At 39.8% G+C, this 70,179-nt stretch overlaps 6 protein-coding genes across 10 annotated transcripts; 2 read left to right on the top strand and 4 right to left on the bottom strand.

Moving 5' to 3' along the window:
* Positions 1 to 1,347: 1,347 nt before the first annotated feature.
* cdh26.1 (cadherin 26, tandem duplicate 1) lies at positions 1,348 to 12,744 on the top strand. Its single transcript, XM_040152733.1, has 19 exons — positions 1,348 to 1,395; positions 4,539 to 4,598; positions 4,686 to 4,778; positions 4,882 to 5,043; positions 5,153 to 5,300; positions 5,586 to 5,755; positions 5,863 to 5,991; positions 6,096 to 6,281; positions 6,385 to 6,650; positions 7,752 to 7,897; positions 8,008 to 8,238; positions 8,333 to 8,554; positions 9,365 to 9,489; positions 9,632 to 9,706; positions 10,286 to 10,351; positions 10,593 to 10,667; positions 11,785 to 11,823; positions 11,999 to 12,070; positions 12,445 to 12,744. Exons 1-19 carry the CDS (start codon positions 1,369 to 1,371, stop codon positions 12,658 to 12,660), a joined length of 2,508 nt encoding a protein of 835 aa, XP_040008667.1. The 5' UTR covers positions 1,348 to 1,368; the 3' UTR covers positions 12,661 to 12,744.
* A 7,893-nt stretch (positions 12,745 to 20,637) lies between these two features.
* On the bottom strand, positions 20,638 to 22,664 carry LOC120803817 (uncharacterized protein SCO4629-like). Its single transcript, XM_040152754.1, has 5 exons — positions 22,581 to 22,664; positions 21,719 to 21,842; positions 21,309 to 21,461; positions 20,950 to 21,132; positions 20,638 to 20,830 (listed from the first exon to the last, which is right to left on the bottom strand). Exons 1-5 carry the CDS (start codon positions 22,650 to 22,652, stop codon positions 20,712 to 20,714), a joined length of 651 nt encoding a protein of 216 aa, XP_040008688.1. The 5' UTR covers positions 22,653 to 22,664; the 3' UTR covers positions 20,638 to 20,711.
* Positions 22,665 to 24,202: 1,538 nt separating this feature from the next.
* On the bottom strand, positions 24,203 to 27,422 carry mtg2 (mitochondrial ribosome-associated GTPase 2). The gene is made up of 6 exons (XM_040152747.1): positions 26,881 to 27,422; positions 25,849 to 25,996; positions 25,441 to 25,556; positions 25,110 to 25,328; positions 24,860 to 24,998; positions 24,203 to 24,709 (listed from the first exon to the last, which is right to left on the bottom strand). The coding sequence occupies exons 1-6, from the start codon at positions 27,124 to 27,126 to the stop codon at positions 24,315 to 24,317; spliced, it is 1,263 nt and encodes a 420-aa protein (XP_040008681.1). The 5' UTR covers positions 27,127 to 27,422; the 3' UTR covers positions 24,203 to 24,314.
* A 3,443-nt stretch (positions 27,423 to 30,865) lies between these two features.
* Positions 30,866 to 37,871, bottom strand: LOC120803816 (calcium-responsive transactivator-like). Its single transcript, XM_040152753.1, has 11 exons — positions 37,803 to 37,871; positions 36,780 to 36,856; positions 36,598 to 36,682; positions 36,069 to 36,201; positions 35,358 to 35,600; positions 34,361 to 34,525; positions 32,846 to 32,947; positions 32,224 to 32,316; positions 31,941 to 32,060; positions 31,719 to 31,843; positions 30,866 to 31,204 (listed from the first exon to the last, which is right to left on the bottom strand). The coding sequence occupies exons 1-11, from the start codon at positions 37,869 to 37,871 to the stop codon at positions 31,178 to 31,180; spliced, it is 1,239 nt and encodes a 412-aa protein (XP_040008687.1). The 3' UTR covers positions 30,866 to 31,177.
* A 627-nt stretch (positions 37,872 to 38,498) lies between these two features.
* lsm14b (LSM family member 14B) lies at positions 38,499 to 41,545 on the bottom strand. Of its 4 annotated transcripts, none has more exons than XM_040152749.1 (8): positions 41,284 to 41,532; positions 41,027 to 41,190; positions 40,783 to 40,912; positions 40,448 to 40,627; positions 40,181 to 40,267; positions 39,896 to 40,057; positions 39,377 to 39,509; positions 38,499 to 39,285 (listed from the first exon to the last, which is right to left on the bottom strand). In XM_040152749.1, exons 1-8 carry the CDS (start codon positions 41,402 to 41,404, stop codon positions 39,078 to 39,080), a joined length of 1,185 nt encoding a protein of 394 aa, XP_040008683.1. In that variant the 5' UTR covers positions 41,405 to 41,532; the 3' UTR covers positions 38,499 to 39,077. The 4 variants fall into 4 exon arrangements, with proteins under 4 accessions (XP_040008683.1, XP_040008682.1, XP_040008684.1 ...); XM_040152748.1 differs by having other exon boundaries at positions 40,448 to 40,642; positions 41,284 to 41,529; XM_040152752.1 differs by having other exon boundaries at positions 39,169 to 39,285; positions 39,390 to 39,509; positions 40,448 to 40,642; positions 41,284 to 41,533.
* Positions 41,546 to 42,015: 470 nt separating this feature from the next.
* Positions 42,016 to 56,023, top strand: LOC120803804 (transcription initiation factor TFIID subunit 4-like). Of its 2 annotated transcripts, XM_040152728.1 has the most exons (16): positions 42,016 to 42,465; positions 42,628 to 43,440; positions 44,689 to 44,843; positions 45,970 to 46,089; positions 47,096 to 47,251; positions 47,425 to 47,547; positions 47,744 to 47,833; positions 48,975 to 49,202; positions 49,360 to 49,495; positions 49,963 to 50,080; positions 52,337 to 52,506; positions 52,619 to 52,749; positions 52,870 to 52,995; positions 53,225 to 53,281; positions 53,385 to 53,504; positions 53,642 to 56,023. In XM_040152728.1, the coding sequence occupies exons 1-16, from the start codon at positions 42,198 to 42,200 to the stop codon at positions 53,807 to 53,809; spliced, it is 2,979 nt and encodes a 992-aa protein (XP_040008662.1). In that variant the 5' UTR covers positions 42,016 to 42,197; the 3' UTR covers positions 53,810 to 56,023. The 2 variants fall into 2 exon arrangements, with proteins under 2 accessions (XP_040008662.1, XP_040008663.1); XM_040152729.1 differs by lacking the exon at positions 45,970 to 46,089.
* The last annotated feature ends 14,156 nt before the right edge of the window (positions 56,024 to 70,179 follow it).

Raw genomic sequence — 70,179 nt, forward strand, 5'->3', positions numbered from 1 at the left:
CTGTGAAGGTGTTCCCATGTTCATGTGAGTTTCCCCTGAGGGCTCTAGTTTCTCAGTGTAAATTCACTGCATACTATGTGACAGTGAGAACGTAAACATGAGTCAGTCTGTGTGTTCTCCCTGGTCCCTACCTAACAGCCTCTATGACCCTGTATGGGAAATAAATAGATGACCAAAGACATATGGAGGTTTCTAACAGTATTTATCAGACTGAGGAAGGTGAAGGAATCAAAAAAGAGGGAGGCTGGTAGAGAAGGAAGTAGAGTAAAGCAAACTTTCTTAGCTTATAGCATTTTTGGATAATAACTATGTGTAAAAGTCCTTGATATTTATGGAAAGCATCAACATAAATTAGTACTGATGTCAAATATAGTGCTTATATTATATTATATTATATTATGCACAATTTCTTTCTTCATTCTTTTGTCTTGATCCATCACTTACTGCATTTTTTTTTTTAATTAAGGTTCAGCCCTTTCAAATATAGATATACTCTTTTAATTAACATTCAAGTACTCTATCACTACCCTATGTCAAACTTTTAATTGATGGCAACTGTTCCACCTACAGCCTTGTGCAATGATCTCAGACGATACCCATGCTCGAGATAAAGATATTACATAGACAAAGTGGGTTTAAAACATGCCAACTGATGTTTCCTGGAGCAAGCTGGACACAGTCACGCTCTCTTGACTTAGAAGAGTAGTTAATTGTTTTGTTATGTATAATGCAATCCTAATTAAAATGATGTGTCACTGAGACAGCGCAACAGAAAAACACAAACAACACTAGGATCAAATGGTGTCTATATCCGGTATGTGTATGGTAATAATGTTCTGAATGTATGTGACTAACTGCTGGTTTAATGAGTGTGAGAGTGATGTATACTGTACCAGTGGTTTTAAAATGTTATTTCAGTCTTTTTATCTTAAATTTACTGAACCTATGACTTTGAGCTACATTTGCGTGTGATGAATGCCACGACATAAATAAGACATGGTAACCTGAGCTACAGAGCTGAGCCAGGTTTCCCAGCACACCCAGAGAGCCTTGTTAAAGTTCACACTATCGTATTAACTAAAACACTCTCACAAATTCACATAGATATGGAAGCAAATACATGGGTAGGTGTATATACAGTAGAGCACGACTCTACCTGGTCTTACACACAAAATGTAGGTACAAACACTACACTTAACATATCACATTGCACATAATTTGCATGAACAAACAGTCCTTTGTGTACGGCAAAGTCAGCCAATTTGCTGTGTGCAGGCATTGTGGGCTGTCGTCTGTGCGCTCTTTTTCAAGCTGTGCTCAGCTCTTCTGGAGCACTCCCACAGAGAATATCGAGCTGAGTGGCTCAAGATGAGGACCATTTCCCTTCTTCTTTTGGTAAGCAGGAAATCCTGAGCTATATCCAGTCTTAAAACAAGCAAAAGTTATGTTAACATCGAACATGGATAACTAAGTGAATGTTTGGTTATTTTTATGACAAAATGTTGGTTTTGAGAGCGTCGTGTTGCTTGTGATTACTTGTAAACTTGGAAATAACAGCACACAATACACGTATAGAACATCTGGTTGCTGGTATAATATCAGTTAAAAAGTCTGCAGGCAAATGTAGATGGGTGAAATCATCAAGTAAAACCAGCACTATGTATTATGTCATGAAATACAAGTTGTGGACATGGTAACGTAAAAGCCTTAAATTCAGTGGAGTACAGCAGTTTTTTTTTTACAGAGTTATTGGATTAGATTGGGTTATAATACAAAGTCTTCTCCTGTTATTAAGCTAATTGCAACTTCAGAATCTTTCTTTTGCATAAAAAACAGGCTTTGCAAAATTTTATTCTGTGCAACTACGAAATTTCTTTCACTTCCTAAAAAAAAAACACTAACAAAAACCAACAAATGTCAATCATAAAGGTAATTCTTAATACACTTCTATTCTAGAGAGAACCTGGCTGTCAGGCAGACATAAAAGAAAAGAGGGAAAAGCCATGTTCGTGATGATTAGCCTGGTTGCAGACCTCGTAATTCCTGTCCACATTTTCAATTTTTTCAGCGATTCAAACAAATGAAAACCAAATTGCTTTCGGTCTGATTATTAGACAATATGATTATTGTCCTGTGAACACAGTGATTCGAAACACCTGTCCGATACACTATTTACTGTATGTCAGTCAGATGGTTGCATGAGTTCATCCAGAAGAATGCAAGGTCTGCCAAAACACTGATATAAAGAATTTATAATATAAATTCTAAACCTGGGGCCTGGGAGTTAAGATGGTGACCATACACTAAAACGTCCATGGTTCCCGTCGGGCCGGGGACCTTTGTTGTGTGTTGTTCCTCAACTCTCTTTCTCCCCATTTTTCTGTCACCTCTCTACACTCAGGTATTACAAAAGCATGAAAAGCTTAATGATAAAAGAACTATTCGGAACTTTCGACTGCAGGCCATGGAGTTTGGCTTTAAGGCGGCTGTGGAATAGAGTCGAAAGAATACAAAGAATAAAAAACTTTGCCCTCTAAGCTCACTGTCAATAAAAGATACTGTTTGATATGTAGTGACCTTTGGGCTCCCCCGTGGCTTACAGGTTAAGATGCTGAGCATGAACAATGACCTTGCATTTTTCTCTCTCCCCCATTTCCTGTCATTGCTGCGCTATCGCGATCTAATAAAGCCATAAGATACCCCCCTAAGATCACGTTAAAAATACGTGTAGTGCCTCACTATTGAAATAAGTTTTGTTAGCTATTTTTACATAATAATTGTCATAATTGCCATAATAGGGTTTAATACCTTTGCACTGTTTGTCCTTAAGACTGTTTTAATCAAGATCTGATTAAAAATCTAAGTTGGTGTTATTTTCTTAGTGCTGTTAATCACAGTATCATACATGATACTAGCATACTCTTCTCGGAACGTAACTATTTAATTAATTCACCACAAGTGTTGACAGTCTAAGAGAGTTCATTTCTTTGTTTTGTACTATTGCTTTTTCTCCTATGTAAGTGTCCATTTACAGGTGTCCAAAAACTACTCCTTCTTTTGCTATGGTTTCCTACCACAGTCTAAAGACATGCTGACTAGATGAATTTGAAACTCTAAGTTGCCTGTATGTGTGAAGGCGTTTCTATGTTATTGATACGACTCTAATCTACTTTGGCTTTTAGTCTTTCTGTCCAGTGTTTCAAACAGGTTTCCTTACATTGTGTTTTACGCTGATTGGTGTTTGGAAAGCGGTGTTGTTGTGAGACTGGTCAAACTGTGTTTGAGAGAAGGCAATTAGTTTCAGCACCAATTGACATAGGAGAGTCTTTTCTGGGCTCAGCTCTTGGGTTTGGAAGGCTTTGGAATGGAAGGCGTCCGGGGGGCTAGATTTAAGGTGCTTATAAAATCTGAGTTAAAATGTATCTGCAGAATTCTGCATGTAGAGATTTTGTTGGGTGGTGTTTATCCCAGTGGGTATACAGTAGCTATGTTGACTGAGTGGACCCCATACTTCACTACCATATAGTGAAATGGGCAGGATAACACTATTAATTCAATTAAAATCTTTCCTAATATTTTAAGAAATATTTTGAATTTGGAAATAATATGGAAATTTGTACTTAATTGTATGTAGAACTCTTAAGAGTTTTTTCCTTTTCTTTCTGCATTCACTGCCATGTTGACAATTCCTGATGCTGTTACGGTTATACCAGGATAGGTATAGCTCATACTGTGTTCAATGATTTGATTATTTATGGTCAGTAGTACTGCATATTGCTATGAGAATAATGACAAAGAGGCAAATAACAAAGGAATACAGACTGGTTAATCACGGGGTTAATCCTATAGCAAGATAATGACCCAAAACATTAGAAGAAAAAAGAATTAGACAGTGGCTTCACATATTGGAAGACCGGCACAGTATCCAGACTTAAACCCCATAGAGCCGGTTTGGGATGAACTGGACAAAAAGTGAGGAATGAAAGGGACCTGTGCCAGCAAAGTGCAGCACATTTGTGGGAGCTTCTGCAAAGTGTTGGAACAGACTTTCTGAGCAATATTTGATTTCCATTGTAGGAAAGAACGTCATTAGCATGTTTGGTTGAATTAGTCAAAAATTTAGATTAAAGTTAGTTCAACAAGAAGATTCCACGATTCCTTGTTTTTAAATTCTCCAATTGTTTATTTTTTTTCTATGCTTTAATTTCAGAAACACCGAGACACTGAATTATGTAAATTAATATAACAGCGGGAAAAATGAAGGTGTTCTAAAATTTTTACCTGTATCTGAGTAGCAAAATGCAGTGAAGGAAATGAATGGAAAATCAAAGAGACACACAGGTGTACAATAACAACACGGCAAAAAATAAAACCTTCAAGGGGAAAAATTGTGCCAATAAGCAGTGAATAAATCACGATAAAGAGGCACCTGTCAACTGTTAGTCGGTTGTTATGAGTTATGTTGGATTAAAAGCTTTTTAAAACCTCTCTGTGGTGACTTGAACGAGTATTACCACCAAGTTTTCCTGTCGTTGCAGGCTGCATCAGCAGCCCTGGCAGAGTCACACAGTGGGAACCACAAGCGGCGTGTTGAGAGGGTAACTGTTTTATGTTTGGAACTGCAAACTCCTGCCACAATTTTTTGCTTCTAGTAGAAATATAACAATTACATTTGTGATCTACAGGCGCTTTTGATACGTTCCAAAAGAAGGTGGGTTTTGTCTACGATTCAACTAACAGAGGAAGACCCTGGTCCATACCCAAAACAAATTTCACAGGTGAAGACATCATTTTGTAAATGAAATTACTAATCAATGTGGCAGCATGGACGGATCGAACATATAAACAATAGCAGCTCAGTTGTGTGTGTTTTGACTGTAGATGTTTAATAACAAGACAAATCTTGGGGGGAAAAGGAGCAAGTTTCGTATAAGTGGAATGGGTGTGACTGAGCAGCCGCTGGAAGTGTTCTCCATTGATGAATTTAGCGGGGTCGTCTATGCCCTCAGACCGATTGATAGAGAAGAAAACAGTCTCTTCCATGTGAGTTAATACTGGATTACCAGTCCCTCTGGATTTTCACTCTACTAAATACACTTTATAATGATTTTAACTATCAGAAATCATCTTACATGAGTACCTTTACCAACAGATCAATTTTGATATCTTGGACGTACGGACCGAAGAAAAAATAGACAGGGAACTCTCTTTTGATGTAGAAATAAAGGACATCAATGACAACCCACCTACATTTTTCAACCCCCAAATCGAAGTCGATGTAAAGGAAAATATGCCAGAGGGTGAGTATACAGTTGTATAAGGGGTATACATATTTTCCTTCTCTAGTCAGTGAGTATCACATATCAAAAAATGAAAACAATTAAAATTGACATGGCTATTTTGGAGTTTACATGAAGACTAGAAGGTTAAACAGAGGTGTGAGAAAATTACAATTTCAAACCTGGGCTTCATCTTTCAGCCTGTCTCTAATAGTCCTACTGTGTTCTTTTCCCTCCCATTCCCCACTTCCTACTCTTCTGTAACACATTCTCTCTCTTGTGCTTCCTTTCCTCAATGTCTTGAAGGGTACTTGCCAGTGCAACTGAAGGCCTTGGACAGAGATCAGCAGGGCACATCTAACTCTGAAATCACCATCAGTTTGATTTCACAGAGCCCGCAAGAGCCCCAGATTGATGTGGAACAGATCGATGGCAGGATGGCCCAGCTCAAGTTAAAAGGATGTTTCGACTATGATGTGAGACTCAATGACTTACAGTGGGCGGCTCCACGTACATGCATACATACACACTTACCGCTTTTTCAATATGATATCTCAAATATCATCATTTATATATTTGCTAGAAAATAAAGGCGTATGAAGTTATCATTCAAGCCAAAGATCATGGAACACCATCTCTTACCTCCACTGCGGTTGTTACACTCAACATTCTTGACACAAACAGTCATCCACCGATGTTCAAGGAGAATACGGCAAGGATTATTATTATTATTATTATTATTATTATTATTATTATTAAAGTTGCTCTTTAGGGCAATGAATGATGTTGAAAGTTGAAACTGTTCTGCCTGTCCAGTACCACGGTGCGGTGTCAGAATCAGCCACCCACAATGATCTTCTGAGAGTTGCGGTAGAGGACAAAGACACTCCTAACACTCCTGGCTGGCGTGCCAAATACTTCTTTATTAAAGGGAATGAGGAAGGAAATTACAAACTTGAAACTGACCCTGACACAAATGAGGGTATTCTGAGTGTCATCAAGGTACTTCTGCTTTTCTAGCTCTGTTATAAACTTCATTCAATCACAGTGGGCCAAGCTAAAAATCCCAAAAATTTTTGTCATTTATCATGTGTGTTTCTTCCAGGGGAAGGATTATGAACAGACAACTTTTACCAATCTGCAGATCGGAGTAGAGAACGAGGAACCCTTATTTATTTGTCAAAATGTCGGTGCAGGCACACTTCCACCTCCAGATACAGTCAATATCACAATCAAAGTGATTGATATCAATGACCCACCTCAGTTTGAGAAAGATACAGTTACCGTGTACAACAAGGAAGAGGAGGTGCCAGGAAAGGTGCTGTTCACCCCAAATGTTCATGATGTCGACTCTGACATATCCAAAATAAGGTCGGTGTATTATTTCCACATTGTGAATAGCAATATATCAAGCAATATATCACCTGATGTTCATTTTCTTACTTAAACGCATATCATAACCACACATTTTTGACAAATTTGATTGTCAAATAATTGTGACTAAGATGTGTAATAAGCAGGAAATTTTACAGCTAAAAAACTAAAATTGTCAGTGCTTTCCTCCGGCAGACAAATTTTGTAATGGTGACTCTGTTTCACCAAATTACTACAAACATATCTTTGTCATTTTTTTAATGTTATTTTAGTATTGGCAGGCAGATAACCATAACCTGATATTGCTATATCAGCAATAACCACACTGCCTTTGCTTTGGTCGGGCCCTAATTGCACTACACTTCCAATACGAAGATTACATGGCATACTGTATACAATAAAACTTTGGTCACCTTGCAATTATGTAGTCACTCTGAAAATGCCTGCCTTTCTGCGCCAATGGTAATATTGGACATATAAAATGCCAAACTAGAAGTTACACGCCAACACTTAAGTGCATGCCCTTTTTCAGTTGAAGTCTTGCCACCAACATGACCTTAAAGTGGCAATCTTGAAGATTTCCTGATCTGGCGACACCTGTAGTTACTGGTAGTAACAACAAAGGCAGTTTAATATCGCCGGTCACAGAACTGTGGGGGCAGCAAAACAATCTATTGTCCCTTTAATAATGTAGATGCACTTTTGATGAACGATAGCGATAAGTGCTAGGCTCACTAACAAACACATTACATTTCCTGTGACTACTTCATAATAAAAGTCAACTTGTCTTTCGCTAGTGAAATGTCAAGCTGCAGCAGTAGGAAATGTTCTGTTTGCGTTGGCACTAACTTTTCCAGGAATGTCACCACAAACACCCAGTTCGTAATACTGCATATACTGCATTATAGAAATATTGCAATACTTGATACCATTGTATTACCTCATTCAAGAAAATCTTCAAGATTCACATTTTTAAGTTCAAAACTGTCACGGTGGGAGCAAGGTTCATTTTGAATGTAGCACACAACAAAGCTACATCTTTGGTTTTTTTACTTAATATGCTTAATATGATCTTCAATTTCTCCTACCTGTGATCAGGTATGTGCTGTTAGAAGATCCAGCTGATTGGGTGAGCATTAATGAGAAAACGGGACAAATCATATCAAATAAGAAAATGGACAGAGAGTCACCCTATGTTGATGAGGATAACAATTACAAAATCCTCATTGGTGCCATAGATGATGGTATGAAGAAGCTTTACTGTAAATTGTAATAACACACAAGCTATATAATATGGTCCATTGGTAAACTAGATTAATAAAATGGTAGTTTTTCCTTTGCTTTGGTAACCAAGGTGAGCCTCCAGCCGAAGGTACATGTTCTGTCCTGATCCACCTCGGCGATATCAATGACAACATGCCTAAGTTGGTCAACAATGGCGTCATTATGTGTGGAAACAAGGTTAACAAAGTCATGGTGGCTGCCAAGGACTCAGATGCGCATCCTTTCAGTGGGCCCTTTGTCTTCTCTCTGGGGAGTGATGACACAACTCTGAAGCAGCGATGGAAACTAGACCCTTCCTTTGGTTAGTACATATCTTTACACCCACCTCAGTACAAAAAAAAGGAATTGTTCCAATCAAAAAGCTACTACACACCTCTCTTTACATTCTTCAACAGGTGAAGAAGGTGGCCTTGTTAGCCTGAAGACACTTCCTTATGGCAACTATTCAGTGCCCCTGGTCATTCAGGACCAACAGAGCCTAATGGGACATGACACTGTGGAAGTGATGGTGTGTAACTGTGGAGAAGGAGACGTTTGCCATAGCAAAGAGCCACTCTCATCCAGCCTTGGGGCACCTGGTACTGGACCGATTTTTGCAGGATTGCTCTTATTTTTGTGTGAGTATGGCAATCAGTGGAAACATTAACAAAACCATAATGTTCATGCTCAACAAACCTGCAGAGACCCTCAAATGTTTTAGTATCAAGTCAATTAGATGCAAATTAATTTACCCAAGGAATTTAAATTATTCAAGATTGTAAGATCACACCAAGATCAATCAGTCACTTAACTAATAGAGGGGCGAGGAATGTGAGGATTCATAGTTTGAATACAAACCAATTACTTGATTTAACCATTGCAAAACATTTTTCGATGTTTGCTAGATCTCCATCAGATCAAAATAATTCTCTCCACATGACTTTGTGGTTAATCGAAATTAGTCAATTTTTGGGGAGTATGCAGGTGTAAAACATTTCTGGTCTTACTCTTGTGTTGATATGCATGTTACTATACTCCTGTCTATGATTTATCATTTCAAGCCATTCATTATTATTTAAAACTTTTATTTGTGAAGGGACGTTTCACTGAGAGCAAGACTCTCTTTCAGGAACGCCCTGACCACAGTCACAGTTAAACACAAGCAGTTACACACATCCACACCTGGGAGCTCCCCAGTGCAACCTCAGTCTCATCTATTGGCCACTGATCAGCTTCATTGGAGCAGCTGGGGGTTAAGAGCTTTGCTCATGTGCAAATTCATAATTGTAATGAGAGAGAAGCAAGCATTCCCCCCCCCCCCCCCCCCTTTCCCACAAAGCTTTGTCTTATTTGGGCAGTAAGTTAATGGCCCATGGCAATTATGTGGCAGTTTGTTAAAAATGCAACAGTAACACTACGTTCTCAGTGTTATTTTCATGTGTCTGCAGTACTGCTACTCCTCTTTATGTGTGAGTGTGGAAAGAAGGGGTTCAATCACATCCCCATGGTGCAGGATGAGGGATACCAGTCCTTTATCAAGTACAACCAAGAAGGAGGGGGTGCTGTAAGCACGGTGAGTTGGTTGTGTTGTGTGCGCAGCTTAGAGGGCGTAAGACAGCGACAGTATGCTACATTTCTCCACCAATAACAATGTGTTACCCATTTTTGGTAGGCCTAGCCTATCATTTTTATTATGTTTTCTCCCTTTCTGCCAGGCTGAGCCCACTCTGCTCTTGACTCCTACAAATGGTGCATCTGTGACAGATGGCCTAAAACAGGCCACCGTGCAGGTACCCCTCAACTCGCCCCTCAGCTGGCTCTCATTCACTTTCTCAGAGACAGGCCTTAGGTGTTAGTGTGGGTGAAATTCCCGGGTTTGTCAAAAGGCAAGAGTCTAAAAGGTGCCATTAGACAAACCAAAAGAGTTACATACAGAAAAAAGTCTGTGTTTTAGAAAATGTGACTGCTAACCTGCTGAAAAATTGTTGACAGCTATAATCCAGTTCTTTACATTTACTCTGTACATATTTTTGTATATCCACCTGAGGTGATGACAGATAGGCAGGTATGCGATTAAAGATGGTGATTGAGATAAATGTTGTAGACACATTTAAGACATAAATTATAGGGCTTGTACAAGCTTGTGTAACAAGTAGCTCACAGAGTGACCTTTAACAGTAGTTGACACGATACGAAGAAGATTGCATGAAATACCAACGAGGAGGCGCTCCTGGATCAGACAGAAGCTGATCTCATGGCTGCATTTCCCTTTTCAAACAATTCATAAAATGCTTTGTTAAACGTTGTAGACAAAAATACATTGCTATTCTAACTGGGCTCTGCTTTATCAATTTGCTTTGCTCAACTAGCTCTCTCAAATGGCTCCAGTAATGAACCAGGAGGCGGATACATACAAAAGCTCAGCGCTCACCCTGGTGAGTAATAGGTCACTTTCGTGTTTTTGAGTGTCGACAAGACACTCAAAAACACAAGGAATGTTTGTTAAAGGAATGTTTTACAGTAGCAGCACCAGTTGAAATGATGATTTAAAAAAAAAAGAAATTAACTTTCAGTGCAGATGTGACTGAAAAATCTGTAGTTGGTAATAGGCAGGACTTGTTGCTGTCCTACTGTGCTCTTCCACTCTGATTTAACCTTTAACTGTATCTCCTGCAGAATAACTCTAACATGACCTCATTGGGAACGCTGCATCAAGGAGACGCGATCAGTGGCCTTGCTGGGCAGACCATGGTGAGTGATTATGGCCATGATTACTATAGCCGTCTCTGTTGGCACGTGTTTCCTGATGACTTTAACGGGCTGCAACGATTACTCGATTAATTGATGAGTCAACTGACAAAATATTAAACAGCAACTACTTTGATAATCGATTAATCATTCTAATCATTTTTCAAGCAAAAATGCCAAACATTTGCTGGCTGTAGCCTCTCAAATGTCAGGATTTGACACTCTTCTTTGTCATATATGACAACAAACTGAACTTTTCGCTTTTTTCTGACACTTGCTAGACAGAAAGATCAATCAATTAATCGAGAAACTAATTGGCAGATTCATCGATAATTAAGATAATAGTTATTTGCAGTGCTTAAATGGCATCTGTGTGCTCCTCTACTCTTATTGGTGTTTTTTTTTTTTAAATCTGCACACTGATTGCTTAAATCCAGAAAATCTTGTGCTACAACAGTATTTTACACACATACTGAGTACCAACAGGATGTTTTTCCCTTTTGTTTGCATGTTAGTCTTTTTTTTTTGTCTATTATTTGGGACAATATCTAAAAAACATGTTAACTTCCAGTTAAATAATAATCTTTTGTTACAGTGCTGGATGCAGAAAGAGATAAAAAGAGGATTTTGGACCTTTTTTTTTTTTTTTTTTACACATCTCATGATTGATGATTTTAAAAATTTTACGTCTAATAATTGCCTATCTTGAAGTGTATTTTGAAAGACTTTATTTTATTTGCTCGCGCAATAAAATACAGCAGCAATGTAAATATAGCAATTTGAAAGACATAACAGATACAGTATATTCACATACGCAGACATACATACATAAAGCTACATACATACAAATAGTTTGGTTCTGTGGAAGTTTACTATGTTATACTGAAATGTATTTATAATATTTGGTCTAGACTCAATCATAAATAAATTAATGAATTTTAAATGGGGTGAATCCTGATGCAGATTAAAATATTGTCTTATATGGAAAAAAATTCTAGCATGCTTTCTTTAAGTGCTAGACGGTTCCATTTATAAAAATTTCCAAATACAGTGACTGTCAGATAAGGTCAAGCGAGGGTAGAAGACTAAATATACACAATGTTTGTTTTCTTAATTTTAGTACTCTACAAGGACTACAGACAGGATGAACACCTACCACGTAAGTAGTGCTCTTCAATGATTTAACATTTTTTTAATACTTAAAATATAAACTTCTGACTGTACTGTATACACTTTTTTTTATGCATTTATAAAATTTTAATAAAGCAGTGGGAACCCCATGCATTTACATAAATTGTTTGCTACAAGCGCTGACAGTCCTCCTCTGTCAGCAGGGCGGTTCATCAAGGTACCAACGTTCTTTCAGCCTGCGGTCAGCCCAACACATTGCCAATCACATCGACAGGGTAAGGGAGTTTGTCTCACATCACACAGAGCTAAACACCAGGCAGGCTGTGTTAATGCCTTCCTAAGGCACTTGTCCCTACTGCTGATCAAATTGAACAAGCTGTACTGGCTGCAGAACAATGACTGGTGGACAGGTCACAATTCAGATGTTGTGAATGAGATTAAATTGAGTAAAGCTCACATGCATAACAAGGATGAGAACGAAATCACTATAAGACTGTCTGCCTCTGCTTTAAGCAATGAAAGAAAGTTCCATAGTTAACATTATACATTATACCAGGCTGAATGTTTTTTTTTTTTTTTAATGTATTTTGGTATGACCTCTTTTTGACAAAATGACCCAGAAATATATTTTTTTGACTTAATTCCACAGAGACTGCAAATGGTTGCTGAAAACCACGTAGACCACCCAGTGTACCCACCCTACAAGTATGCCTACGAAGGACATGGCAGCAATTGCCAGTCACTAGATGAGCTGTCACTCAGCAACCTGGGAGAAGATTTGCAGTTTCTGAATGATTTGGGGCCAAAGTTCAAGACCTTGGGAGGCATCTGTCAGCAGAAATTTCAAAATGACTTACAGCTTTGAAGGGCACAGCATAAGTGTAATTTTCATATCAAGCAGGTCGCTCTTCGTTCCCAGTTTGGGACTGTGTGATTACGGATTGATCTGACTGGAAATTTGGTGCAGATTTTTTACTTGTACATTGTAGACTTAAACATATCACATGCAAAAGTTCGGGAAACACTGGACAAATTACATATTTTATTGTATTTTTTGTATTTTAATACAACCCGTCCAGCAAATTAACATTAAAAATAAGCCTTTCATAAGTGTTAATGCACTGTTACTGTGGTTATTTCATGATCTTAACTTTTTTTAATTAAACCGTAATTATGGCATGGGCAAAAGTTTAAAGCAGAGGGATCCTCCCAGAATTTCATTAACACATTAGGCCTTTATTAACTCCTTAGAACTTATAAGGCAACTCAAGAATTGTCATTAGAAATGGTCAGCTGATGAAATTTTCAGAGCTGATAAATTCTCTGACTCTTCAAACCTTGTGGTAACACTCAGCCATGGACTCCTTTAAGCCGAGGATCTGAAAATTAAGCTAACTGAAGTCTACAGAACAGGGACCGCTATAAAAAGATATCAAAGCGATTGCAGCCTGGAATTTGCCTTTAAGCAATGGCAGTTAAGCCGAAGATGGGTAGAAAGACTAAGCAAAACCCCTATATGACTGCAAAGGAGCTGCAGGAAGGTTTACCTGACACAGATGACATGGTGCACCGTTCCACCATGCAGTGCTGTTTGTACAAACAGTGGCAGCTAGTGCCAAAGGAAACACAGCATAGATGGAGAAAGGAATGGACTCCACTAAATATCAGCAAATTCTGGATGCAACGTTATGCAGTGAGTCAAGAACGTGAGACTGAAAGGAGGCTGGTTTCTACAGCAAGACAATGATCAAAAGAAGACCTGAAATCCACCAAGAAATACTTCAAGTAACACAAGCTGAAGCTTTTGGAACAGCCCTAACAGTCCCCTGACTTGAACATCATTGACAATCTGAGTGTAGATCTTAAACCTGCTGTGTGTGCAAGGCTAAAGGCCAAAAAATATCTCAGAACCTGAAGTGATCTGCTGGAAGAGTGGGTGAACATTCCTAAATCAAGAATAAAAGGCTCTAAGCTCTTTTGCAAACTGTGATATCTGCCAAAGGTGGCGGTACTTAGTACTGCCTCAGTAGGGTGCCCAAACTTCTGTACATGAAACAATTACTGTTTTTTAAGTTCATGAAATAAAAGGTAACAGTGCATTAACAATTGAAAAAGTCTCATGTTTTAGTGTCTGTATGCCACAAAATATGGAATTTGCCAGGGTTGTTCAAACTTGCACACAAATGTATATAGATCCAGACACGGTATACTGGCATCAATCTACAAACCAAGCATTACTCGCTGTAGTAGAAGCTGTGTTTTGTTTACTTGAGGGTGGAATTAATGCACTGAACAAACTGTCATGATCTGGTGCATTTTGATGGCAACAGCGTGTGTTTGTTTGCTTTTTTACTTTGCTGCAATGAGTGTGACTACTGCCACGTCTCAGTGCTTTCACTTCATTTCTAGCTCCAGAGGTTTTGTCAGGACATAATTTTCGATGTTTTATACTGTAACTTAACAGAAGCTTAGGTGTGGAAACTGGTATAATCCATGGTATATAAGATGTTTTATTTCTGCAAGTCACTTTTCCCAGAGTACCTTTTTCTCAAAGATTCTTGATGTCAACAGTACCAGCAGAAATTTTACTGGTTGAAATCATTATTGGTCAACAGTAATTGGAGAGTGGTTCTGTAAATGTCTGTGACCTGTTGTTAATGATCTGGTGACACAGTGGAGTAACACTGTAAATGTCTTGCAACAATACACAACTCATTCCTTGCTTTGTTTTCCTATGTGCATTTTTCCATCTGTTGTCTTAAATATCCCTTCTTTTTAGAAAAAAAAATGAAATGAGGTATTTGGAAAGAAATTTGCATTTGCCATTACTAAAAGATATGCTAGTGGCAATCTATGGGGTGAGATATATACATATATATATATTAAAAAAAATTATTATTTTTTTTTCCTACCTGGATAGGACAAGAGAAGCTTTCATTTGTTGAAGCAATTAGAAAATTATACCAAACTAGCAACATACTGTATAACTGTTACAGTACATTATAATTTGACAGTTTCAATTTTAACCACTATAATTACTTGCACAATAATAGTCTAACATCAAGACTGTGACATGAATCGCAGAAGACAAATGTCATTGGCATTGTCTTGTCAGAATGGTCGAGGTGTGTAGACTGTTTTGTCAACTTGCATCTGCAGTAATTTATGTGAAAATCCTACAGTGTTGTTACTGTGTAAAGACTGCGTGTCTACATCTAAATCATGTCATGAGCATTTCATAACACCAACTCCCCATGTAGCTGTCAAAACAATCTTCAGCCTATGCAATTTCATTTTTCATACACTATGTTTTGATGTTTTGGTTCTGTGTTCCCTCTTTTATCAGTTGCTCAATGGTTGAGCAGATGCCCTTTAATCTGTCAGCATAAGTGGCAAAACCTGTTTTTGGATTACTGCATTTACTAAGAAGAAAGGTCAGATGTAGTTAAGGTGTGGCAGAGAGAGTAACGTGAAAATCTGCATCTCTGAGCTCGCCTGGCCCACACGCATAACACAGAAACAACGTGAATATACACACACACACACACACACACACACACACACACACACACACACACACACACACACACACACACACACACACATTCAGGTGCATTCAATGAACGGTCTACTACCTGCGGGACTAACTTTTATAACAATACATCATCTGGATATAATATGGAGGCAATACATCTCAGCCTTTTCATGGTGCTGGAAAGAATTTACCTTGGTTGACGGGCTGTCTGGACAGAAGGGTTAAAAATAAATGGGTGCTTACTTGATGCTTACATCTGCCTAAGTTTCCAATACGACAGACTGTCTTTAGATCACTTACATGAATATAAGGATTTATTCATTTAACTTGCAAAGTAACATTTCTTGTCAATAACCAAGAACTGAAAGACCAATATACAGACGAGACTACAGGTAAGTGGGGAGATCCATGTCAAACAGAATCTGCTACAAACTTTAGAACTACTACAAAATTAATTAAATTAATAAATGCAATTTGTAAGTTACAAATTAAATATTGGTCACACATAATAATAAGTACAGCAGATGCGGGTCGTGTCTGACAACATTACAGCTTACAATCTCGTCCCTTTGACCTATGCAGTAATGTTCTGCAAGATTTTTAATGCACACACATAATAATCAGAATTATAATATGCAAAAGATCCCACATGTACTTAATCCAATGCAAGTAATGTAATGTAATGTTTCTGCAGGGCTTGGGAGTCGACAGGTTCCCTTCAGAAATTTTGCAGCAACAAAAAAGAAACTGAATCATAGATTCCTTTAGTATTGATGAAGGCTATAGAGGAATTTTCCCATATACACTGGGCAAAGTGAGTATCCACAGAGAGTCAGAATAGATGGATATGAATAGCACATATGACACGCTGAAGGAAGATTATTGCAAAATTTGCCGCTGTTGTGATGTGATTCTGTACAGATTCAAATTGAGGACAACCTCACCTTTTTCCAGATGACTGGTCAAGGTGTTGAAAAGGAACCCAAAGGCATAATAGAAATCAACAGCAGCACAGGGCAGATTACTGTAAACAGCCCTGTCGACTACAAGAAATTCAACAAGTTTAGGGTGAGTGTGTGTGTGTGTGTGTGTGTGTGTGTGTGAGTGAGCTTGGGGAGTGGGGCGTGGTGAGGGGTTTCAGTATTTCACAAGTCTTGCCTTTGCATTACAGCTTACATTTCTGGCACTTGATAGAGAAAGCCAAGTAGTAGACACACAGCTGGGCATTGAGGTGATGATTATCGACGCAAATGACAACCCTCCAAAGTTTGACCGTGAAAAGTATGAGCTCAGCATAGAAGAGTCAACATTACAAGGTCACTTACGCAATTTGAACAATTTCCTGATTTAATCTTTACTGCTGCTGCTATGAAACGGTTGTTTATATGAATTAAAATAGTTGTGAATGTCAGAAAGACCAGTATCAGATCCTTTCTTCTGATACTGGCAGGCACTGAAGTGATTACCATTAAACCAACAGATGACGACAGCGGTAACAATGAAATATTTGATATACGATTAGTCTTAATCACTCCGAAACCTGATGAACTGGAGTTGTACTTAACCCACATTTCATTGTCAACAATTTCAACAATATGGCCAAATTATATTTGTTCAATTTTTTAAATTTTTATTTTGGAGCGTGACTTTTTCTTTTTAACCCATTAGAAAGCAGAGAAATGCACCATTATAGTGGAGGCCAAGGACCATGGAGAACAAATACAGCTCTCCAGTTCCTGCACTGTCATAATCAACATAGTAGATGGAAATAACCACATTACTGTGATCACACAACAAACACTGAGCAATTACTACCTTCAATTACCTTGAGTAAGGAAATGACAGAGATAGCCTATAATGCAACAGTCTCTTTTTATAACAAAGGTTTCATTTATTTTTTGACCAAGGGTACAGGGAGAGTGAAAGAAGGGAAGGAAATTGTTCCGGTTTCACGTCTGCAAGTTAGAGATGAAGACACCAAAGGTACAGGGGCCTGGAGAGCGAAATATCGAATCCATGAAGACACAAACAACATCTTCAGAATCACTACTGATCCTGTGACAAATGAGGGACTATTGTATGTGGAAAAGGTATTTTGTCTGTGTTCATATATATGTAGTATACTGAACTGATCTTTGCAAGCTGCAGCCCAACGATTATTGGTGAAAAGATATTAAAGTCTGACGCCACATTAAAAAAAAAAAAAAAAGTACCAGACCACCACAAGCTCTTAGAACAGCTTTGTATCTAAAAAAAAATAAAGGAAAAAAAGAATCAAATACAGTAAGCAATATGGTTCATGATAAAGCCCTTTCAGTCACATTTTACAGTGGACTTGGATTTCTGAGCATGCTGCTGCAAGCACAGACATCCATAGTTGATGTCTGCCCCAGTTTTCATTATTGCTACATCCTGCTCAGGTACTGCTCCAAAACACTGGAAAATGAGGAATAAATTATTGACCCACAATGACCATGTTCCACTGTACCTTTCTTTAAAATGTTTATGCAAAATGTTTATGCAGCCATTTCAACCTGTGTGTTAGTAATACTCATAAAATATATATTTTCCATTGTACTGCAAAAAAAGCCGAAACAATGTGTTATGTAAATGTTTTGGCCTCTTTGACATGCCTAACAGCACCAGCAGTGCTACCATATGCTAAAGAGAGTGAGACTTAAATTAATATTCTTAGTAAATCATAATATTTCTAGAGATTTTAGTACTCCATTGCACAAATCTCTGTCTTTTCATAAGATTTGTTGAAAACTAAGAAAATATGGGATATCCTTTAACAGTTTTTTCTTAAGCTGTATAGGGATAAAAGGACACCAATTAGAATTACTGCAAAAGTGTGTAGTTGTCAAAGCTCAAAATGCCTACGCGCTAAAATGGGTACTGAAAATATTATTATTATTGAATCTGAGTAATGCTATCACGTTTACAGAGGCAGTTGCCATTTATTTTACTGAGCCATGATATTTTGCAGTTCACTCAATTTTGTCATATTACAAAAGTTGCTGTAATGTACAGTGTGAAATGAAATGCTTGATTTCACAGAGTTGGGTAGGACACAATAAATACTCAGATCAAGAGAATATTGTAATCCAACGTGAAACTGTGCACAAAGTACTAAATAAGTTATGCAAGAAATTCATCAATCCTTAAAAGCTAGAGTAATTGGGTTTCTTTTTTTAATTTTTAAACATTTTCTCCTTTTTTCTTTTTTTCTCCTCTGTATATTGTAGATGCTGTACACTCTCCAGGCAAAAGGAGAGGATCTGGGTGATTATACTCCTCATGTGTATGCTGAGGAGGGAGAGACAGAGAACAAGTTTGAGCTTGATGCCATTTCCATCCCTGATATTTCCTTGGATTCAGACTCAGAGCTGGACCTGGATTTCAAGTTCAGTGGTCTGGCCTCAATCTGCATGCCTAGTGAAGGCCCTGCCGATAGTAGAAAAAACTACCTGTGGAATGGAAAAACTTCAGACAGCAACTCTGATCCCAGTTGAAAGCCATAAAACTAAAATGTACACTCCATCAAATTTGTAATTGATAAGTAATTATATTTTTGATCAGGTTATCAGTCCTAAATTCTAAATGTTACCTGGATATGGTGAAAGGAGCTTTTAGCATACTCTTTCTGGTGGCTCACAGCAAGTTATGCCACCTTCGGCTACACAATCCTTACGACTCACTAAGCTATTCATACAATCCAGTAAGTCAAGTCATACAAACCAAACCCTACAGAGTCCCTACCATGTGACAGATGTAAATCTGAAGAAGAGTTCTTAACAAAGATTGAGGAGAGCTTGCACAGACAAACCTAAATATGAAACTGCACTGATTTTACCTGTAATAAATAACAACAAGAACATAGAGGAAGGGAAAGGAAACAACATGTCTCATAATGCAACCTAAAGGTAAAAATGGCAACCTGCCATATTTATCTTCAGATATATTTGGTTTGTTTAGCTTTTGAATCCTGACAAATCCGTGTGTATTGAAAATGTGTTAAATGACATGAAAATCAAAAACAACAGTAGTTGGAAACAGGGCAAGGCAAGCGGAGCTCAGTCGGACTGCTACAGAGAACTTTGTTAGCAACTGAAACATTTCATCTTGCATGACCTTCTAAAATGTTACTAGACCTGTGGGTGTAAGATAAAATATCATTCCTATGGAAAGTCAATGAAATTTAGGAACACAAATCCCTGGGGTGCAATGCTCTGTTCCATGGAATAAAATAAGTCAAATGTGTCAAGGAGGATGCACTTAAATGTTTTAAATTTACAGGTCTCTGAAAAAAAAAAAAAATGGAATCACACAGAGTAGTCTATATTCTATATAGGATGATGCTAACCTGTGTTATCTCTTTTTTCTTACATCAAATGTTTAGATGGAATGTGAAGTACATCATGTGCAGATTCATTTATGAATGCGCAAAGATCAGAAGTCATCTTTGATACTTCCCGACAATTTTCTCTGAAACAAAGTTGTACTACAGTTTCCCATACACGCAGTCACATGCTGTACACATGTTGAGATATACACACACACTCGTGCAGACAAATAGGCTTACACCAATATGCCTGATGCCATTCATTACTGTAACCATAGGGCTAACCTTCTCAGCAGAAAACTGTCTAATATTATCAATTTTATCAATCTATTTCCTATGAAATACTGACTCCTTGTGGTTATACAAAAAATCATACTACTGGTATCCATGAGCCATGGCAACCTAAACAGTAACTTTATATAATGCTTTTCAACACACCATTGAAAGATTTCTTAGTATTAAAAACTTCAATCTGGTACTTACATACATTTATATTTATATTTATATTTATATTTTAGGGTTCTGTAAATAGCAGCGTCACTTCTCTAATGAATTCAAAGATCTGGTCTACTGTGTGGATAGTGACTATGTTACTGATTGACTTTGCTCACTCATATTATTTTTGTGTGTTTTTGTGGACATAAATGAGGTTTAAATTCTGGCTCACGGCTGTAAGCAAAGCAAAATATATGTTGGGGAGATAAATTATGGGCCAAATGATCTCTACCCTCAGGAAAGGAAAGAGTGATCTAAGTGAATTGTCCTGGGGAACAGAAATAAAATAGAAAACTTTTTCAACCAGGGAGTATGAATTCCTAATGTATGGTGTCTTTAATAACCAAAACATTTTTAAGGTTTCTCTCGTGGTGGGGGGGGCTCAACACACAGTAAATATAATGGGGAACTTGCAGCTGCACTACACCGGCAGCTGTGTGGAAAGAAAAACAAAGTTGCATGGGGTCTCTGGAGAAATCGTCAAAACACTGATTTAATAAATAACTGCACTCTTTGCACCAGTAATTACAGCGTGTGTTGTTTACTTGGGGCTGTAGCCAGCCTGGAGGAACCAGTGGTATGCAGACAGTACACTGGATGGGAGCTGTTGTTCCACCTGGAAGCCTTTATGAGGATAGTCCTGAATTCTCTCCACCACGCCTGCACAACAGGACCATAAAAAAAAAAGGATAAGAACAAATCCATGAAATAGCACATAAAAGTAAACAGCGGTCCATTTTGATGACACACAGTAATAAAAGAAGAGTGATAGACAGTACCAAGCATGTAACAGATGAGATCTGAAGCTGTGCCAACAGTAGGGTGAGGGTATTCAAAAATGCCTAACTGGGGTGAGGTCACGATAGCACGTGTGAGCTCCACCTGTTCAGGCCACTGACGCAGAAAGGTGGCATAGACCCTTCGCTCCATGAAGGGCTGCTGCACCAGGATCACCCTGGAAACTGTGGTGGAGGGAAGACGGTAAGAGAAAACAACAAAAATTAACTGAACAGATAAAACTGAGAACTGATAGAAAGAGGTACAGTGTATCCCAGCTGGTCATATTCTGACATTCTGTTTTGTTCTGAAAAAAAAGTGCTACAGCAAGAATTTAAAGGCACAGCTAGAGCGCTCCAACCTGGAATGTTCCTCTCCTTGAGGACTCTGTGGGAGAAGCGGATATTCTCTCCAGTGTTTGTAGCCTCAGTCTCCAACAGGATGTTCCTCCCAGGAACCCCCATCCGCAGAGCCACATCCAAAAAAACATCAGCCTCTCGTCTGGTCCACACACCTATGTGAAATATGCACTGCTCATTGCTTACAAACATACATAAAAATGTGAGTGTGCGTGTGTATGTATGTATGTATGTATGTCATAGTCTGTGTTGTTTCTATGTGTTTATCTGTTGAATATTGCGTATTAGTACCGGCGTTGCAAACTAGCTCCGGCTATAAATGTTGTGGTGGATGGCACTATATGCTACATACAAAGAGACATTGAAAAAACTACCTGACTAATGCAAGAGGGATAAGGACACTCTTACTGACCTGCAGTCTGTTTGCCCAGGTTGCCAGTGAAGAGCAGCCAGGGAGCCCATCCTTCCAAAAAGAGAGCAGCTGACCTCTCAGCAACCCGCAGGTCATGACAGCCCAAGCCAATTATCACATCACTCTGTGAACAAAAAGCTTGCTACTATCAACAACAAATAGGTTATGTCAGTTATAATCCAATAAAGAGGACATTAAATGTGCATTAATCAAATGTTTATATCAACAATTAATCTAATGACTAGATGTAATGCTAAAGTATTTGCTTAAGATTACCCACAGAGGATTATGGACTCTAAATCTATACAGAGCTTTTAGCCCGTATTAGTCTTTTTAAATTTTTTATTTTTTATTTTTTGATGGAGACAAACGGCTCAAGAGCAGCTGTTTTCAGCAAACAGCCACTGTAGCTAGCTGGTCAAGAAAGTACAAAAGCTAACGTTGGCAAGGTATTGGTCCCGGATATGTTTTGATGGAGACCAAACCTGAGCTGAAAGGTCAGTGACTTACTTTTGTCTCTTGGCCAGACACAGGCTACAATGGGATGGTAATGTTGCTTTGTGTCTGCTATGTTAAGCAGCAGCGTGTGGTTGACAAACACTAATGTTGTATGTAGACAATATGTCAGGACTGTTTGTTTTTGCACTTCATCTGCTCCCTGGTGGCCCAAATTCCAACAAGCAGCTACAGTATACGGTACATACTGTATATGAAAATATAATATGAAAAATAAGTGTTTTGTTTGTTTTACATGGAGTCTGGTAATAACTGAAATAGTTATAGATATTAGAGATGTTATTGACAATTTGCATGAATTACACAAATGAGTACACAGATATCTCTGCCACATGACAGTCCATACTTTTTCAAGATGATGATGCAGATGAAGGTAGTCCCATAGGATTCGGGCCCATTTCTCACTCTCCTTATCCATTCCTCTCACATGCTGAGCTGTAGAGAGAGGGAGGAAGCAGACACCACAAAAAACAAGCTTAGCAAAATTATATACATGTTGCCAGAAAAACTCACTCCATTACAAACTGCACCCTACTGGCTGTCATGTTGAGTTTTAAGTGTAAAGAAAACACTTGTCATAACATCAGTGACGCTAACTTACATCAGTCATGCAAGGTCCACAAACAGAAAATATGTGACACAGCAGCCTCCATAACAACATCAGCCCCAGGGTAGGAGGCTGACGTAGGCCATCCGTTAAAAGAACAAGAGACCACAACAGTGGCAGGTTTCCACTGAAGCTTTTACCTCTTAAGTATAACAGTACAACAGTCCCGGCCATTTATTCTCCAATGTTCCTATTCATTTACCTTCCCTTCCAATTGTCTAAAGGGCAACAGCTTCTTTTATGTCTCAGCTCATCTATCCACTCTTAAATATGAACTCTCTCTTCCTCCAGCTCTTTAATACTAATTCTAACCAGAATGGATTACAAAGCTCTTATGATCCTTTTGCTGATCGAGAACCCATTTGTTTTATTCTGCTCCTTTACCCTGCCATTTATCAGAGTGCAGGATTGCTGCGTTGTACGACATCAAAATCCAACGTATCTCTGCCTTAAGTGGCCCTTTTTGAAACAAAAACTACATAAACACAGTGCACACAAATAGCATTTACACCATTTAAACACACATCAATTAAGGGCTGCTGGCAAATCAACCCATAAATACATATCTGAGTCATTGTGCTTGTGTAGGCTTGGAATCATGTTAAGAGCAGCAGCAGTACCCAGTAAACATTCAAAACCTACTGCACACAGAGACAACGGTGACATGGGGTCAGAGGGCAGTTGTGCCTCACGCTACTCCTGTTGTTTTTCAACGTCAAACAAAACATACCACCACTCTGGAATGACAATGCACAAGCACAGCAGTTTGCTTCTGTTCTGCCTATCTACCAGCTTTCCGTATTAATTTAAATGTGTGCTACTCACCACTATTTCCCCAATAAGCACGATGTGCTGACGGAGCTGAATTAGGCAGTGATTGAATAAGGGGCATCACAACAACCCCCAAATGTCATCATTTGGACTCAACAGAGTTGTGTAATGACCACGAAATGTTCAATTAAAAATGTAATTTAAGTTATTCAAAATTATGTGATACATGCCCTCTGCTGGTTCATTTAGGAATTGGAAATATGTGGTGTCTCCCCAGTCAGTCTACTGTCTCTGCAGTTTTGATGTCAAGACTTTTTCACAAAATCATCTTTGGTATCTTTATGTGCACAAATTTCCCTCTATAGGCTGAATTTTTATGATTTATTTATCTTAATAGGCTGAAGTATTTTTGAAATACTAACATTTAAAAGTGTACCATCTACAATTTACATGTAGTATGTAAGCCACCGTTGTCGAATTCTGTACATACTGTGTGGCATAAGGCTGTAGCATAAGTTTCAAGAAATCCAAAATAAAAAATATTTAATTGTATTGAGCAATATGCTGCCAGTCATTTTTAAAACACAAACATTGAATTTTGTTGTGTTTATATATTTATTAAGCAATTTAAAATACATTTTATATCTTACAGTATAAATATTTTTACAGAGATATCAGTAGAGCAAGGGAAAATAGTTTTTTCTACCACCTAGTGGGTTTGCCTTCCCCACTACCTTCTCCTTGGAGGTAGCCGTCATACAGCTCTCTGAGATGGAGGATGAGCTCCTCTGTGTTTTGTCCCGTAAGAGCTGACACGGGGATGACCCGTTCGATGACGAGGCTACTTAGAGTCTCAAGCTTCTCCCGGGCCTCAGGTAGGTCCATTTTGTTGGCTATGATGGCCTGAGGCCGCTGGGACAGACCAGGCTCATACTGGTCCAGTTCATAACGCAAGTGTTGGAGCTGAGTCCAGGGCTCCGGAGTCGACAGATCCAGAACAAAGAGGAGGAAACGACAGCGCTCTATGTGACGCAGGAAAGAGATGCCCAGGCCTCGATTTAGATGGGCTCCTTGAATGATGCCTGGGATGTCAGCAACTATGCAGAGCAAGGGTAAAAGTGGAACATACACGTTATACTGTATATCATTAAAGCTAAAAATGATCCAAAGCGAGATCCTATTAAAACTTTATTATTCTGTTGTAAAATAAAAAATAATATATTAATGGTTTGCTTAAAACCACTTACCTGCAACTTGCTCATGGTCTCTGTAATTGACAACTCCTACATGTGGATTGAGTGTTGTAAAAGGGTAAGCAGCCACAGCAGGCCTGGCATTGGAGATGGCTCTCAACAAAGATGATTTCCCAGCATTAGGAAACCCCACCTAACGGGGTATAGAAAAAAACCCAAAAAAAACCAAATCATTTTATTACATTTGTAGTGTTGGAAAGTAATACAGCAATGTTATTTTTAAACTTCAACAGCTTTTTCTCACCAGCCCAGCATGTGCCATGGTGCGTAGCTCCAGCTGAAGGACCTTCTCCTCACCTGCCATTCCTGAGGTTGCTGTCATTGGGGCACGGTTCTCATTGGAAAGAAAGAATCGATTTCCCTTCCCTCCGGCTCCTCCAAATGCAGCCAGATACTCCTGCCCATGTTCAGAAAGGTCCACTATCATTTTGCCCTGCTCCTTCACCACGGTGCCTAATGGTACCTTTACAAATGGAAAAACATCACAAGCACGATTAGGCAGTAGGTTCATGATAGAAACGTGACAAAAGTGTTTGTAAATTACATGTCATTTATGATCAAATGCATGGACTCACACAAATATAGGCTGGGCTGCCATTCCGACCATAACAGTTCTTGCTGCCCCCCGATTGCCCAACCTCTCCCTTGTAAACTGGAACTACTTGCGCCAATGATTTGACAAACCGATCAGCTGAAAGCACACAAATAACGGATGGTAGATGGAAGGACGTTTTGACAGGACGCAGAATGGAGAAAGCTGTGTCAGTGACGATGGTGACAAGGCTTTTTAAAGTAATTTTAGTAAAGAAAATGCCAACATGTTTATGATTCTTTACAAACTCTAATTACATTCCAGCCAGTAGGGTGACTAGTCCTGAATTTCAACGTAATTCATTTATGGTGAGTACAGACAGAGGGGGGAAACTGAAAAAGTCGGAAAGTGTCAGCGCACATTCCATAAACTAAATGAATACCCAACTTACCCTTGATAATGATGCTTCCTCCATCACCTCCATTCCCTCCATCCGGTCCACCCCACTCTTTTCGGGGCTCACTGTGAAAGCTGCAGGCACCTTTACCGCCTGACCCAGCCACCAGCTTCACACGGCGATGGTCTACAAAGTGACGGGTCTATGGTCCACATCAAGTAATAATTAGGCAGTTGGGTGACCCACGCTTCAAACTAGAGCCCGACCGATATATCAGTCGGCCAATTTTATCGGCCAATACTGGCCAATCACAGCTATACTGGTATCGGGGTATGTGTTGTCCGATATGCGCCGATATGAAAACTTTTTCTTACAGAACGTAATGCAAAAAACAAGATGCTTGGGGTTATTTAGAAATTGTGTCATCACATAGTTTGTCCAACAGAGCGCGCTCAGACTCCATTGTTTGCAATACTCTCAGTGCTGTCTGCGGCACATGTAGCATAGTATGCCAAGCTGAGCAGCCGGGGATGCTGAGTCAATTGCTGTCTTCACGCTAAGTTGCTAGCTAGTTTGTGAAATATATTGCTGGAAACTTAATACGGTCCCCATCATTTTCCCTTTACAATATTACTCTAACATATACTGTATGTGTATATTCACATACATACATATATATATGTATACACACGCGCACACACATACATAAGGAATATCGGCTGATATATCGATATCAAATTTTTTTTACTCCCTAAAATCAGTATCGGCATAGGCCCCTAAAATTTAGTCGGGCTCTACGGTCGGGCTCTACTTTAAACAGTCCTGATAGTTTGCAGGTCATCATCAACACAACACTAGGGTGGATTACACCTAGAGGATATGCAGTTTGTTTCTCTTTCTGTCTCTTTACCAAGAGGTGTATGACAGAGACTCTACAACTGGCCGGTCAGCTGTAGATTTATTTAACACTAGTATATTCTTAAGAGAACTTAAGATCATTGAGGAAAATACGCACATGACTAAATATCAGTTTAAAAACGCTAGGATGGGAAAACCTGATAACGCACAGGTAGCTCAAATACATACCAGCTTCTTTTCTGAGAGCTCCCTCTTCTTCTGGTTTCCTCGGACTTTGGCGCACAGCGTGCGGGAGGTGCTGACATCTCTGATACCGGCGGCGACTTTCGGTCTCCACGCCGCTGGTACTGGAGGACTGCCGTGACTGAACGAGCTCAGTTCGTTTCCTCTAACCCCTCGTCCTAACACGTATGGTGAAAGTACGTCCGGAGAAAGCCACCGAGGCGTTTTAACTCTCGACAACGTCGCCAGCATTGTTCCACAGTAGCTAGTTAGTTAGCTAACGACTGTTAAACCATGTCAACTCAACCGCGCGCCTCAGTACACGCCACTAGGTGCGAGCAAAACAGGATTCTGTCGGGAAAATAGCTGGTGAAGTTATGCTGTCAATTCAGGACAGACATAAATCACTTTCGGAAGCTCATAGGAAAGTCAAATAACATAGCGATTAAACCAGCTCGGATGCAGGACTGGCACTGCAGGAGACCCCACGCAACTACGGAATCCGCGAAGGGACAGTTTGTCTACGCGATTGTTAATTAAGGTTTGTCATTTCGGTCCTCTACCGCCACACTCTGTGGTGGAGTGAGGGTTTATAGATAGACAGGAGCAGCAAGAAATGTGAAGAAAAGCTGCTGTGCTACCACTGAAACGTCACCGATTTAATGCTTTCGAGTTAAAACCAGAGGACTTTTTATTTTTTATTTTTTTGATATACTGCAGTCACGGTAATTTTAATTAACTTACCCCTTGTATTTAATACTTCATACAGTGTGGGTTCAGAAAAGGTGGGACATTTAGGCATTGCCTTGTTTTCCCATTTCACTCAATGGAACCAATACATTTTTTTAATCCTAAAATCTTGCCACAACACCGCCTGTCCCTCAGCAGTCAATTTTAGTCATAGCCATTGTGGGTGTGGTTGCAAGTCAGGAAGAGACTGGTTGGCATTTGTTATGTGAAAGTGAAATGAATGGGACCCCCCAAAAAAGTGTTTTAAGTAAACATAGGTTGGCCAGCCATTACAAGCATTATAAAATGAGAATGCACAATGTCATCTTCAGTTTTCTTGGACAATATTTTGAGCACTGTCCTACGTTATTTGCAAAACTCGTGACTGGTCAAGTGGGACACTTTTGTAAGGATGTTTAATGCAGAATTTCAGCAGTTTTATTAATTGTATTGAATGATTTACAAGATTGATGTGTGGCTCAAGATGTTAAAGCTGTAATGGAGAGGTTGGTAGTTCACATCTAATCAAGGGTGTCAAAATTTAAATTATTTATTTTCAGAGTCTATGTCTATACAAATATGTATATACTGTATGTATGTAGATATACATCGATCAGCCTCAACTTTAAAACGAGTAACTGGTTTTATGGTGTATATATACAATATATACAGTACATTGTAGCTTAGTGTCCCACTTAATCAAACCAGCTGTCCCACTAAACCTGAAAAACCTGAGTGAAGAAAAAAGGGGTTCTTGTTGGGTTTGAGAGGCTATAAAGCTTTTAAACAACAGTCACTGTTCTTCAAAACTTTACATGGGAATCTTTAAGGGGTTGTATCATTGCACAAAAAAATAATTGATGTGAGTGAATGTTTGTTATAGTAGTGGCTCAGGGCATTTGCCAATAAGTGGCCCACTTTTGCTGAACTTCCTGCTAAGGGAAGTTTGAACACTTCTTTAGGGGCTGAAAAGGTTAATAAAAAAATCAAAGATTTTTAGTCTGAGGCATATTTTGTCAGGTGGATTTTGTTTGGCAATCTGACAGAAATGCCACTTTCGTATTGACTAAATCACATTAGCTATAACAATTTACAGGAATTTCAACATACTAACACACAAATGAACTGAAAACAGACAACGCTAAAACAAGTACATGTTACACATACTAATAACTATAATAAGTGTGATAATAATGACATCATTAATATGATGTGTGACCACTGACATTTCCTTAATAAAGACACAAAATGCAGACATACAAAAGGTGAATGTCAGTTTATTTTTATATAACAAACAGTAACAAAAGACAGCAGAAAAGATCAGGCAATGTAGTCGTACAATAGACAAGTAGATAACATTCATATTTGGATTATACACACCAAACTTGACTTCCTCTCGCTCACTGTCTCTATTTTGCTCTCTCTAGTATATATGCAAGCACGCACACGCACACACACTCACACACACACACGCACGCACACAGACACACACACACACACACACACACACACACACACACACACACACACACACACAAACAAGGCGTACCACCCACATCAGTGATGACACACTACAGAGAACTGGAAAATACTTGCCATACATGTTCAGGTCACATTAAAATGAAACACTGACACAGATTCATTGTAGTAGAGAGAAGCCTGTGATTGTCACTGTTGGGTGGTACATAGTTATTTAGCTGTTTGACAGCCAGGTATCTCCCATTCTTGATTAACCCTGCAAAATGACTGCAACTATTGTGTTAATTTACCCCTCTGAGGTAAGCTGAGTTACTACAGGTTATACTGCAAAACTGAACCCTCGCAGTCACACTAATAATATTTATTACTGATCAAACCGTAAGAAACAGTGATTAGTGAAATGACCAGAGGTGTGTCTGACTTCTTTTAAATAAATAAATAAATAAATAAACAACATAATATATATGTCCATTTTGTTAACACACAGATAGATAGCTAGATAGCTAGATAGATAGCTAGATAGATAGCTAGACAGATAGCTAGCTAGATAGATAGATAGATAGATAGATAGATATAGATAGATAGATAGATAGATAATGAAATAACATAGCTAAATATGTAAAATAAGGCATGTGTGCTTGTATACCATCCCAATATTAAAATTAACCTTCTATACCCCTTTGTCTTATCTTTAACATTATTTTCTTCATCTCATACAATACAGATAGTTGATAATAAAGTTTTCACTGGAAAAAAATGAAGTAGTACACTTTATGTTTATGATGAAAGACTTCGCATAATCTGTTCATAAGTCACATACATACAGAAAATAATTTTCTTATATATGATATGTAAGTTGAAACCCACAATGTCACATCTAATAACATAAGACAAACCAACCATAGTCTTTGCCATCATTATATGTCAAGAAACTACATATAATGCTACAAATTTTAAGGTCACAATAAGAACCAAACTCAACATGACTGACTGAGTGTATTGCACTTATTGAAGTAGAGATGCAGGACATGTTACTGTTCTGTTCCTGTGTTGCTTTGGCTTTTTGAGGATCATTTGTAAAAAAACAGCCCGATTTCCACTACAATACGAAATATCAAACAATACATATACTGTCACTGCAAAATAAAGTGCAGACAAAGTGGCAATTACTATTTATGTAAAATCCTTACTGAATAGCATCAGAGTAGTGTAATACCTCTTAACTCTGCACAAAAACCATACTATATGTCTGCGCAGAGTATTGCCAGGGGAAATGTAGTGTAAAAAATACCACCACAATGTATGTATATCATGGACAATGATAAACACTTTTAAGTCTTGATCAGTCAGCTATCTATTGTGTAGACATATGTAGAGAGTGAAAACACATAATGTTAGACCACACAGCAACACATCACAGTTTGACTAACACAGACAAACCCCCCCTGATCGACTCAGGTTTAAGGACTAACATTTTCACCTTCATAAAATTAATTTCCATTATCATGAGATATATCAGTGTCTCTACTAGGAATTAAAGCAAAAGCTGGACCTAGTCTATTAGATAAATATCAAGGAGCAATTCCCTCAAGGCCAATTAGCTAGCTAGCTCTTTATAGCCACAGTCTCATAGACCACAATCCTTCTCTGTGCACCAAAAAAAAAAAAAAAAAAACAATAAGAAAGAGGCTTGTAAAATAAATAAACAATAAAAGCAGGGAATAGAATAAAGATAAGTGAAAGGCAAAGATAGAAAAAAAAGATGAGGATATAGGCAAGTTGCGGCTTTTCTAACGATTTTACTGCTTCTTTTTAGTACGTTAATTAATACATACATTTACATTAACTGTCTTGATTCTACAAGCACCCTAAATTTTTGTGGGTGACCAGTAACATTTCATGCCATCATCTACCAGCTGCAACCTTATTGCAAGCAAAACAGATAAAGAAACATACCATTTGAAAGTTTCTTCTCAGCAAAAATGACGATTAAAGAGTTATGATAGGATAATAAATCTGATGCAGCCAAATCTCATAATCCACGGCTGGGCCCAGCACATTTCCTTTTCTTCCAACAGGAAAACAAGGTTGTTCTTTATTGCTGATAATTTCCATACTGACCCTGCAATGTAAAAAGATTTAAACTGAGAGGCTGGATTGGATCTCATTCATTGTGTTGTTCACTTTTCCTTTTCGTTTCCTTTACCACTGAGACAGACACAAAGTACAATTTTGTTTTTTGATATTAGCACATTATTCCTACATGCATCAGCTTTCCTGATGTTTTAGGCAAAATTATGCGAGGAAACAGGAAACAACGTTTTAGATCATGAGGTATTACAAATCAGGTTCTTTGCGGAAAAGGGAGTCTGAATAGTTCCCTCTGTTTTTATTCCTTTACCTTCTTATAAAGTGCAAAAATCTGTGCCAGTGTACACCTACATAAGCAAACATTTTAACATGGGAAATCAGATTATGGCATGAAGCGCCTCTTGTGGCAAGCAAAGCAAAGCCATTATTTCCTGCTGTATTCTAATTGAAAACTGAAAAACTGACAGATTTTTTTCATCTACAATGAGGCTGTTTTACACAGATTACACACATATTCTCATTAATGTTTGGCATCAGTCATGTACCTGTTCATAGGAATAGGGCCTCGTCTGTGCTCCAGGGCCTCCCTGAGAAGAGCGGTAGGAGCCATACTGTTGGCTTTGACCCTGTTGATACTGAGTAAACTGGGAGGATCCACCCTGGCCAGGTCCTGTGGTGGAGGGGTTACACTCAATATATTTGTTCATCGTGTTTTGTGTTTGTTTGTGTGAATGCACACAATACTGCAGGTTACTGATTGTTCTAACCGTATCCCTGTGGCTGTCCGGTGTAGCCTTGTTGAGAGGAGTACTGCTGCTGGCTGAAGGGCTGCTGCTGACCAGAGCTCTGCTGATACTGGGCCTGTGGCTGACTGTACTGAGAGTTACCTGGAGGTAGATGTGCACAGGTACGTATGTCAGCTGTTAAGTCCGTGAATTAGTATTTTACTTTTAGTTTTGGTTGGAAACACTTGGACAAACTGAGGTGTGAAGTTGCAAGAAAATATACCTAAAACACATGGTTTAATATTACAAAATGAATAACCGTTACCTCCTTCATAGTAATGCTGTGAAGATTCATCAAAGGACCTGTCATAGCCTTGCTCACCATATGAAGACTGTTGATAAGAGTACTCCCCATGACCTGTAGAGAACACGATTCAAAACATGCAAAGACTCCTCTGCAAAGGCAAAATACAATTACATACAGAAGAGAAACTATTATTCAGAGTTTGAAGCCGAAACGTTCATAGGACATGTGGAACGACAAAACTACAAGCATAAACATTTTTCAAGGCTTCTCACTTAAATATTAAGCCCAAAGCACAAAGAAACACCGTGGATGAAGTTTTGCACTCTCTCCTCAACACACTGCTATTGCACTCTCTGAAATCTGAAATTTCGGCACACCAAAGGGGACAGTATGGACACAGACACAGTGGGAGGAAACAGAATTGAGACCAACGTTAGTCTTTTGCAATTTTTTTCAAAACTTTTCATCTCCCATAATAAGGAAAAAAGACAATGACTGAGCAGAAGAGCTGAAGCTTCAGCGCTGTAGCAAACATGGCTCAGGCCTGTGGGATAGTGCTAAAAGGAAATGGCATGACCTGTAATGGGGATTTGTGTGTTTGAGAGCTGTGTGTATAAAGTTTATGGATGTGCATGATTACCATCAGGGTAATACTGCTGGTTTATGGGCTCGCTGGAGCTCTGAGTGTGTCCATACTGCTCTGCGTAGAACTCGTCTTGTCCCATGTACTGCTGTGCAGATCCTGCAAGACAGGCGACACCACGATTGGTTAAACAGTTGGAGACTAACGGGGCTGCGCCAGAACAGTTGGCCGATTTAGGCAATCTGAAGGGGTGTGTGAGCATATATGTGTGTATTAAGAATAATGAAAGATAAAAAGAAAATATTATAACCAACAATATTATTGACAACCTTCTTGGAAGTCATCATTTCGCTGTGAAGCAAAAAGAAAATTTTTTTTTAAAGAATGAATTAATATTATGTTTTTTAATTATAGTTAAATAATGTAGAGTGCCATGATTTTCCAAGGGGGCAATAATAAAATGAAAAAAAGCTATTGCAGGCCAACCCAAGTTTTAGAAACACTAGTTAAAGTTTAGCAATTCCAATAAATAATTCCATGAAAAATTCTAGTAGATGTAATTTTGAGGAGAAAATGAGGATTACAGAAAGCCGGTTATCAGGGAGAATCTGATCTCTGCTTGGTGGTGGTGTGCAGAAACTCCAGATTCCACTCCTTCCCTTTCCCTTTCAGTTTTATCAAACAAACTCAGAAAACCAACAGAACAAAAACTCTCAGAAAGATACACCATAGAAACTTGCACATTCTAATCTTTTTTTAAATCCACAATGGACCAAAAAGTTTCCAAACACAGAAAAAAGCATTAGCATGAATAATATTTTCATCTTAACTTCTGCAACAATGGCAAAACAATTTCATAGCAACATATCTGATATATCCCAATATGACCAAGGAGCCACAGTTGATAGAGAAGCCCTAGCAACAGCCCCACAACCAATCAGGGTATGGCCGGGCGAGTCACCCAGCTTAACTATGGTAACAACAATTCCATAACACAGTTCTATCTGGAAATACTTCACCCAGTCACGCAAGGATAATAGTGTACCAGGTTGAATGAGGACTTACAACCATGGCCTGTTGCCCTGGAAACAGTATTCCATCCTTTTTATATATCAGAGTTACTACGTGCCTAGTCTTCAAACGACATAACAGGACAGGGTGGAGCTATTATTAGGCACATGCTGACACAGCACAAGTTAAGTGATTTACAGAGACAGGAACCTAATGTGACTAGAGTGATACATCTCCATCTGCTTCCAAAAGCTGCAGGAAGTCAACTGGGTTAGATTAATTTGCAGACTTTTAGTATCACTCTTACTTTATGAGCTTTAATTAACCCCAATGCCATGAAAATACTTATCAGGGACTTCCGCAGCAAACTTAGCTGTTCTAGCAATCTGGAAACTCAGAGACTGGCATCCAGAGCCACACTTGGAGCACTTTGAAACCGGTTGACAGTCCCACACACACATTATCCATCTACATATGTACTTTAGCACTCAAACACACCACAAACAAACTCACTGAGCCCACTGCTAAAGCAGAGTAGCATGGATAAGTCTTACCACCTACCTTGCTGTGAAGAGCGGTATGATCCAATGGCCCTCTGAGACATCATACTGTTCCCTTGACTGCCCTGACCCATCATGCCCATGGCCTGCTGTCCCTGATAGTGTGGTCCCCCAGCCTGGGCTGAGGAGTAGTGCGGAGTTGCGGATTGTTGGTGCATCATGGAGACTGGGAAGGAGGTAGGATTATGGGGGGAGAGATCTCATACATTAATATACACAGATAAACTCTATGCACGTATCAGCATTAGCATTCGACTGCATACACAACATTCAGGGAACTGAAAGACTGGCAGAAATGTACATAATTAAACTGATAAATAAACAAATGTAGTAGGAGGTCCATGACAATAAGGGCACAGGAAAAAGCAAAAATGGGTCCATAGCAGTCAGGGTTCTCTTAAAGAAAAATCTATTTGACGAGACGCTTTCAAGACGCTGCTCTAAAGTATAAATGCAAACAAAGCCAGTGAAGTCAGTGGAAAAACAGAGGTACAGTAAATACACACAGACATCCAGGGAGAGGAGGGCAGCATCTCAGGGTCAGGGATCAGAGATTAGGAGAGGTAAAGCCTGGAGCAGAAGGAAAAAAGGGAGGAGGCAGGAAACCTCTCTGATGAACTGAATGTGTATTTTGATTGATACACTGGACCAGGAGGGAATTTACAAATCAGTTAATGCAGATATGCATGTAAGAAAATGCTTTTAAGCGAGATCAAGGGGGAGTTTGTCAGGAACACATTCAGAGTTATTTCAGAAATCTGTTTTACCATATGGTTTCTACCTTACCCTGAACACTTGAAAGGCATTACTTTCATCACTCCCTTCCCCTCACGTTACTGCCAAAACTCACATTATACACCAGTGACAAATAAATAATCAATTAGGAGTATGGTTTATGAAATTAAGTCTTTTGGAATGTTCCTTCCATAAGCCTGAAAGTATTCCTTTCCATAAAGACTCAGATTTCTGATTATTGGATTATTCTACACCTAGCTCACCTTGGTTGGACTGCATGTTGAGGTTGCTGCGGGAGGAGGAAGAGGAAGAGGAGGATGTGGAGGAAGAGCCATAGCCAGGACCATGGCCCTGGATCATGCTGCCCTGGGAGGATGGTGCAGCATGGCTGTAGCCGGAGGCCGAGGCCGAGCTACCGTAGCTGCTGGCTGGCAGGCTGAGGGATGTGGAGGGAACAGCCGACTGCACCTGACCAGACTGCTGCTGCATGGGGGCATGGCTGGGGCCTGACGACACACAGGCACAGTAAGAGCAGCCAGCATACGTTCCCATGTGCCACCATGTCATGTTAATCATGGACCCACATTCAGTTCATCTTTACAGGAAGCTTGCGTAGTTATTAAAGGATAGAGTCATGAGGGTTGATGATGTGTGTATAAATGGATTAGAAAAATAAAGAAAGCAAAAGTTGCTATAGCTGCAAACTAATTTGGGCTATCGGACTATTAGTTGAATATAAGACCATAGATTCTTGCAGGCAATAAGACAATAAATAAAACAGGTACTGTGATAGACAGGATGGGGTATTGTATCTGCAGACAAACATGCAGCAAAGTCAGGATCAGACAAGGACTAAAGACAGAGGACGGACAACAAGATGGAGCTGTATGTGTGAACAATGAGTCTGGGTTTGTGTAGAAAATAACATGGACCAGAGGTTATCTGTAAAATGCACATTTGTGATGACCTCTCACCATTGCTCATTTGGCTCTGCATCATCGATGTGGGGGGCAGTCCTGGTGCCATTGTGTCGCCGAGGTTGCTTGGAGCATGTCCCCCACTCTGACCCATCCCTCCAGGACCCATCGACATATTGGGAGTGGGAGGCTAAAAGTTGAGACGCATGTTAATTAACTGCATAAGCAATCATAACTCAATGACAATGGGTTCATTGAGATTTTTTTTCCACACTATGCATCTATATATGCTGTTCTTCATTCATTTACTTTCTGTACTCATCCCTGTGCTTCATATTTACTCAATCTCCTATGGAGCACTGGCAATTAGAATAAAAGAGAATATTTTGGTTTTTCTATAGTTTGATCAGTGGACAAATTACATGGAAAACGGCAAGGAAATGTTTACTTCTGTGCCATACAAAAGTAGCTTCCTTTAGTACCCAAAAACGTCATAGAAAGGAATTACAAACAATAGGGGAGAAGAGCGGAATGATGGGAAATCTACAACGTTAACATTTTCCGGAAAACTTCATGAAGGGCTCACCGCAGGTAGTAGTGACTGCATGTTCTGATTTGAATCTGCTATTGTGGCCAAGTAAACAAGATTTCTGTGCAGGATCTGCTGATACCTGTCAAAAAGGGGAAATGAAACAGTTTTACTTAATCCCATTGGCTTTAATATGACATTTACAAGGCATTGGTCAGGAAGAAAAAAAGAACCCTTACTGTGTGCATTCGGCTGTCTTTCCTTTGCTTTGGTAATCCATTATACATTGTATTAAGTGATGATTTTCATCCAACATCTTTGGGAGACAACAAAACAAGCCTCTTCAGTTCATAGTATGTCACATCACAGCTCAGGCTAAATTATACACAATAATATGTGCTATTAAGACATTACACTTATGCCCTGGATTCTCAGAACTTCAACCAGCCTAGAACATTTTTTCTGGGTCAGTTTTATCTAGTTTTTTTTTTTTTTTTTCCCCATAATGGAGCCAAATGAAGCAGCAGCTTCTCACAGTCTGTATTTAGGACATCGCTGGAAAGTCCCTGTTTTAAGGATGAGTAGTGCGTTTTTACCAGAAATATTCGTATAAACGGTTCAGTCAAGAATAAAAGCAGCAGCAGATGACTGTCCTGTGCTGCTCAGTTTCCCTCCATCCTACTCTACCCTGCCTTAATATATTTATATATACATATATATACATGTATGTGTGTATATATATATATATATATATATATATATATATATATATATATATAGTATTTTTGGACAACAAAGCTGGTGTCCACAATGACCGTTTAAACCAAATGGGACGCTGTCTGTAAAGGAACTAGCACCTCTAATTAATAAAATCAAGTAAAGGTGCTGTGCTTAAAAATTCGTGGAAACAAGTCACAAAATGTAAAGGTGATCTATTTCACACACACACACACACACACACACACACACACACACACGCACACACACTATTCATCATTCGTCTGGAAAAAGAAACGAAAAGAGAATAAGAGCATCGCAAGGAAACGGGGATCCAGCCAGTGTGGAGCGCAGGAAGCGGTCGCCTACATCACCGTCATGGCTTTGTTTGGTTCTCACCTTCATCTGACTGTAACGTTACATTACCAGTTGCCATTTCTTCTGATATTCACCACAGGCTACTTTCTCTGCACTAGACGCGGACCACACACTCCCATCCAGACTGATATATAATAACAAACGCGGCGACGCATCAAGACTTTTACCTTTTGAATCGTTTGCTGTGTCACCTCCACTTTACTCCTGGGGCGCGCCGATGAAAATGCCACCGACATTTTGTCATATGTGAAATAAAAGCGCTTCTTTTATTCTAATATTTATTATCTGGAGCGCTGCCCTCTATTTGGTTCCATAGTTTCTCCATTACTAGGAAATAGGGGTATTGCCGAAGCCAATGCTTTGTCGTCGAGGAAGAAAAATGAGAAAACACTGGATTTCTCTTGCCGTAATTAAACACGTGGTTTGGCCTAATGTATTATTTATGGTCTGCGTGAAAATAATGACATATAATAAACTATTGCATGATAAGGGATAATCCCTCTCCCTCCGTTTTTGGTATAGCCCAGACGGTGAGTAGCCTACCACTTTCCCCTCACTGTAGACGGGGTATCCTTTGATTCATGAAAGCCAATCGGTCCACGTTGTACACGCTGCTCGGTGCGCAAAAGCTCCGAGGAGCTGTTGTGAAGGGGAGTTTCAAAAGTTGTTTTTTAAGCACCTTCAGGAAAATTTGAAGGTCAAATTATGATACCACAGTCTCGTGCTCATTTTTTGTAACGATACCATCACGCACCTGACACCCACCGAGCATCTCCAGGTCGGGCTATTTTGAAAAATCGGGGACGTTTGTGCAGTTTCCATACCAAGCGACCCATCTCAAGATTTATAGAACATGAGACAAATGCATTAGCCGTTTCCAGTTTATTTAAATTATCCTCATTTGTTGCTTCAATAAGACAGAATAAAGCACATGCACAAGATTTAGCATTTAAATACATTTAGGTTTAGTTCATTTTATGTTGATAATAGTCATGTTTACAACATTTGGTAATGAAATATAAGCAAAAATGATGAATACTCCCGAGATGCAAAGCAAGATACTCATTTGAACATGAAACCAACACATTTAGGAGTGAAATTTCTCAAGTAGAAGAAAACAAAACAAATGTCAATATTCACTTCCCAAAAAAAATTAAAAACATTCAGGGAAATAGCCTGAGGGGGGAAAAAAATGAAAATATTTTGACACACAGTAGTACATTTAGTGTGCCATGCATCCATATTCAAACTGGATACCAAATGACATAATGGACAAAAATAAATCCTGGCAATTTGTGCGCAGTATAACTGCCTAAGGGGGGAGGAAAAAAAAAAAAAAAAAAATCCTTCTTCATACAGTGCCAACAGAGCTGCTTTTGCTGATCATCATGGCACAGAGACACAAAAACACAACCCCATGTGTTATACATGAGGGAAATGAATCACTGGTCGTCACGAGCATTAGGTTGCTTTAGTGCCCTGGTATCAAACCGTGACCTTTTTGACCCGATTCTGTAAGAAGGTAGAGTCTGAGTAGCGCCCCATCCTCTTCGTCCAGTATAGCCACCTCTGAAACCCTGGCCCCTCAGAAATCGTCCAGGGACCCCAAAAGTCTCGAGATTGCGCTTCCGCTCCTCTGCCCATGTTAGTCTGAAACCATTGGTTGAAAGCAAAAGAGGCACAAGCCTGTAGCTCTAAATACAGGAGAAACTAGTGTTTGGATAGAGGATAAAAAGTTTACCTGAACTTATTACCAGACGAGATGTTGTCAAAGAAGGATTTTGCTTTGTCATAGTAGCATTTTGGTCCAAAATGATCATCCTCTGCAGTCGAGTGCAATTCCTCTTTTTCTCTCTCTACCTCATGATTTCCATCTGCAGACAAAAACACGCACTTTATGGACCCTGGAGGGATTCGCTATGGAAGACCTAGCAAGGTGAACGCAAAAATCTTTGCACAAGTGTATGGAAAAGAGAATATAATGATCATGAAAAGTGCTGTAATCACTGCCTCTATGTTGACCAAATCCTGATGCCAGAATTAGCCTTGATGCTGACGCTGCTAAGCCACTACCTACAATTTAGGTGATTTAGAGCTGACCTGCAAGACAGAGCATTAATAATTGTATATCATAGTATGATACAGTAAGGGTTAAACTGTGTCCTTCAACAAGGATTTAGTGTTTTAAAAAAAATAAATAAATAAAAAAAAAATATGAATGCAGTGGTGCATTTGTGGTCACTTGAGCTGATGAACCAACCTTTCAAAGTCATCCTGTCCTGCCCTTCTCTCTCCAGTTCCTCCTTAATAAACTGCGCATTTGAGGAATCAAAATCAAAGTCTGTGTCAAACTTAAGGGTGGCAGATAGAGAATTTGCCACCATCAACTGGCCTCTACTACGGTTCCTACGCCTCCGAGCTCCTGGGATCAATTAAAAATATAAAATAAATAATGCACTGATTTGTTAATAGGAATTTTTTCTGTTATTTGTGTCCAGAAAAATCTGATTTTCACTCTTTTACAAACCTGTAAGTTAACGATTACCTTGTCTTCTTCTGGGTGGTGGCCTGTTTTCATCATTCTGCTGCCAAGTTTCCTGCTGAGCTTTGGGCACAACTGGGCCTGGCTTCACTTAAATTCAAAAAGAACATTTACCCTCACTTAAGACTGCTCGCAATTGCATAGATAGACATGCAGAATTCCCACAATTCCCCAAATAACTGTAAAATCTTTCAAGGCTGTTAAACAAATGTCAATTACTGGACACAGTATTTTATTTTGCCTTTCATCACTGTGATTAAGCATGCTTACTTGTGGTTCCAGTACCCCTTCTGATCTGGGAACTCTCTCCTCTGGTCCTCTGGGGCTGCCTCCTCTCCCACAGCTGCTCCTGCTCCTGGGATGCAGTCAAGCCTCTCCTCTGCCTATACCTTTCCATATGGAGGGTTTGAACAGCCTTTTCCACCATGGGGCCCCTTCTAACATGAAAGCCTGGAAGCACAGGCCCTGCATGAAGAATACAACTGAATAATGTGTTGAAAAAATAAATAAATAAATAAATAAAAAAACTTAACAGATGTCAGCTACACTAAGGGTGTGGGTTTATGGTCAGTCTACTAGGAATTAATTTGTGCTCATTAACTTACCAAGGCCAAGGGCTGCAGCATACTGCTGATTAAGTAGAGAGCTGGCAGCAATCTGACTGTAGGCGGGCATCCTTAGCGGGCTAAATGGTCCAAGAGTGGGGTAGACGCCTGAAGAGCCTGAACTGGATGACTGAACAAAAGATGTTAAAAACAATTTAATTCACATGATCTGGGTCTTCACATACTTCTTTTTCACTCTTAGCCCTTTTAACCGTGGGCTGTTAGCCATGGTGTTCTTGCATACCTGTACTATCGCAGGATCCGGGGGCAGGCCATGGTAAGATCTCGGAGGTTCACACAGTGTGATATCCTTAATGTCACTTCCCCGGAAAGTGATGTACTCATAGATATCATCCTTGGGTGGTGTTGGTCTGTCAGTGGGACGGCCCTCCGTTCCAAAACACTTGACTAATGAAAGGACAATGTTTGAGAAAGTCAAAGTGACATCCGTATTTCAGTAGTCCCGCTATCTCCTTAAGTGCATAGGCCTACACCACTCACCTTTTGCCAGCACTACCGTGGAGTTCACTTTATCAATCGTATACAAAATCCCCTCGTAGCGATTTTGGGCTTTCGAAATTAACCCTATTTTACAGCCGATGTACGGCTTCGTTGAACTCATGGTTGCTGTACATCTACGCCAGCTGCGTATAAATCTCTACAAGGACTCACATCGCGCGCCAGCATCCAAAGCGCGGAGCGAGCAGAAACACTTTATAGGCGCCCACAGGTGATCCGAAACCACGCCCACTGATTGTCTCAAACGCACCTGGCAGTGAGACGTACACTAATCCACAGCCAGTCCTTGTAGCGGCTGTGCTTTCCATTTATGGCTCATGTCCGATATTTGGCATGATTTAGTTATGATTATTTATTACATTTATTTGGACTTGTGTGATATTTGTTCTGATATAAACAATTATTCTGGTAACATCTCTCTGAAAGTTTTAAGTCATAGATATGCACTCCTGTAGCGTCGAGAAGCCCCAGCATATGTCTGGTAAATGCCGATCTCCGCTCTCAAAGAGCGGGACACCCAGATAGCGACACATCCCTGCTGTTTGTCTGTGAGCGCCGAGGCAGCTGCTGCTGGTCTCCTGGACAGAAAATAGCAACAACGCAGCCATTTTGAGTCGTCTGTGATAAAGTCGAATGGATACAAAATGCCTCGCTACTGTGCACAAGTCTGCAATTATATGTTGTACTACACAGAAACTTTCTCAGAGAGTTTCCTCGGTGTGTCCCACCAGGAGCAGCTCTGTGAGGAGTGTCGTTTGTTTTCCCGTGCAGCTGAGCGCCAGCACATGCATGCCACACTGCAGCTCACAGGCGTTTGTTCCAGGCTTTATTTTCCTCGACGGACCAATCGCAACGCCCGGTGAGGCCGCGTCACGGAGGCTGCATCCAATCGGCGCATGCGTCTCACGAACGAGCGTAGCTGGGCAAAGATGGCGGCGGGCTCCGATTTGCTGGATGATGTTTTCTTCAACACAGAGGTGGACGAAAAAGTAGTTAGTGATCTGGTCGGGTCTCTGGAGTCTGAGCTAACAGGAGCAGGTCACGTCAACACAACAGCCAAGGTCCAGTCTGCAGCAAATCACGCTGGCAAGTCAGCTGTAGGTAGTAAATCCAATGTTCAGGGCAGCAAAATGGGACTTTCACAACAAGAGCTTGCTAAAGCAGGTAAGATAGCTGTCCACTCCGGTTAGCTAACATTAGCTTATTTTAGTCACGTTGTCCAACTAATTGTAGCTAACTTGGCTTCACTTGTGTGTTTCCCGAAACTGATGCGAATCGGAGAGTTGTTCGACACCCCCTTGTTTTCATGTGTTTCCGATGCTGTAGGGACAGGAGGTGTCATTAACAGCACAGGGTCCCACGGCTCAAGCATGGATGGAGCAGTCGGGACCACATCGGCGGCGGGACCGAGCGTGACAGTCGCTCAGAGTCAGTCCAAGTCGGGGACAGCTAGCGGAGTCGTTATGGTAGTAACGGACGCGACATCTTGTGTCGGGAAGCCTGGAACGACCGGTGCTCAAACTTTGAATGGAAGTGCTGCGGTGACGAACTGTCATATCCCCGGAGGCGCATCTGCTGACAGCAGCGGCAACAGCTCGCAGCCCGCTGTCACGCTTGTAAACAACGGACCTCTTTCTGTGAGCAAAGGAAGCGCAGCGGTTTTATCTGCAACACCAAGTACTATTATTCGGACTTCTTCGACGAGTGCGCAGAATGCCGTGCCCTCGCCTGTGATTGCGTCGCAGCCCTCTGTGAAAAGTGTGCCCACGGTCACGCTTGTGAGGCCACCTATGCAAACTCCCACGAACACCTCACAAAGCGGAGGCAACCCTACCACGGTTTTATCAGCACCGGCCGTCAGTGTTACCAGCACGGCCGGTCCTCTCGTCGCCAAGTTCGACTCCACAAAGACCATAATGCACGCCGGCGCACACGTCGTGGCTTCCACTGTTGCGACAGGGACGACGGCGACCGTGAGGAGCCCGACGGTTTTACAGAGCTTGAGGACCTCAGTGACGCCGGCAATCGCTGCCACTCCTCCTGGCGGGATACGAGCTATTGCTCAACAGGTGTTGGCCCCTCGACTCACTCAGCCTCAACAAAACGCCCCGAATATCCAAAACATTCAGCTCCCTCCAGGTAACTTAGTTAACAGTTTAAGAGCATCAGGAATTTTTCTCCAACAAGTTAGATGTGACACAGTGTTGCTGCCTTAGGCCTCGTCAGTCAGCGATAACTTTGTCCGAAACTTGTTGCTATCCAACGTTTTATTTATACCCGTCTCTTAGGGGCACTTGTGCGAATAGACAAGTAATGGTTTGAGACTTATTGTTGTAAGCAGAGAGGACATAGAATTGATTTTCTCCTGGGGCCACGAACAACAGATTAGAGATGGGCAAGGTACTAACTGCAGAAGAAATTAAAAGCCTTGAGGACAGTCAGTGCTCATATTCCTCCCATGGTATTTCAAACTAGCATTCTGTTGCAGTCCATTGCTTTCTATTACTGTGTCTAGTCAGAGACAATAGCAAAATGTTCTAATATCAACAGCTATTTACTGTATAACTAAGTATCTTTCCCATGTGTGTGTTTTAAACAGTTTGCAAAGGCTTGTCTCTGACCTCGGATAATACTCTTATTTTAATCTCAGGCTATTAATGGGATAATTCTGACTTTTTTGCATGGAAATGATCTCTGTTTGGGAGTCCTGTGTACAGAGCTGTCCCAATCAGAGAATGGCTGATCAGACCAAAATAACACACACCATAAAAACATCATTAAACAACATTTTAGCCACAACATTTAATGACATGTATCCCCCTACAACTCAGCATGACAATGTTTGTTGGTTAATGCCCCTGACTGTCCTCTCTGTAACTTGGTAACTTGGCTTTGTTGTATATCAGTGTATTACTGTGTACTGCAGACCAGTCACGGATCACACAGCCACTCTCCTTTTTCATTGAGAATGGGCAGGCAAAACACCAGGCTCCACTGCACGGCAATACACTGGCCTCCAATAAAGTATCGGCTGCAAGAACAAAGTTTTACTTTCAGTTGTGTTGTGTTGAGGATGCTTAACAACCTCTAATTACACGTTGTGTTGTGGCTTGAAATGCTTTTGATTTATAGAACCATGTTTGTGGCTCATTTTGGTCTGACCGGTCGCTGACTGGTTGGAAATCTCTACATAGACCTCCCAGCCAAGGTAATATCCATGCATCAATAGACCTGAAGATGAATAATTCATATCCCTTCATGTTAGAAACTCCATACATACATACATACATACATACATACATACATACAGTATATTGATGAGGCTGATCAAGAAAGAAAAGTCCTGAGCTATGACATCTTAACCTCCTTGACGTTTGCCTCTTGCAGGCATGGTCTTGGTTCGCAGTGAGAGTGGGCAGCTGCTGATGATTCACCAGCAGACTTTGGCTCAGATGCAGGCTCAATCACAGTCCCAAAGTGCCATGACACCGCGACCTGCAGCTCCCACAAGCACTCCACCTGTCCAGATCACCTCTTTACAGGTACCAGCAATGCTGGACGCATGGCCACAGTCACAAGCAGAAAATGTCGTTCCTGTTAGGTAGTAATGCGTAGATCTGATATACTGGATCAATATTTATGCAGATACTGACCTTATTGACTGAGTATCAGCCAGATGTGACAGACGCACTTTAAATACTGTTATTATATAACTGTAACAGCAAAATTCTGTAAACCTTCTAAAACAATATAATTAGAATTAACATGAACTTTAAAATAATGTTGGTGTATAAACATTTTCACTTATAGGTAGGATTTGATGTGTAGGTGCAGAGGAACGATACCCACCAGTTCCACACTGTGAGCTATGCAGATTTTAAACTGAAACAGAAAAAAAAGAGAAACCATATTAGATCTTTTCTTAATATTCACTGATACCCTGAGTTTAGGTTTCAGAACTGGTATTGGGAAAGAAAAAATGTAATCAGTGGATACATAATACTAGGCCTGAGCTATATATCATTTGAGCATCCCATCACAGCGACAGTGTACACAGTCACAATAATGAACACAATTTCAGTAGTCACCCTGTAAATGTTTCAATGTCAGAAGTAAAGTTAGGCGCATCGTGTCATACAATATATACAATTTTACTCTCTGATAGAAAATTAAAACTAACAAAAAAAAATTTTTTCGTTGCAAATTGTAAACAAAAACACGTAAAGTCGATTTCTTATAATTTCTATTGCTTATATTACATTTTGGTTGCTGCACACTATGGCTGAATGGTAGATGACCAATCAGACTAGATTCATTTTCTTTAGCATGTGTGGAGTTTTGCATCCAACTTTAAAATTAGTTAAGAAACTAAAAGAAATCGTCAAAAAGCTAAATGTCCCTGCAAAAATGCTAAATCTGCTGTTTTAAAATATTTTGATTAAAAAAAAGATGATATGGAGCAAAACGAGGTGTTCCTTCCTTTCCAAAGCGAGCTACAGGAGTTAAAAGCAGCATATATATGGTGAAAATATGTAACATTAAAAAAAAATGTTGCAAAGTGTATTGGGGAAATTATAAATTGTGCAACGTCATTTCTTCTCTGTACTGTTCAACTCGTACATAGTGTCTTATGTAACACCTCCTTTCATATCCCCTGCTTATCTGCAGGCTCCGGGCGCATCACTGCTGGCTCGCTCGGTTACCCCCACCACTATTATTAAACAAGGTTCCACAGTCCAGACCACTGTGACGGCCACCACCAAACTGCAGAGGCCTCCTGTACTGCAGGTAACCCCACCACACATTCCTTTTGGGTATTTAGTTCAGTGTGTAGGGTAGAAAGTTATCAAGCACCAACTGCCATTAAAAATTGTCAGGTCCATCTCTTAGTTCTGCACCTCCTGTGACTCAGAGAAACTGATGGAGTTTTTCAGTATTCCTCGCATTCACTAAACTCCCACAGGTTTGAATGCAGTCAGTGTGTTTAAAGAAGCTTGCTGTTATTTTAGATAAATTGTTCTTGATATTTCCATTTCTCATTGAACCTGCACGTGTTTGTCCATCGTTGTCCACCTGCTGGGAACAGTTCTGCAACTCTCCTAAATCCTGGAGAAGATAGGAGTGGTTTCCTAGCATGAGAAAGTTAAGATAAGGCTTTTACTCCCACGGCTAAAGTAGGGTTACATGCATGTCTCTTGGACCAGCTAGGATGGATTTCCTAATCTAAAATGCTTGATAAAAACAGGCTGAAACCTGTTTCACAGGTTGTACCTTCATCTTTTTTGCCAAATGACTGCAAACAAAGGCTGGGTTTTGCGGCCAGGTCAGCACATTTGTTTTAATTTCTCTGTCTCATCTGGCTGACCTTTTTGATGCTCACTTCGAAAACCCTGCTGGTGGTATTAATCCTTCTTGTGAATTATGATTGTTGTGGTTGCCATGGAAGTCCCCTTAAAGGTTAATACATTTTTACTAAACATCCTTAGTTTTCATTGTCTGATTTGCAAATCACATTTTTTTATAGTAAGTTGGGATGTAATTTAGGAGTGGAAGACAAGAACCGTAAAGCTCCCAAGAGTAAATGTTGAGTACAAAGTGTACAAATATCTGTGACAGCAAACATACAATATTTAGCTCTTTATTGGAAAAATAAAACTTGGAAGACAAAATTGTATTATGTCCTACTGAAGCTGAATGTACTGTGCCCTGGGACCAGACATGTCAAAACTGATACTCTGACCTTGTCATTTTCCTATGTCTCGTCTCATGACTGCATATTCACTGACTCATATAGAACACCATTATGCTGGGAGGAACTGCCACCACCCCGGGTCAGCCGCTAGGAACGGCCACCACAGTACAGCCTGGATCTGCAGCCACAGCAGTAACACAGAGGGCAGGGCCCCTTGGGGCCACTGGGACCCCTGTCACTCCGACAGCTATCACAGCTGTAAGAGAGAAGTGCTAACCTTGAATGCTTTTGTCTGCATAATCTGTCAAAAATGAAATAATATACTCCACAGATGTTTCATTTTAGGCTATTTTGTGTTCTGCTCTACATTGCTACTGTAAATCTGATGTATATATTTAAGAAAAATGCTGTTTGTTTGTGTGTGCTTGCAGGACACACTGGAGAATGTGAAAAAGTGTAGAAACTTTCTGTCCACGCTGATCAAGCTAGCATCCAGTGGAAAGCAGTCCTCTGAGACTACAGCCAGTGTTAAGGAGCTGGTCAAGAACTTGCTGGTACATTTCTCTCCTTCCTTTCTTCTTTTTCTCATGTTTCCATCATATCCTTCATGTCTCTCTCTCACCATCTCTGTGTTAAAAATTTCGGCCCTAACTTTCATACTTTTCTTGTCATTACTTCAGTATGTTTTCTTTACTTATGTTTTTTTTTTTTCCCTGTTCTGATTCATCCTCTGTGCCTATTGTACAACAGGAAGCGAAGATAGAGCCTGAAGATTTCACCAGTAGGTTATACCGGGAGCTCAACCCCTCACCACAGCCGTACCTTGTGCCTTTCTTGAAGGTGAGATCAGCAACACACTAACGGATATCTAGATATAATGGCTGATGTGGCGTGTTATAGATAGTGGAAATGCAGACCTTGGTTGGTGTGTAGCCGCTCCATGATGTGGATTACATCCTTGTACTAACCAGGTAGTGCTGGTGAGTGGAGGACTCGCAGCTTGCGATAGGGCATTGGCACAAGCTACAGCGATGTCCTGCAGTTGCGCTTCAGTTCCCCATGCAAACTGAAGGCAACTTGTACCCCATTTGGATTGACATGGTCATGTGGCTTCATAACTCTGCTCCTAACCAAGGTTTACACTGCTCAAATGAATACACATTTTTTATAAAAAGTGTAGGATTCTATATAGTTACTAATAAATTAATATACACATAGGTTTGCTATATACAGACTGGTATAACTGTGTGCTATAGTAGTGTTGTGCATGAAACTGAAGTTACAAAACCAGGTCTTGTTTAAACAGTTATGACCATGTGACAGCAGTGTTTTATGAATGTGTTATCCTCCATCAAATACAAGGTTTATTGTTAAAGTTGTGTAACATCAGCATGCTCAAACTGTTTCTGAAGCCCTTCTGAAGAGCTAGTAGGCACCCAAAGGTTTCAAAGAGGGGAAAAAAGGAGCCTTTTCTCTTAATCCACAGTGCAGTCTGAGTGTTGAGACTGCAACTCCTCTTTATAAATAGGCATTTTGTTTTTGCCTTTCTATAATCACATCACAAAGTCAGTGTAGCCATAATCAAAATAAATCTAGAAACAGTCATCAGTGCCCTGCTTGTTGATTGAGCATTGGTAAATGCTGCTAAGCAGTCATCATTACAAATAGCTCTTTCACTGTTTTCCCCAATTATTTAATTAACAATGTGAAAACAAAGCAAAAAAAAAAAGTAATGAACAAATAAAAATCCTTTTTGAAGTTCTCATTAGAATAAACAAATAAACTAAATTCTCTCCTAATTCTCCCTCATCTGTTTGTTTTATTTCCAGTACAGTATACTGTATAATAGAGACTGCACCATATATCTCAAAGTGTTGCTACTTTTGCTTTATAATAACAAAATCTATCCTGTGTGGAAAGGAGCCAGCGACTTAGTCAAACTAATATATGTTTACTCTTTCTGTCCTCTATCCACATGCAGAGAAGTCTCCCAGCACTGCGTCAGATGACCCCAGACTCAGAGGCCTTCATTCAGCAGAGCCTGCTGGCCCAGCCCAGCACTAAGCCTGCTGCGGCAGCCTCCACAGCCCTCACGGCTGTGGTGCTGCGACCTCCCCTCTCCACCGCTGCCACTACAGCCACCAGCACTGCTGCAACCAAAACCACAGTTATCAGCCTCACTCAGACACCTCACAGTAAACCAGGACTGGTAATTTTTCCTGCTAGTGGGAACTTTTTACCTGTATCTGAATTCAGTGATTGGCATGCACATAGAAGTAGAAAACCTTGTATTTAAGAGTTTATACTTCTACTTTTGTTTGTCTTTGATTCTGTGTTTCTCATTCTTTCTCACTGAATGTACAAAGATTGTGCCACAGCAACAGGGGGCGATGGTGAGGCCACAGGTGACACTGTCTCAGGCTCCCATGGTAACACTCAGAGGACAACCTCATAGCCGCATCATTGTGGGCCAGCCGCAGGTGGTCAGACAGCTCCAGACAGGTGTGTGCTCAACAGCTGCTCATACTTCTTTTAATTCTTCCGTTGTATGTCAGTGGGTATGTAAAATCAGTACTAATGCTCTGAATGTTGTATATTGTTATTTTCATTATTTGGTACACCATACAGTGTCCAGTGGGAATTGGTTGACAGACTCAAATGCTAGACAAATGCATTGAAGAAAGTCACTGAACAACCCAAAAATACATTCGTTCCCTCTGAGTCTGTCTGTTTGGTCTTTCACCTATTTACTATGTACACTTTTGAAGTGCTGCCACCTTGTGGATACTGTCTATAAGTGCAGCACATAACTCTTGAAGAAAGGTGCCAAAATTCGATTCTAAAAAATCAGAAATTCTATTCATGTTATAGTGCATGTTTTCAACACCGCGCTAACACTTGTAACCGCAACTACGTTTCGTTATTCTCAGTTAGCAGCAAAAATCTGAACTTGCTTCTGTCACTGCTAGTTCCAGCAGTGAAACAGACGTTGACTCCAGGGGCCAAAGGAGTACAAGTCGTCAGTCAGGCCCCTCTCACTGCTGCTCAGAAGAACAAGCTGAAGGAAGCAGGAGGGGAAACCTTCAGGTCTGTGACACATTCGGATAAATGTTATGTAAATAATGGTCTCCACATAGTCAACAGCAAAATTGATCGGAAAGCATTTTGACAATTAGCTCATTATTAGTCGTTTTTCAACATTCGCTACTTCCAGTTTATTAAATTGTGAAGATTTGCAGTTTGTCCTTATCTTAAGTGATACGAAACTGTGTATAAAATATCTTACTTTTTCATTATTTTCTGACATTTTATAGCCCAAGCTTTTGTTGAATCAAAAATTGGCAGATTCACCAATAACGAAAGTAGTCATTGGTTTCAGCCCATGTATATTCACTGATATCAGAAGACTGAGAAGAAGGTGTTGTTCTCACTTAGTTACTAACTTGAACAAGTTAGGTTTTTATGGTAGTCAGCCTATAACAATACCAGAGTCAGATCTTCATTTACTATTTATACCACTCTCACACACTTGATACACTCTATACAGGGCGGTATGTCATCCTGCTCTCATCTGTTGTTCTATCTGGATTCATTTTTGTAAACACAACATCTCAACAGCAGAAATACAAACTGTAGTAGAACCTCCACACAACGGAAGATCGAATTAGATTTTGGTTGAATTTGCTGCTTAAATTTTCATGATGAGGCAAAAGCCATCTTTTATAATGGGGGGAAAAGATATAGAAAACACAGCAGAAAATGAAAAGCTGTTCAAGCGACTGCACAAACAGATTCACTAAGCAATTAAGTCAATAAAATTGGAAAGCAGAAGAAAGGATGTCAGCCACAACAGACAATGGTGTACTAAAAAAAGGAAAACTAACATTAAGTGATACATTGTAAGGAGCTGTGTAATATGCTCAAACCAAGGTCAAGGTTTCCTGAATCAAACATTGTAATAAAACCAAAATATTCTATAACCTGTCCGCTGCTAACCAACTCCTGTTTTAAAACAGGACCAGGCTTTTTTTTTATGCTTTCAGGCTTTGTTTAGTGTAACATCACTTCACCAGTGTTGAGCCACACATATATACATAAGTGCCCTGATTTTATTGTTCATTTAACAGTACAGATGTAACTACTTAAGTAGGCTGTTGTGTAATGTTAATTAGTCAGTTTAAAAACTGTGTACTCGAAAACTCTCTTTGGTCGATTTGAGCATGTCAGTTTATTGTCCTGGTTTTTGTTCCTTGTGTCGGTAATAACATTTGCTAAGTAATGCAATAATTCTCTTAATTAATGACCTCATAAGCATTAGTGCTTATGCGTAATACATCATGGTAGTTACACCACTCTTTCAAGAAACAATGAACATTGTTTCTGCATTTACAAAGATAGAGCAAAGCTTTAATGTCCCAGAGAGTTTGGCTTACAGACAGCTGTCAATAACAATAAGTACAGATAGGATTTATTACAGGGCAATTCTAGTGGATTGCATTTGATTGTACAGGTGTAGCTAAAAAGACTGGTTTATACTGTAGAACAAAAAATGTGAGCATAGCATTGCGATGTGATGGAGAAAGTTTTGTGACAAAACAAGCATAAAACTATTTTGTTGAAAACAGTTGTATTGTTTGTTTGGAAAAATACTGAAAAAGAAGTAGGAAATGTCAGCACAGAGTTTTAAACGGCTGAGACAAATTAGAGTAACGGCAGTGTTTGTCTAAAAGGTGTATTCTTTCAATCCCTCTTTTTACCAGGTAACTGTGGATATGGGCATTTGCTCTTGTTTATGAGCCGAAGGATGGGCAAGAAGAGTTTTAACCTTGTATTGTGGCAGATATATCCCCTCCGTGCACATATTTTATGTGTTTCTTTGGTCTTTAGAAAAATTAGATGGCCTTAAATTGTTGCAGTCTTGTTGCCTTCATTACATTTAGCTCAGTGTTCCTGGGTACAATCCTTTGTCCAATGTATTTTATATACTATGACTAGGAAGCACCAGAATTGGAATTTTAGAATCCTACATATAGGATAGTGGCTTTCGGAATAGCTTGCATTTGTGTGTTTTGCTTTGACATATGAACTGCACTGATGGTTTAAGTGGAAAGTGTGGTTGTTTTGTCAGACTCAGTAATTATTTTGAAAGAATGATCTTAGTATTTACACTGTTCTAGCTGTTTGGCTCTTTTTCTAGCTACAGGAGACCACTGCAGCTGAATGAAACTATTGAGGTTATTTGGAATAAACGTACACAGACAGAGAGGAGATATCGGTGTCAGAAAAAAAAAAGTGAATTGTGTTTGTGTTACTGTGTCTCTCATCAGTTTTCATTTCATCCAGGGATGATGATGATATCAATGATGTGGCCTCCATGGCAGGAGTCAACTTGTCGGAGGAGAGCGCCCGTATTTTAGCAACCAACTCTGAGCTAGTTGGCGCGGTGACTCGTTCCTGTAAGGATGAGGCCTTCCTCGCGACTTCTTCGCTCACCCGGCGAGCTCTTGAGATTGGTGAGACACATAAACTTCGGAGAACACATACAGCACATTCACTCTTCTTTTGAAAGGCTGGAGGTGTCTCACTCTGTCCTAATCTTTATCCACACACCTCCTGTTGTGACAGGTAAGAAGTTTGGTGTCAGCGAGTTGGGCACAGATGTGATCAACTACATTTCCCATGCTACACAGCAGCGATTACAAAACCTGCTGGAAAAGGTGTCACAAGTGGCACAGCAGAAGAACGTGACCTTCAAGGTGATAATTAATTACAGTCATTTGAGAGTTGGCAAAAGCCATTGCCATTATCTCCGTTTCAGTGACTCTTATTGTATCTTATTGAATCTTATTTTCCTTTTTATTTCATTCAACTTTCAGGAGGACGAGCGGTATGAGCAGGTCAGCGATGCGCGAGCCCAGCTAAAATTCTTCGAGCAGCTGGATCAGATGGAGAAGCAAAGGAAGGAAGAGCAGGAGAGAGAGATCCTGTTGAAGGCTGCCAAGGTAACAATACTGTCTATGAACAAGGAGACGCAGCATCATTGACACACTATCACGGCTACACATAGAAGGCGAGTGAGTGATCCCAGGTCAGCGTCATTAGCATTCTTGGCTGCTTTTCCTGGGCTGCTAGTGAGTGCTAACTGCGAGTGAGTGAATGAATAAAACAATTGATTGAATGAATTGAACATATCCATCTTGAAATATTAAAATGTCCTCCACATTACTGCAGTCTCGGTCACGGCAAGAGGACCCCGAGCAGCTCCGACTTAAACAGAAGGCCAAAGAGGTGAATATATGCTACCATAAGTGACTATATGATTGCTTTCTCTGTAAATATTACGATGAGTTGGTCTGTGAGACTAATCTGTGTGTTATAACGTGCGCGCCAGATGCAGCAGCAGGAGCTGGCTCAGATCAGGCAGAGAGAAGCCAACCTAACGGCACTTGCAGCAATTGGCCCGAGGAAAAAACGAAAAATGTACTCTCCCGTTAGAGGTGCCGTTGCAGAGGTGAGGAACATGGAGCCATTTGCTACAGATGGGATTGTTTTAACGGTTTATTTATTTATTTATTTACTTCAAATTCCCAAAAGAGTTCAATAAAAGACTAAATGTTTGTGTTGTATTTGCTCCATTTCACCCTGCAGGGATCAGGCCCAGGGCCCTCCCAGCCTGGAGGGTCCAGTGGAGCAGGCTCCAGACAGTTTATGCGACAGCGCATCACGAGAGTCAACCTCAGGGACTTGCTCTTCTGCCTGGAGAACGAAAAAGAGACCACTCACTCACACCTGCTCTACAAAGGCTTCCTCAAATAGCACCCACATTAAAATGATTAGGCCCATTGGGTGGCATTAAGGAAGCAGAGTTGACCGTCAGCTCAAACCCTCTCTGCTGGTACAGTCTATGATCACCCGCTGCTGAACGACGAGACGTCTGTCTGTGGGAAGAGAATTATCTGGAGCACTGAGGAGACGTCAGCTTTTAAAAGCCTTTTCAGGCACATGCCTGTTGTATTTTCAGCACAGAGATGGAGCAAATATTGGAACTGGGCCCTGATTTCAGTGCGCCTCTCGGCTCCGTTTGCTCCTCAGAGACTAGTTGCACTCAACCACACTTCCCTCATGCACTGCCTCATGCTGCACATAAGAACATTGTCTTAAACTGAACTGAGCACTTCAGATTTGAAAACCTTGCCAGTGTCTTCGCACTGGCATCTGGGATGTAGCAGCAAATCTCTGTCAAGCGGTTCCATTTTACATTAATGTGCAGCATCCAGGTGCTGCCCGATTTTACAAAAATGCAGTAATGCTAATTTTCTTCACCATGTTGACATAAACACTCTGTTTATTTAAGTTTTGAACAGAGATTTTAATTTATCACACATTTATACTATATTTCAGCACAGTTTTAATGCCTGTGGATTGTTTTACAGAGACTAATCTTGACTAGTCTTGTCTTCTGCTGAGTTGCCTTCTTCAGATTAAGCCATATGGATTAGAATGTCTTGTTCATCTTAAGTAACTTCATCTATCCAACAGTTCTCTCTAGATTTGTAGGATGCCTGCTTTGTTGTTTTGTTTGATTTTTTGTTTGTCTTTGCTTGATTGGAAACCAACATGATTATTTATACGTCATGTGTTGTGCATGGTGTAATCACAGGTGCTGGCATTTGAAGTCTCACCACTATGGTGGTGGTTTTCACTGTGAGAGTTCCTGCCACAGTGGTTTTTATTCAGATTCTAGCGCATTTACTACACAGACCGCATATGCTTTACATTCCTATCCATCATTTCTGAAGCATACCATACTGGGTTTTTTTCCCCCATCTCCCCAGCAGCCTGTTTCCATTAATTTCTTCAGTGATGGTACAAATTTCAAATGGCCTTCTGTCAATATTCCTGTTGGCAAGCTAACTGACTAGTTATTTAGAAGATCCATGAATAATGAACCATTGACATTATGAAAATAATAATGTGGATTTGGCTCTGTGTTTCTTGAATAATTTAATTTTCCTGCCTTTTATTAATGTCACCCAAAGATCTACAGTCTTTTTTTTCAAATAAGAATGTGCAATATTTAAGTAACGCATGGCTAAAATGTATTGGGGCAGGATGTTTACTGCGATGGATTGTTCATCTCAAGCACTTTTTTTCTTATCTTTTTCTACCATTTAAAAAGAAAATAGAATGGACGTGGTTGGCTGCCTAATGTTACTTCAGAAAATCGAAACTAGTATGGTATGATTTCGAAAGGAAGTGGCTGTTAGTAACGTAAAGTATCCACGCTGTGTACCTCATGTGCTATAATATGAATTTTAAGAAATGCAGTATGGAGAAATGAATCCCAAATAGTTTTTGATTGCAGTCCTTTAAGTGAATCGCACATTTTCCAGTTACATTCTTCATCCACATTTTTATATTTGAATGAATGAGGGAGGTCATGTTTGATAAACATGGGCAGGAAATGCACTTTGACAGATCGGTTTTCTAAAAGTAGTCGATCATATGAACGTACCCACTTTATAACTTTTTATATTTTTAGTGCACATACTAATTTTGGTCTTTATACCTTTTGTCATTTTACGAAAGAATGTTTGTGGGCATATTTTATTACTGTATATACTTAAGTTTGGTATTTGTAGATTTATCATTTGACAACTTCAAATTGAGAACGTTTGTCTTATTTTTCATGCATATAAATATGACAAATAAGACGAATATATGATGCTTTCTTGCCACTATCTTGTAAATTTTGCACAGCCACTTGTTTATATGTAAATATCTGAATTTTAAAAAAGTTTTTAATTGCTATTTTATAATGGATTGAGAGAGAATGATCTCTATTAAAACAAAAAACAAATATCTCTATCTTGATTGTATTACTTACTGTGACAGGTCTGGTCTTTCTGGTCTTCCCAGTTCACAAAAGAGCCTAAAATACTCAGAAATCAATATTTCCCGTGACCTGCCGGCAGCGATTGTGAACACAAAATGACTTTCCAAGAAGCAGCGAATTAAGTTAGAAAGTGGACTGATTCAGAGGGCCCAAAAAGGGAGAGAGGACGATATATTTGATATTTGCTACTTCTGTCCATCTACTGTTTACCATGAGCGACGCACAGCTGTAATGGAGAAAGCGGCTAAAATAGTCCAACTAACTCAATCTTGAAGCACATTAAAATTGGACAGTTTTGATTGTTTTAGTGTTCAATGGTATTTCTATTTACGCTTTTTTTTTTTTTTTTTTTGAAGTTTATAATGCAGACATTACGTTATCTTGTTGATTTGAAGGAACATTTACATATTTTGATATGAGGTTGTATGGGTTACACACTGGTAGTGATGATGATCATCACATGGAAGTGACCGGTATTAGTAAGCAAAACACTTTCATGATATACAAAAAGCTCAGAGTAGAAACAGGCAGCAGAAATAAACTAAAGATTATGTTTTCTGTTGTGCTTTTTTTTTACACTTTTGTGAGCGCTGTTTTGATTAACTCTTCAAATGAGTTCTGTAAACTGAGCTAAAGTCCATGCATCAGTCTAAATACCAGTTAGTAATTCATATAATGTCATGTCCAAAAATCTGAACTATCCCTCTGATAATCTTTCAGATTTAAAAGTATTCCTTTTTTTCTAGCTAGCATCTTATCATAATTATTTCTGTCAATCTATTAGATTGGACAGAATATTATCCTACATCCTAGAGGTAGATTTTAATTGGGCCTTCCTTACTGAAACAGACATTTTTTTTTATTGCACGGTAAGTAGGTTGAAAATCCCAAATGAACATTTTGACTTTCCGTTGACTTTATTTCATTGTATCATTGGTTCTGACTGTCTTCCTACTATCTCTTGATGAGCAGAGGCTGGATGGTACTGGCAGATTTTGTCTGATTAGGCTCAAGGTTTGGGACATTACAGACCAAAACCTGAAAATCTATCAAATTTAGCTGAAGTTTAGTGGTTCATATAGATGTCACTGTCATCCACTGTGTTCTTAAATCCCAGTCTTAAACTGTAATCTTTCATTTTTTTCATGTACGATAACAGAATTAAGAACTTTGTCCAAATTTCACATTGACCATGGTTATGGAGCAGACTGAAACAGAGCGAAACTTAAAATCGTGGAAAAAAAAGTGAAAGACAGGAAAATATGAATATATATATGTGTATTTTAAGAGAAGCGTACAACATTAGGGTTAAGCCTGTTCCAGTACGAATGGACTTTTCCTGAGGTTTAAAAGCATCCCTCACAGAACAAACACCGCGAAACAAATATGCAAACCGACCATGTGGTTGAGGTGTAAAAAAAAAAAAAAAGTCCAAATGCTTCACCAACTGTTTTGGGCTTACAGCAGAAGTTCTTCTTCATTACTATTAGATTTTACAGTATGAGCCAAAAATGCCTCCTCTTCCTCCAATGCAGTCAGTGCACTTCCATCACTATAAATTCATTCTATGATCCCTGCAGTGATTAAAAACAGGCCTAAATCACGGGGACCTTTGTCTTAACGCGTTCACAAAAAAAACACGGCTCGTACTAGCTCAGGCAGTAAGAGTAATATTTACGAGTTGTGTGAGTGAGTGGGTGAAGCGGTGCTGCTGGTACAATAGTTACACAATTCCAGGGTCATCATTCACTTGCTGGCGGGGCCATTGTACGGACATGGGATATTTTAAAGGGACCCGCTGCAACAGTGTGAAGGCATTGTGAGCTCCTTGGCAACACGTTGATGCGGAGGCACAGTATCCCGCAGTGATGCGGACACACAAGCTCAAAATCGAGTTCTTGGACGTGGACGGTCTTTCATTTCTGCGTCTCGGGTTTTCCCACTTTGTGTTTTGTTGGCGGCCCCTTCGAGCAGCGCGAAGTCTCGTTGTCCTGGGTCTGTTCACAGTCTTGGAAAGAATGACCTGTCGCCGTCCTCTTTCCACGTGGTCCGCGGGGAAAGCGGACCGAGTGGGCTGAGCCTGGAGTGCGAGGCGGAATGGCGCCACAGGAGGGCACCGGCGCGCCACCCTACAAACCGATGCTTTGGCGTCCGACAGTGGCAGATGCTCAGGAAAACGGTAGGAGGCATCTGTCGCTGTAGCTCGTGCGACCTGGGTCCGTATATTGCGTATCCTTTATCACCATATGCTATAACTGGAAAAAAAAAACAACCACGTCCTACCAAAAATAATTTGCTTTTGAAGCACACATGAAAAAGTAAATGTTGTTTCTAAGGAGACCAGCTGCAACGCGATTTCGTGCAAGCGCTGACTTCCTGTCTTGACTTGTGCTGCGGGGAGGATCTGAGGATCTTTGCACACAACGCACACACACGCACACGCACACGCACACACACGCACGCAGATGGACATCTCCGTTCAGGATCACACTAAAGCACTTTCTTCTATTCCTTCAGATTCGGCGGATTTGAGGCTTAGAAAGTTGTTTGTTCTGTTCCCTCCGCAGACAAGGTATCTCATGGCTGTTGTTGCCCGAACCGTTGTCTTCGTTGTCTTGATATCCAGGCACAGTCAGACTTCTAAGTCTTCTCCAATATGAGTTGTCAGGCTATATTTGCTTATGTTACTCTGGGACACCAAACTCAATTCCACTGTCTTGTTTGATTTTGCATAATGAGCAGCTGCTGGCTGTTCACAGGATAATGTCTTTGAGTGACAGCTATGAAAATGAGCGAATACATTTCACATATTTTGATATATCCCAGAATTGCAGTGTACTCTTTTAAGAACATGGCTAACCAGGCTCCAGTGAGCCCCTGATACACTGCAAGAGGTTTAAATATAGTGGACACCTGTCGCAGGTGATTTCATACATTTTTGAGAAGCATGCACTGTGAAACCCCGATTAACGTTCGAGGCCAAGTAAACATTACTCCTCTGCCATGAAAAGATTATGAGGCAATGAGACCAATTGGACCTGTTTATCACATGAAAATGTTCTCCAATAGTTCCACACTGACAGCCCAAGTTAGGAAAAACATATTTATGCCTACAGAAATAGGTAATGATGCAAGATGCAGCACAGCTGAAAGTGGAACTCCTGAGCCGTAGGTTATTATCAGTGTTTTGCAACTCACACTTGGTTTCCAATATTAGTATATATCAATAGCAATAAATATTTGGGTATAATACAATCTGTGATGTGCAGTGTAATTTCATTGTATGAATTAGGTACAAAACAGTACTTAATGGTACCTACTGGCAAGAAAATGCAGACACGGTGAACAAGGGAGTAACGATTTGGAATTTTTGGAAGAAAGGAGAAATAGATAAGTTTTTTAGAAATAAGTACTGTTGTACCTACAGGGTACTCAGCATAACAAAACTGATGTGTTGGGGAAAATGATGTTAACAACCATGTTCATACTGTGTAATTAAAGGGTGAAAAGGGGAAACCCTGCATCGCTTGACATTACAGCCGCACAGCTTGTTCTTACTGCTTAATTTAAAAAATTAAAATATTACTTATTAGGCTCCCCATCGAACATTTAAGATTATCTATGTGTGATCCGCCTACATCTGTGTGTTATATTACTACATTACTTTATCACGTTGTAGCTTTTCCTCCTCAGGTGACCGTAGAAGCCCTCCATAGCCGAACGTTTGAGAAAAAATGCACGTGTTTTCGACTCCACCTGTTACGACCACTGCAGTGCTAGACGAACAGCCCTGCTAGACGCAAATTTTCAAAAGTATAGATCAACCTCTTGCCCTGTTCTTATTCCAAATCAAACAGCGAAGTAGAAGACGGATAAATAAATCACTGGAGTGTGGCTGTAGCTTGCTTGCAGAGGGCTCATTTATAAAATTTGAGCACCCCTCTTTTATATTGTATTTTGTCCTACGCACCACAATATTGTTTGTTAATAAGTTCAACTTCAGCGTGTATTTTACAGGTGTACGGGAAGTAATGTAATGCGTGGCTGTTGTCCCCTTTTTATGGTTTAATTTCACAGTAAGAATCAGGTTGTTAACACCCTTTTTACCAAACTTCAGTTTTGTTTCAGTATGTTCCCAGTATTTACAAAATACTTAGAGTATAATTTATTTCTTCTAACCCCTAAAGTTCCCAAATGTTACTACTTACTGGTTCACTGTAGACTTGTTTTCTTCCACTGTACCAACATGTAAGTACCAGTAGGAACCAGTAAGTATTTTATTGGTACCTGATTCCTTCAATTACATTGTAAATTGCAGGCTGGATTACAAAGTGTTACCAATATTTGTATTTAAATAAGCCAGAATCAATGTTAAAATGAAGGGAAAGCCCGCTCAAAACTCTAATGAGATCGGCCTGTAATTGGCTTGATCAGGAATATGCATATGTGTTAGCTAAATGCTAATGTCAGCATGCTAGCATGCTGATGTTGGGAATGGGAATATCATTCGTTTTGCAGGTATGGACAAATTAAAATTTTGATCTGATGATGGTGTCAAATGAAGGGTGAAAATAATAAACCAAATGCAAATTAATAAACCAACCCCAAGACCTATATTAAGTGTGATCTGCCACTGTTAAATAGTTGGCGTTCAGATCAGATGGATAAGCATCCCCAACCGTGATAACAAAAAAAACCACATGCTTACATGTTTAGCAGAATCTCAGCTTGAGTTAAACGGTCCAATGTCCGTGTTTGTTTTTCTTTTTGACATTTCTCTGTCTGAGGATTCCAGGAGGCATACTGGAGGTTTTGGCCTTACAACTGTGAGTTGCTCTGTATTTTTAAATCTGCTCCTGTCACTGGGGGAAATGGTGCTGGTTGAACCTTGACGGTGAGGAGGATGCGGATGGAGCTCCAGCTACAGGAGAGAAGGGTTTTTCATGTCCTGTAAAACAAGAGTCAACACCAACAGTAATCCAAAATTGAAATTTAGAGATTCAAAATTAAAACCCTGACCAGGTGAGAAGATAGTAGTATTCCTAAACTATATTAATGGAGACACTGGATACTGGACTACTTGTAGAGACCGACCAGCAACTGCTTAGTACAGCGGTAAAATGTTACAGCATATACAGACTAAAAACCTGCCTGAAAAAACGAATCAAATAAAACTGTATTTGGACATCAGAGCGCTGAAAATGAGTAGATAGATTAAGATTATATATTATATCACTGAATCAGAAATTCCAGTTTGATTTCCAAGTTAGTAATCAGGAAAAAAATCCAGTCTGTCTTGATGTTCTGTAGCTTTCAGATCTGAAAGGTTTGGTTCAGGATTAAAATGTAAAATATTCAAGCATTAAAATACAGTACTAGCACTTTTTGCTGCGTCTCACCCAGCAGTGTGTGTGTCTGTGTGATTGTGTGTGTGTGCGTGCATGCGTGCGTGTGTGTGTGTGTGTGTGTGTGTGTGTGAAGGAGACTGTGAGAGAACTCAATGTGCTTGTAGGAAGTTTTTCTGCAATCTCAAAGTGATCTTGGAAAAACCGAGAGAAAAGCAAAAAAAGGGAAATGAACAACAGCCATAATTATCAGCTCTAATTAGTGGTGTATCCACGGTGTCTTAAAGCACTGCATTATCTGCAACGCATTTAAACAAATTATGGTTCACTGTGCATATTAGAGCAGTAATAATAGAAGGAAATAAGAACACTGGTAACAGTGGTAATGATTTTCCTTATCGTTTAATTTGAACAAAAATGACTGTTTGGGGATTGTTAGGTCATGCACCCTCCGATTGGAACCAAATGTTTATTTCCACTGATGATTGACTGGTTGGAGTGGTTTCACTGACTCGTAATTGCTGGGCTGACAATTGCACTGAGTTGGCAGTCACGCAGGAGGCAGGTTACCAAATCCAATTTTTTTCCTAAAAGGTCAGGGTAAACCCACACTGTAGAGGAAACCTCATGGCATTAAATCAATCTGGGGCTGGAGAAGCCCTCATCGCTAACAATAACATTAGAATTCCCCCCACAATGTATTTTTCCTGTTTTTCGGATGGGATTACTCCGCTCAGTGAGGCAGGCATGGTCGTCCGGTGGTTTCATGAACATGCCACCGTCTGACCTATGATGCTGCTTTCTCACACGCCTGGTCACAGTTGATCATCTATGAGGAATATGTAGAGATACGTGAGACAGCATTTCCAACCTGCTGCCACAAGGACAAAAAGCCCAATGATCACTCAAAGTAATTATTTTGGCTGTAATCAGCATTGAGTTTGTTCTCTTTGAAATACAAGTAACATCCTGTGTCATCACAGACACAGAAGTGTTCGTGCTGGTATTTTCTGAATTTCCACCATGCGTTATGTGTTAGATATGAATTTCCATTACTCAGCCCACTCTGGTAGCAACGTGTGGGAAAGAGGAGGTCCCTCTGGACTGAGAAACAACCTCCGCCTGCATCCTCTGTGCATAATTGAACAAATTAGCAATGAACAGCTGTTACCTGTTAAAATGACCCGCTTTCATTTCATCGCCATGGACAAGATGTCTGATAGCATCTGCATGCTACAGCTGTCAGCCATTCTGATTAGCTTGCCGATTCTTGCTTTCAGTATATCATGACAAACATAATTACCTCAACATCTCATTTTATGGATTCTACAAATCGCCAGGCACACAGAGCGTGCCAAGTGTCCGTCAATTACAGCCACGGTCTGCTGGTAGCCGGTCTGGTTGGCTGATTTGACTTCGTCGAACCACTTTCTCTTAAGAGAAAGAAAGTCTCTAATGTTGGTGTAAGTGCACACCTAAAGCTTTTTTTGCTTTTTAAAATCAAGATTATAGTGTGTGATCATTCTAGACGTACATGGTTTGACCTTACAGCCTCCCTGCTGGGTCTAATCAGTGGTTCAACCTCCTGCAACCCAACAAGGCAGAGAAAGAACACTTGCTGTGACATTGTCCTTTTACTAATCAAACAGAGTGAGTTCAAGAATGGAGACTTGGGCAAAAAAATGGCCATTTAGAAAGTTTTGGAATTCATACGGTTGAAGTGGCTGCGTAAGAATAGTTTTAATCAGAAGTGTACAAGTTCCTTGCTTTAAAGTGACTGTACAGAACTGACGAGGTGAAGGATTTTTAAACATAAGTACCCTATGAGACTGGCAAAAAGAAATAAAGAAAAAACTTGACAGGGTTATACGTTCTCCTGCTATGGTGACAGTTCCGTTGAAGTTCTGGTAAAATGGATACTTTTTTCATACAGTACAAGTCATCTTGGAGAAAAGAAAAATCACCAAAATGAAAGCTGTAATGATTTGATGTAACGTGAAAGTGGGCGCTCAGTCACTTGGGTGTTGTCAGCTCAAATGATTTTGCTTTTATGGCTCAGCAACCTTACTATTTTGGTTCACTCTCACAGCTTTCATCGGTGTTGTTACCAGCAACAGGAAGCAGCTGCTTTCAGTGAAAACGCTTCTATAAACAGAAAGTACGCTACCTGTCCAGGTCCAAACCGGCCCGACACACTGAGTCAGTGTGCTGCGGCTAGGTAGCTGGTGAACACAGTGAAGCATTTAGCAAGTGAATAAGGGAGAATATTGGACTTAGATTTGTCCAGTGGCAAAAAAAAAACATGACTCTAAATGTTAATGTTGCTTAATGTCTGGTTGATGTGTCATAGACAACTGTTTGCAAACACGTTCACCATAAAACCTAAAAAGGTGATAATATTTCAATGTTTGTTCGCAACAGTTTGTTGTGTTGTCCCCCGTGGCAAAAAAATTCTTTCTGCACATTATTTCTAAAATTTGATTTGGTCTTTGGAAGTTTTGTAAAAAAAAAAAAAAAAAAATCATTATGATGATGAATAGTAAATGCACTACATTTACATAAGTGTCTGTGTTTGCCTTACTCACACATGAACACACACATTCCTTAATGGCACTAAAGCTGTCAGTTACCAAAGTGACCAAAAACATTTTCACACATTCGTCCACTGTCGAAAATTCTGAATGCAAAGTTAATGCCCATCGTCCATCTATTCGGCATTAAATCTGCATCCCTGCTGCAACATCCACTGTAGTTTACTAATTACCAGAAAAAGCTATAACCAGATTCTTAGACGAAACTCAGACCTTAATCTGCTGGTGTCTTTCTATGGTGTTAAAGAGATTGAAACTTGAAATTCCTAATCACTTTCTCCCAAGACCAGAGCAACAACACAGCAATAATTCATTTGTGCTTTAAAATTATTATTAACTTTATTATAGCTGTGTGTGTATATTTCATATTTTCACTTATCACTTGAAGTAATGTTTGCATCATTACTGTTTCCTCACAGCTGGTTAAATTTTTCAATAAATGAGGGCATGGGAAACATTTAAAAAAAAAAAAAGCGCCACAGTCAGCTTCAGCGTTTGAAATACTGCACATTATTCCCCGAGCCAAATTGCGTCTCATCTTAGAGCCATTTCAAATCTTCTGCCTCCTTGATTATGTGGTCGCACAGCGCACCAAGCAACAGCTGACCTTTTACTGCAGGAGCAGTCATAAACACAGTGGGAGGAATGTGGGTTTGATCTGTACGTCTTCGGCAGTCAGAGGGAACGGCGCGAAGTGGAGAGGATCGGTTATCTACAGATTGTCTCATTTGTGCAGAATAGAGATTTGGAATAGATATCTTTTGGGACAAAGCACTGTTAAAACTCCAAACTGGGAAACTTCCAGTCCTAGAGGCTGCAGTGATTACACAAACCACTGTGAAATTTAAAGAGCTCAGTAGTAACATAAAACAAGCCAAAGGAAGACGGAGACACAATTAGATAAGTGTCCCATAAGGGAGACTGTAAACTCTTGTGTGGAAATGAAGAAAATGGAAGATTTGTAACTGAGCAGGAGACTACAAAGGAGATTTGAATTTAAGACATCTCACGCCCAGCAAAACAATAAGAACATTTTCTTTTCTGTCTGGGGTCTTCTCAGCCTGTCTGTTGTGCTTTCCCAATTCCCAATACTGTATCTTCAGATTAATATTTCAGATTTTAGTCATGAAAGCAAAGCATTTATTGTTGTACTGAGATCTCATAAATCAAACATGTCAGTCCACTTTGAAGGGAAATAAATCGTCCGGATGTGGATAGTTTATTTATTATTAATATAGCTGAATGTGTCGATGCAGTGATTTAGAATTCTCTATCTGTTCTCCACACCAGAGCACCCGCACTGCAGAGAAGATGTCAAAGCTAATACAGTGGCTCCATCAGGGCCATATCTTGAAGCTCTGTGAAGGTAAGTACTGACAGATGGTCGGATCCTGTTGACAGTGTGTGTGTATGCTGGTGATAGATAGCTACTCTGTGAATAGCTGTGGAGCATAATATGATTTGGATGTAAGAATGGAATCTAAATCTGATTTCAGGCAGTACTATGGGCCCAGAGCTTCACTCCTTTATCTCTGTCCCTCGCCAGCTGTAATGCGGTCAGCTGCATCTGTTCCCTCTGGGGTGTGGTCTCGCTGACCCGGGAGGAAACATGATCACTGCCAAGCTCAGCTTTTAGCTTTCATGCCTCTTTGAAATGACTCTCATCGTATCATTGTACTCATCCTACCTGCCGCTGCCATCCGAAACTGCGTGTTCTTTAGAAAGTGCTGTAAGAATCCGATATCTTTTGTTGGTGTGGTGACCTGTGGAAAGGCCGGTGTAAAGTTTCAGGATTGTTTCCCTGCATGGGTTTGTGGTTCTCTTGACTGTTTGAACCCTCTCTCATTTCTCTTGAGAGCCCACTCCTCCCCTACAGTGCAGTTACTCTCTGAAAGGATTAGATGAGGAGTTCACCATGGGGGCATCAGGCAATCTACATACAATAGCCCACCACTGCTGTGAATAAATCAACATTGATGTAAGACAATAAAGCCAATGCGGTGTGGCTATTTGTTTATTCTTATTACACAGAGCAGCACACTTTGGATCATTTGGAGTAAATGCATTACTTGGAGACAACCGAGAACGCAGACCGCCCTGACCATCTCTATTACACTCTATGTGTGCTATGTCTGGGTCCAGGCAGTCCACTAAAAGCAGCCATTGAATGGATATCCAGTCAGACTCGGGCCATTCCCTCCTTCCCGCATCCTCTTCTCTCCCTTACGTCCTCAGGCCATCATACAGGAAATGAAAGTCACTGAATATGGAGAATACGGGGGAATGGTTTGGATAGATGGATGACTGGTCTGACAGTGTCCACAGAGCTCCCTCAGGGAAGATATACAGTATATACATACACATCTGGGTGCATCTGGATATGCTTATATTTGATCAAAAATCTATCAATAAGTGGACATCTGTGATACTTTTGATAGCTTTTTGAAGTTTCTGAAACACCACATTCTACGAAGAATTGAAAAGTTTAAACAATGTGCTTTTTAATCTAAGCTAAAAAAAAAGAAAAGAAAAGAAGTAATTATCTAAAAGGGAAACATTTGAAAAATAAGTCTGATATATATTGTCAGTTCTGATATCAAGCCTATCTCAGACAAAATCCCATGTGCTGCCAGTCTAGAAGTTAATATTTGGATTATGAATTTTCTTGTTTATTGATTCGGAATTCATATGTCAGGTTACAGTGTTATCTCACACACTTGTGTAATCAGTCAGCAAAAAAAACTGAGCAGAAATGATTGTTAGTCCATTAGTTCTCTTGTGTGACAGCATCTATGGTATCAGTGATCTTGTCTGGTTCCGCTGATGGATTCATCGTCATGAGAAAGCCTGAATTTGGAATGAGCTACTCCGACAGATCCAGTATCTGTGTACTGAAGCAACTTGAATAAACATGCAGAAAATGTTTTGTATCATCACGTGTGTGTCTCTCTGGACATTCGTGTGCACAATAATTCAATATACAGTACTTAAAACACAGATATCCAGTGGTGGAATCCAGTATATTAAGTATATTTACTGAAATACTCTAGTATGAGTACAATTTTGAGGCACTTGTACTTCTATGCGATGTGACTTTATACTTCTACTCCACTACATGTCAGTCAAAAACTTTTTTTCATTTATTTGACAGCTATAGTTACAACTTACTTGTTCATTAAGATTCTACACACAAACACGTGAGCAGCTTAAAAATCATATGCATTTTCATACATTAGACTAAACAAGAGTCTCGAAAGGGGTTAAAATTAGCTCCAGCTACAACACTGAACTGCTGCTAACACATTAATGCATCAGTAATAATGATCCAAAAATAAGGTACATACTGTATAAATATAAGCGTCACATGGGCAGCTTTTCTGCATAATGAATACTTTTACTTTTGATAGTTTGATGATAACGGATAAAGGATCCGACTACTCCTCCTCTATTGCAGACATCATTGCAACACAGTTTTCGAAAAAAAAAAAAAAAAAAAAAAGATTATTAGATTACAAAGCATCTTGCTTTTTAAACAGCTGTTTTCAGGACCCCTCAGTGGTCAGGAGATAGGGGTCACAAGAAGGTTTGGGGGATTAAAAAAAAGACAAACATATTTCTGCAGCACAAATGAATGTTGACTGCTAAGCTTTTGCCAACTTTGTGCCTTTTTTCTAGAGACATACTGAGAAGCTTTATCCAGACATCAGTATTTAACTGAATCCATCACAGGGATGTGACAAAGTTCACTTCGAGGCATCATTTGGTCGCAAGTCAACAAGGTTTAGAGCCACTACTTTAATATATGAAGTTAATAAAAGTGCCACTCGTGTTATATGATGGTAAAAATGTCAACAGAGAGATTAAGGCATAATTAGCTTAATTAATGATGTCGTTAGCATTACTTGTTATGTTTAATAAATCATTGTGATCATGGTGGGACAGTGAATAACCCAACAACTTTTTTTCATTACTGTTTTAATTAATGGATACATAGCTCTTGGTCAAAGCATGTATGGTTTCTGACCAATCCCTGAAGACTCGTTTCAAATGACAGTTACATAGGTAAAAGGGTGGTCCACAGGGACAAAAGCACTTATTAGACAGAAAAGAGAGAAAGTTAATATTAGGGAAGGTGAAATGGATGAGTCAGAGAAGTTTTAGGGGATTTTTTTTATCACTTTGCAGAACACATGGCCTCTTATTCTCATCATCACATCAAATATCCTCATGAGTAAATGAGCTATTCTAATATTTCTGTGCCTATTTGCCTAACAAGAAAACAAGAAATTAATGAATTCGGCAGCATAGTTTTTCAAAAATGGGAAGATTCATTGGTGCTTTTAATGTGTCTAGAGTTTGGTTAATGCTGACCCATTAATTCAGCAGACATATAATAAGCTTTTACAAAACGCAGTTACTGGTGATGTCAGTGACATTAACGTCATGGGATGCTTTGGTCTACTGCACAAAGAGAGAAAACACACCACTTAATCTCCCCCACACTCACATTATATGAGGATATCATCTCCCCTGGCAACAGTCACACTTCCAATTGTGTGTGTTTTGTCTGGGTCTGCCTTAACTGAGCTTGAGCACTGTAACCAAAATAAAATCCAAACAGATGGAGACTTGCAATGATAGACCCAGGCTGTCACTGTGAACTTCTCTGTCGATCATGATCTTTAGAGTGCTGTGAGTGCCTAAAAATAACCATAAAAAAGTTTAATGATGCTGTAGTCACTACAAGTGGATGTTGTACTGCAAAATCGGATATTTTGGCGGGAAACAATTGTTGTCTACTGAACATTTTACTTACACGTTCAGTATAAACATATTTGCGACTTGCCAAATACATAAATTAAAAACATTTCCTCATTACATTAATAGAAAAGGAAATCTACATTTCCTACAAAATGTGTTTGCTGTTAAAGAATTAGTTGTATCGTATATAAACGTAATTTCTAGGCGACAGGATTGTAAATAGTGAATTTTAGAGGCTTTTTTTTACCTGCCGACATACCCAGGCTAGGTGTTTTTTTGAGCTAAGGTAAGCTAAGGACTGCTGGCTGTACCTACATATTTAAATGATGGATGGGTGAGTGGTCTCATTTCCCTCTGCAACATAGCAAATAAGCATATTTCCCAAAATATCAAACTATTAATGAAAATTAAGCTCTTTTTTACTTAAGGTAGGCATTTTAAAAATTAACATCCTTTCCAGATTTTAGCCATACCTGGAAAGTGGTGACCTGCAAAACATAGCTAGTAAAGCTGGTAAAATAAGCTGCAGTGCAAGTCAATATCAGATATAAACCACCCGCATGTATAAATCCACACGGTGTTGAAATTCAGCATGGGGCAATACTGATAATCATGTGACTATTACCTAAATTAATCCTTTTTGACTTATCCTGTCAACCCCACAGTCTGGCTGGTGGGAGGGCAGGAGCGGGTTTCACTTTACCCTCAGTTTTCTTGTAGCTTGAGGAGAGAGATTTGTGTGTACGTGTGTGAGCAGTGTGTAACAGCAGGGCTTATTCTGTCTGCATGTGCAGTGACATGCTCTGACAGGTCAATCAATGAGGAGGAGATGCAGTCTGCTGTTGGTTCATTGACCTGCTGTGCTAAAATAGAACGAGTAAGGGTCATCTCATCCCCTCCCTTATGCTGCCTTGACTGCCTGCACTGATTGCTAACTGATTTTCTTTTACTAACTTCAGGTTTCTCCCCATTTATTTAGCAGATATTGCTTAACTGAGATTTGAAACAAAAATGAAATGTCAGTGACTAGCAGGATGTGATAGTTCAGTTCAAGGTGCAGTGGCAGCAATGTATGTCAAAGACCATACTGGTGGTTTTAGCCCATAACCAACGAATCATGTATCTTTATTTTGAATGATGAGTTGCCTTTATTCATTTTATTTTACTTTGTTGCCAAAATTGCTGTTATTTTGAAGAATCTTTTGGCCACTTGTGGGACGCGGAAACGAAGTTGTGAACACAACACTGAAATATTATCACCTTTTAAACTGATATCACTGACTTGTTGGCAAAGAGTTGCTTGTTTACATGTCCAGCAACATTATAATTCATTTGGAGTTGTGTTTCTAGCCATTTCACGGATGTAAGTCCAGTTTTCCCTCTCTTTTAGCTCTGCTTTTGGTCTCCACCAACTCCTGACGGAAATACCTTTCTCATTAGCTGCTAAGTGTTCCACTATGTTCACCAGCTAGTGTCTGTCTGCCATTTGGTGAGACAACACTATGAGGGCCGTGAAAGTGAACCAAAACACTACGATTGTCGCTGGACATCCAAACAATGAGCTGAAACTTGCTATATGGCTCCGTAAAGCCG

This window comes from Xiphias gladius, chromosome 18, assembly GCF_016859285.1.
Source record: "Xiphias gladius isolate SHS-SW01 ecotype Sanya breed wild chromosome 18, ASM1685928v1, whole genome shotgun sequence".
Classification (NCBI taxonomy): Eukaryota; Metazoa; Chordata; class Actinopteri; order Istiophoriformes; family Xiphiidae; genus Xiphias; species Xiphias gladius.

Coding starts and splice junctions, on each gene's coding strand:
- cdh26.1 (XM_040152733.1), top strand. CDS start 1,369: ATGAGGACCATTTCCCTTCTTCTTTTG. Junction 5,301..5,585: donor AAAGGAAAATATGCCAGAGG/GTGAGTATACAG, acceptor AATGTCTTGAAG/GGTACTTGCCAGTGCAACTG. Junction 10,352..10,592: donor AAAGCTCAGCGCTCACCCTG/GTGAGTAATAGG, acceptor TATCTCCTGCAG/AATAACTCTAACATGACCTC.
- lsm14b (XM_040152748.1), bottom strand. CDS start 41,404: ATGAGTTCAACGAAGCCGTACATCGGCTGTAAAATAGGGTTAATTTCG. Junction 41,191..41,283: donor CACGGTAGTGCTGGCAAAAG/GTGAGTGGTGTA, acceptor TCCTTTCATTAG/TCAAGTGTTTTGGAACGGAG. Junction 40,643..40,782: donor TGCTGCAGCCCTTGGCCTTG/GTAAGTTAATGA, acceptor TTCTTCATGCAG/GGCCTGTGCTTCCAGGCTTT.
- mtg2 (XM_040152747.1), bottom strand. CDS start 27,126: ATGCTGGCGACGTTGTCGAGAGTTAAAACGCCTCGGTGGCTTTCTCCG. Junction 25,997..26,880: donor AGCTCTCAGAAAAGAAGCTG/GTATGTATTTGA, acceptor TGTGGACCATAG/ACCCGTCACTTTGTAGACCA. Junction 24,999..25,109: donor CCATGGCACATGCTGGGCTG/GTGAGAAAAAGC, acceptor ATACCCCGTTAG/GTGGGGTTTCCTAATGCTGG.
- LOC120803816 (XM_040152753.1), bottom strand. CDS start 37,871: ATGTCGGTGGCATTTTCATCGGCGCGCCCCAGGAGTAAAGTGGAGGTG. Junction 34,526..35,357: donor CAACATGCAGTCCAACCAAG/GTGAGCTAGGTG, acceptor CCTCCTTCCCAG/TCTCCATGATGCACCAACAA. Junction 31,844..31,940: donor CGGACAGCCACAGGGATACG/GTTAGAACAATC, acceptor CCTCCACCACAG/GACCTGGCCAGGGTGGATCC.
- LOC120803804 (XM_040152728.1), top strand. CDS start 42,198: ATGCGTCTCACGAACGAGCGTAGCTGGGCAAAGATGGCGGCGGGCTCC. Junction 47,252..47,424: donor CTCCGACAGCTATCACAGCT/GTAAGAGAGAAG, acceptor GTGTGCTTGCAG/GACACACTGGAGAATGTGAA. Junction 47,834..48,974: donor ACCTTGTGCCTTTCTTGAAG/GTGAGATCAGCA, acceptor ATCCACATGCAG/AGAAGTCTCCCAGCACTGCG.
- LOC120803817 (XM_040152754.1), bottom strand. CDS start 22,652: ATGGATAAGGAGAGTGAGAAATGGGCCCGAATCCTATGGGACTACCTT. Junction 21,843..22,580: donor TGCATCATCATCTTGAAAAA/GTATGGACTGTC, acceptor TTTTGTTCACAG/AGTGATGTGATAATTGGCTT. Junction 21,133..21,308: donor CAAGGAGAGGAACATTCCAG/GTTGGAGCGCTC, acceptor CCTCCACCACAG/TTTCCAGGGTGATCCTGGTG.